Source organism: Populus nigra, chromosome 5 (genome assembly GCF_951802175.1).
Source record: "Populus nigra chromosome 5, ddPopNigr1.1, whole genome shotgun sequence".
NCBI lineage: Eukaryota > Viridiplantae > Streptophyta > Magnoliopsida > Malpighiales > Salicaceae > Populus > Populus nigra.
In genome coordinates, this window is record NC_084856.1 from 1417614 (window position 1) to 1488695 (window position 71082).

Consider the following 71082-nt stretch of genomic DNA (forward strand, 5'->3'; position numbering starts at 1 on the left):
CAATCTGATGTCTCTTTCACTGAAATGGACACCACAACATCTGACCACAACTTCTTGCATTGAAGCCTATAGCCACCTATGGTGGTTGCTTCGAGAAGACGGATCATCCACAGATCAGCTTCGAAGAATAAACAGATCGACGGTCTTTTTCAAAAACCAGTTGTCGGTGACCCATTTGAACGGCCCATATCAAACCGTCCCCATGGTTCAACGGCAGATATGAGTCCGTACTCCATTGACCAAGTCAGCATCCATCTCTTGCGCAAATCCGGCCCTTACGATCAGTATCCATATTCGTGATTGGCAATGCAGAAACTTTCAAAAAATTTCTTTTTAAAAAAGAAAAACATATTCTTTGGTCCTTGTACATTCAGTGAAGTCTCCTTTCAGTCTGTACAATTTATGATTTCTCAATATTAATTTTATAGTATTAAAAAGCTAATAAAATAAAAATTATGATAGAAAATTTTCATCAATAATTAATTAAATAACATTCACAAATCAACTCCATCCAAGTTATGATATAAAATTTATGTCGTGTCTTATCACATGCATAAGAGTATATTAATGAAAAAGAAGGAAGAGTTTAACAAATCAAATTTTTTATTAAGTTTGTAAATTTTCAGTTTATGAATAGCTAAATTAGGACCGGCATTGAAAAATATTAAACTACAGGGTCGAAATGAAACACGGTTGAATCATAGTTTTAATGAAAAAACAACAATAATGTTGTCACATGTATAAAAGCAAGGAAGACAATAAGAGAGAATCGGATGAAAAAGAAGGCCGTGTTTCATAGTGATAATGTTTTGGTTAATCTCGTAAACTACTCAATAGTAAATAGCTAGATTTGGATTGGTATTGAGAAATACTAAACTATGGGGACCGAAATGTACATGGTTGAATCACAATCGGAAACAATAATCTTGTTGTCGGTGTCTCGTTTTGAGCCAAAGATTACAAACAAAACGCTTGATTGGGCCAAATGGCTAATATACCCTAATCGGACCTAGATCTACCTTAACCGTACCTTAATGAGGATTGCTGGCGCCTAAAGCAAGCATTCCTAGCACTAAAGTTTCGCTTACATGTAATAACAAACACCCTTGAACACCCAAAAGCCAGCAAAAGGAAAAAAAAAAAAAGGAAACAAGCTGCAGAGTCATTTCTGCTTTCTCTTTCTCTCAAAACCCCAGATTTATTCGTGGCATTGCTCAATGCAAGCACATTGGGAGTGCCCTTTATCTTCGAATTTCTTTTTCTTCAGATCTGGACGTTAAAGATTTGATCTTGATTGATTGATTTGTGTTAAAATGGGAGTGAAGCCAAGTTCTAGAGGGTGCTTTGGGTGGTTTATCGTGGCAGTAATACTGGCATTGATTATTGGTGCCATTGTTTATACAGTTAAGAAGAAAAGTGAGAAGTCTGAAGGGCCTGCTCCTATTCCAGGGCCTCCTGGCGCTACTGATAAGAAATATGCTGATGCTCTCAAAATTGCTACGCAATTCTTTGACATTCAAAAATGTAAGTTCTCTCGCCGAACCCCCACCCCCCCTCCTTATCTCAGTCAAAATAGTATAAAAGTAATTTTTTTCTTGAACACGAGTTCAATTTTGATTCTTCAAAGTTAAGATGCAATGTAAGGAAGGAAGGAAATCGAATTGGGTTCAGTTTTGATTGTTGTTGTTTCGAATTGATAACACAAGTTCAGATCTTTTCTTGAGCTTATTCTTTGAATTTTTTAGTCTTGATAACTCCGGTCATGTCTATTTTTATTGCATTGCAAATTTCGTACCTTGTAATTATCTTTTTTGTTATGAATGTTGGCACTAAGATGATATTTGATTAATCCAGCTGGGAAGTTGGTAGACAACAAGATTAGTTGGAGAGGGGATTCAGCTCTTAGAGATGGAAGTCAAGCAAAATTAGATCTTTCAAAAGGCATGTATGATGCTGGGGATCATATGAAGTTTGGTTTGCCAATGGCTTTTACTGCTACAGTATTGTCATGGGCCATCCTTGAGTATGGAGATCAAATGGATGTGGTAAATCAGTTGGAACCGGCGAAGGATTCGCTCAAGTGGATCACTGACTACCTTATCAATGCGCATCCTGAAGCGAATGTGCTCTACATTCAAGTTTGTTCATATATCATGGCCTCTAAATGTTTCTATTTTAAGTTATGATGCATTTTGCAAGCCTTAATAAGCTATACCCAGAACCCTTAAAGTGGAATAAACTTTATGCTGATTGTCTGGAGTTATTTGAGTTCCAAAGTTTTGGCATTCTTTCATGCCATTGTCAAGGTCTTCCCTGAAATTGGATCCTTGCTGAAAAAAGATTAAACCAATCTAGTTATGTTATTTGATTAAGGTAGTAGTGAAGAATTATGACGTGACCTGCAAAATTTCCCAAAGCTATGTTAGTATACCTTATTTTTTATATGCAGATTCCGACCTGTGAACTATTTAATATATATGATTGGTTATCATTTTGTAACAGGTTGGTGACCCTGATACTGATCATGGTTGTTGGGACAGACCTGAAGACATGACCGAGAAGAGGCCACTTACTCAGGTTAATACATCTTTTCCAGGGACAGATGTTGCAGCCGAAACTGCAGCAGCTATGGCTTCAGCATCTTTGGTGTTTAAATCCGACTCCACATATTCGAGCACGCTGCTTAGGCATGCTAAAGAGTTGTTTACGTTTGCTGACAAATATAGAGGTTTTTATAGTGAAAGTATCCCTGAAGTTGCCACATATTACAACTCAACAGGATATGGAGATGAGCTCCTGTGGGCAGCTAGTTGGCTCTATCATTCAACGGGAGATAAATCATATCTTCAATACGCGACCGGGAAAAATGGTAAACTCTTTGCTCAATGGGGAAGTCCGACATGGTTCAGTTGGGATAACAAACTTGCAGGAGCGCAGGTACGTTTCATTTTTTCCAAGTAATTGAAAGTAAATTTTATACTTTTATTTTTAAATCTTAAGACTTGTCTACTTTTGGCATACTTATGTTTGTATCATACTAATTTCATTCCAAGACAGTTATTTTCTTTTCCTTATAAAGCATGCCAAAATTTACAAAATTATTGGTGTAATTTGTGTTCAATGAGTTTTCTTTCCTGAAGATACCATCTCTAAAATTTCTCAAGTCACGATTTTCTTTTGCTTGGAATGCTTTCAGATATATATCAGTCTAATTTATTGGGAAACTAAGTCATGTTACACTTGGCCTTGAACTGTGAAGTAGAATTCTTCAACAACATTTGAAATCCATGTCTTTCTTAAGAGAATGATTCATTTATTTTGGATGCAGGTTTTGTTGTCCAGACTAACTTTCCTTGGCAACAAAGACACCTCAAACTCAGGCCTCCAAATGTATAGGAAAACGGCTGAGGCGGTTATGTGTGGTCTCATCCCAGATTCTCCAACAGCCACAAAGAGCAGAACAGATGGTAATGTTCTTTTTTGGAGCCATCAACTTTTCTTCAGATACAAAATGGGTGGCACATGTTCAAATTTTTAATAAAATTTTATACCCAATTATTGTGGCCTCATTTCCAGTTATTGGTACAGGTGGTCTTATATGGGTCAGTCAATGGAATGCTTTGCAGCATCCCGTTGCTTCCGCATTTTTAGCTGCTCTTTACAGCGATTACATGCTTAGTTCAGGAACTGCAAAGCTATCCTGCAATGGAGATTCATATAAACCTTCAGATCTTCGGAAATTTGCTAAATCTCAGGTACGATGCCCATGTTACATCTGTTTTTACACATATTATTGACTTATAAGATGTGATGAACTACCATGTCCAAGAACCATGATACCTTGCAAACATAATAATGCAGCATTTTTCTCTTCCAGGCTGATTATGTCTTGGGAAATAATCCTATGAAAATGAGCTATCTTGTCGGTTATGGTGAGAAATATCCACAATATGTGCATCATAGGGGAGCTTCAATTCCAACTGATGCAACAACTGGTTGCAAGGATGGCTGGACATGGCTTGAAAGTAAGGAACCGAATCCCAACGAAGCAACTGGAGCACTTGTTGGTGGCCCCTTCTTAAATGAAACATTTGTCAGTAATGATCGCAACAACTCAATGCAGGCGGAACCAAGCACATATAACAGTGCTCTAATTGTTGGCCTGCTGTCAGGTCTTGTCACCACTTCTTCTGTGGTTCAATCTTTCACCTGAATCAATCCTAGTATATAATTAGGTACACACTGTTGGTGTCATATTAGCTGTGATTGTGAGCTGTTCAACACAAAATAAGTGTCCATTAATTTGTTTCATTATCATAGAATGAGGTTTGAGATCAGGTTCTAGGGCTTGGAGCTCGTTTTCCTTGTTGAGGGAGTGCCTTGAATATAAATGTTATTCTTGCAGTTGTTTTCTGCCAATTTTGTTGGAATCATATGGTGTTCTGCTTTTTTGCTGTATATTTTGTGTCAATTTGTTGCTCCTTTCTAGTTAAAACTTCTGCTGTCGAAATTGAAAACACAAGACAAGATTTTCAAGAGCAGGGCAGCACAGCATGTGCATTATTGTTATTTTATTTTTGAAAAAACGAGATGAATAAAAAAAACAAAAGGAAAGGAAACTTACTCACAAATTAGAAACTAAAATTAAGTTCTGAAAATATGTGGGGGAATCCCTTAGTCTTTAGATTAAGTTGACGCTTGGTTCATGTAAAAGGAACACGCCATGCATCAGCAGGAGAAACCCATTCTAGTTTCCCTTTTGAGAATTATGTAGGACAAATATTTGTTACAAGTTAAAGTCCCTCTCCCTCCACCCTCCTCGACGAAAGCAAGCTTGAAATCCAAGTTTGTTTTTCTGTTTATTTTTACATCTTAAAAGTGTTTTTTTTTTTAAATTGAATTTATTTTTGTTTTATTTTTTTTATATTTTCAGATTATTTTTATGTACTAATATTAAAAATAAATTTTAAAAAATAAAAAAAATATTATTTTAATATATTTTCAAAACTTTACTACACTATTTAAAAAAAAAACCATGCATTTTATTCAATAACAAGTTTTGAAGCAAAAATCTTAGCTAGGAGAAAAGTTGCATCTTCTTGAAAGATTCGGTGATATTTTTGGTACCATGCCCATGACTCATACACAGGTATTGATGTAGACTCCCTACGATTCAGCATTGTCATATACCATCAACAACTATGAATACAAAACTCCGACATGACTATCAAGTACATGCTTGTCCGAAACCAGAAAGCAAAATAGGAAAAAGAAGTTGAAATGGATACTCAAGTGAGCTGATTGAAAAGAAACGTCTACACAAATGCAGCTGGAGATCCATTGACAAGTATTTTGTTATTAATGGCTACCAGCTACCATCGCCACCAAGAATCATGACCCGCCATTAAAACTGTTGATAACTATGGAGTTCAAAAAGGTTCTCTCCACAGCAACTTCTAAGGAAATGTCATTTCCAAGTGCACTAACAAGTCTATTGTCCCTAGGCCTTAATCTTATCAACAAAAACAAACAGAACCATCACCGAGCTTGAAGGGCATAGTAACAATACTCGGCACCATTCCTTTCCTTCCTCCTCTACACGAGTCACTTGTCCATGGCCCTTCTTGGTACGGTCCAGGACAGATGTCCTTGTGCCTTCAATTACTCACTTAAACAACTTGTTCTTCTGAATCCTTTGACTACCAAACACCCCACCTAGCTCGATTCCTGTGTGAAGCCTCCATCTTGATGACAAAAAAGTCTCATCTGTGAACCACATCTGTTTTACTTTTATCACAACCTTACGTTTGTTGGGACTTAACATTCAAGATGTCCTCGAAAAGTGGTTCTGCGCAAAAAAGGAAAATCCAATTTAAACCCTTTGCTGCCTAAGAAAAATAACAATTGCAATTACATGGCGTTTAAAGGCTATCTTAGTCTCAGCATCTCATGGAGAAAAGCCTATCAGTGTATTAATTTGGATTTGCATACTCATATCCCTTTATAAATTGTGAAGATTGCGAAAATTTTGCTTAAAATCCGGTTGTTTTTCCAAACTAACACAGGTAAAAAAAGAAATTGAAAAATAGCACAACCACCGGAAAACCAGAATTGAGAAATACTCTATTCAAACAAGGATGTGCTATCTTTTTTTAAATACCACATTTCTCAATTGCGATTTTTCTAGCATTCTTATTTCCTAAATCTTTTTCATTATGTTAGTTTTTCTTTACTTTTGAAAAAACTACGAAGTTTTCAAAAAAAAAATCTTAAAATTCAACTGAAACAATATTAATTCCCACCTATCTATGAGTACAATATCTTTTGTTTTTGGATATCTTTTAAGAGCATTCTTGTCATAAACAAACATCGTATTAATATTTTTTAATATTTTTTTTATAATTTTGATATATTAATATTAAAAATAAATAAATAAAATAATTATTTAGATGTATTTTCAAATAAAAAATGTTTTTAAAAAACATTCTGCATTATTTTATATATAAATATACCCAAACTGATCCTTGTCTTGATTATGTCTTGAACATCCCTTTCAATCTCCATCCATGAAATGATGAAAGTGATTAATAACAACCAATCAATTCAAGATATAACAACAATTAATCTACTCTCTCCTCTTCTTTTTCTTTTTTATTGAGCTTAACAACAAATATATAGAATTGCACAAATTGGTAACACCGACATAGGAAACTAGCAATATTAAAATCACTGGCCTGGTTTATCCAGGCCAGACTCTACTTGACAAATGAAACAAACAATGACAAGAACAGGAAAGGTTTTTTAAAATAAATAAATAAATAAAAATAGCTAGCATCATGATCTGATCCACACAGCTAACTAAAAGAAACTGTGGTGGCACTTCGAGCTCACAATCGCATCTGCGTGGTTGTGTGTATCTTAGAAAGATTTGCTAAAATCTATGGTCAATAATTCTCCATCATGTCTAGGAGTATATATCTATCTGATCAAGTCAACGAGAGATATCAGACTTTACTGTGTAACCCAACTGCTGCCCCATCTCCCAACTTAGCTTTGATGCCACCCCAGAATGCTCAGCTTCATAATCCTGTTATCATAGGAATGGACGGTTTAGATCGTTTGACTGCTCTGATGAATACAAACAATGGTGTTGCACGAGTCACGCTAAGAAAATTTGTACCTCGAGCAGGCACATGAGTTCCTGGGCAGTGTGGGCAGAAACAATAATGTGACGGGCAGCTGGTGTGATGAATCCTTCGTCGACAGCCTTGTCTATGAATGATAGCAGTGAGTTGTAGTATCCATCAACGTTCAACAACCCCACCTGAATTCAAAAAAAGTAATGTCTCTTTTACTATTTTTAGCCCTCTTTCCATAGTGAATTTGAAAGGTTTTTTTGTTTTGTTTATTCCTGTCCATGCTTGATATTCTTGGTGCTTTTTACCACAACTCCAGAGTAATTGTTCGTGGGTAATGTTAATTTGTTAAATTCTTTTCGCTTGACAGGATAATTCGGCCAGATTGATCAAAATTGAGTTTCAATTTTAACCTTTTTTTAAAAAAAAATCTTGAAATAATATTGTTATAATTCATAAATATATCATGTAAGAGAAATTTTTCAATACCGGTTTGTCATGGATTCCCAACTGAGCCCAAGTGATGACCTCCAAGAGTTCCTCCAAGGTTCCATACCCACCTGTCAGAGAATTTTGAGTTAAATTTACTATGATGTCTGATATCCAACATGTCTTCACAGTTATATCTTGGGAATTGTAAAATCTATGAGCTCAATGATTGGCTTTCATCATGTAATAAGAAGATAACAGAAACAAGAAATTGTGGTGCACGTGAACCAGTACGAGATAATTTAACATCAACATAATTATAGCTTGAAATTAATATTGATTAATGTCTTTTAGTATGATTAAGTTACCTGGTAAGGCTATAAATGCATCAGCTTGACGAGCCATTTCAGCTTTGCGTTGGTGCATACCTGATACAGCTTTTACTTCTCCTACAGTCTCTCCTGTAATCTGAGATTATAACACTATTTAAGTAAGATTCTGTGCTTAAATGGTCTGAATATATAGACTTAGACTTAACCCTCCCTGTTCTTCAAGTGATTACAAGCTGAATAATTTTAAAGCAATTACCTCTCTTGGCATAAGAGTCTTGGGAATAACTCTGCAGCAAAAAAAGGGAAAGTGAGAACTCAAAATAAAGAGGAATGAAAGAGGGAGAGGGAGACCAGATGCTAAAGAATTACCCCAACACATGGCGGCCACCATCATAGACAGCTTGAGAGACCAAACCCATGAGACCGATGCTTCCTCCTCCATAAACCAAGTCAATGTTCCTTTCAACCTGAAAATGTTTATTAATTTTTTTTTAATTAGTCTAAAATCTACCTGTCCATTACAAGACAATATAATTACAACCATACTCCATTATTATTTAGATAAAATTGTCAAGTTTCCTTCCACTCTAGCAAAGCAGAACAAGCAGAGGACTCCTCTTCCTCCTGAAAGGAGGAGCCCTGATCATCTTATTCTGCTTCACTGTGCTTCTCAGCTTCTTTTATCAAACTTCAAGCAGCTTGCTCAATAGGAAAATAACAAAATATCAAATTAATTTCAAGTTCTTGACACAGGACTAGGCTCTTGAGAAGGGCAGGCCCAGGTTGAAGCCCTGAGAGAAACATGAGCCGAGGCTTTATTTCTGCAGAGGGTAAGTACTAAGTAGCAAGTGCTAGGTAGTAGTATACTGTAGCATACCAGTTGTTTGCCAAGCTGAATAGCAGCATGCTGGTAATTAGGATTCTTGCCGGGGCTGCTGCCACAGAAGACACAGACACGTCTGAATCTTGATTTCATCGAAGGCTGACGTTGTTGTTGATTTTCCATAGGTGAAAGACACTAATCGGCGATAATATGTATCGTTGGGACAAAGAGATTGAAAGAAAGACGAGGGACTAAAGAGAACGCGTTTTGTAGTGCTGGACAAAGGGTAGTCTGCTGCTATGTATTGAAAACTAAAGGCCAAAAGCAAGGGAAAGAAAAATGGTGCCACTGCTCTCCTTTTATATCAAAAAATCGACGGCCCCACACTTACACGCTTCAAACGTCACTCACTCAATTTCTCATCATATCGTGATATATTATATAGCAATCCATTTCATCACGAAATTCAATTTGAATTTTTAAGATGGAGGTTTCATACTAATAATAATAATAATAATAATAATAATGAAACCATCTAAATAGTGATCTAGTAATAAAAGTTTGGGATTAAGAGATTTACTCTTTTTGTGGTCTCAGATTCGAACTCTATAGTTGCTCATATGATGACCACTAAAGTCTTACATGGTCATTAACTTCAGGACCCGTGAGATTAGTCGAGGTACACGCAAGTTAGCCCGGATACCCACATTAAACTAAAAAGAAAACTAAATAATAATAATAATAATAATAATAATGGTTTACCTTGATGTTATTATTTACATACACGTGAATCTCGAGTGAATATTAAAGGAAAAAACACTAGGGTCTCGTGATCTCATGTGTCATAATTTGCCAATCAAGCCAAGTAGTGGTGCTTAATTATAACATGTGGTTTTTATTACTAATTTAGAAGAATTCTTGGACTTAATTATTGAATTGTAGGACTTGAAATACAATATTGAGGAAAATCAAAGGTATTACACTTGATTGATAAGACATTAACGTCCATAAACTTCAATTATTATTATTTTTATTATTATTATTACATAATCATACAATTTCAAAAAATCCTTCCAAGAAAATAACCTCCCCACCATAAACCACTAAAGACCTATAAACTCAAAACCCTAGTTAATTACACTGATATTCCTAGAGAGAAAAATATAAATAAAATCTCTCAATTTTCTCTCCACGAAAAAACTCACAGCCACAAGCTGTTATCGTTCCTTCTGATTGGCAAAACTAGCACTGCCATGTTCTTAATATAATCGCTGCAAGACCTCACGAACTAGCTAGAAAAATAAATTGGGGCCGAAAAGGGACCAGAAAAATATAGGAAAAAGCTGTGCTTCTTTTGGCAAACGGATCTCCACCAGGACATGGATAATGGTAGGTCAAGGTGTGGCCAGGAATATATATATCTTAAAATCATGCAATCAACCCCTAATTAAAGCTATCCAACCTATAAATTATGGGTGTGATTTTGTGTGGTGGAAATTGGAATCTACCATAACTTCATACGTTCTTCCCATCAAGACATGCCACTTGTATTCTAATTTAAGCCAATTATTTCTACTCCTTGGAACTTGAATCGTCATTAACTAATCCATTAACAAATTAATGGGCAGAAACACATCACAAAGAGGACAATTTTCATGTCTATTTTTTTAAAAAAAAAAACAAATATAAATATTTATACATGCTGAAATCTATATTTAAGTAGTCATCACTAGTCTTGTCACCCGCATTACGTTATTGATAGAATTCCAAGTGAATTTTTGAACATAATAAAAGAATATGTTAATATTGGGGATATGTTTTAAAATATTATTAATTTTTAAATCAGAAATATAAACATATTGTTTATGCTGCAAGTAGGATTTCAAGTCAGTTTCTAATGTGAAGAAAAATGAGTACATTATAAATATATTTTCATGTATCATATTTTAAAAAACATGAAAAACAAAAAGATGTTGTTTGTTCTTTATAAAATAAACTAAAAATATATATAAACTGATAAATACAAAATAGTTGTTAACAATAATTATATATTAAAGCGAAAAGTTAATCTTCATAGTAGAAATAAAAGATAAATGTACCCATAAATATTTTATACTGGTAGTTTCTTTTATTTTAACCATTTTAATTCATTTTATCTTAGCATCTAAAAGTTGTTGTTAATAACAAATACTTTCTATTTTTATAAAAAAAATTAAGAGGGAAAAAATTAATATAAATCAAACTAATTTCTTTGAAATATCATGCAACTAAAACTATATAAAACAAATCAATCATTATTTAAAAAAATAATTCATTTTATTTAAGAAATATGAGAGAGGACATAAATCAATATCTAAATAGAAATAATTAATGAGAATGGGTAAAAAAAAAAAAGCTAGGTGTTGATGTACTAGGCTTACATGTGTGGCCTTAATGAAAATGCTTGAGTGTGCTCTTTTTTCCCCCCTTCAAGTACCCTCTTGTATTTTTTTTTAAGACAGACTAGATATCACCTCAAATGATTGGAAAATCAGGATTCGTGTTTTTGAACCCTAAAATCTTAATTCCAGCTAATTTTTACTTGAAAACACCTCTAAAACACCATATAAACCTAAAAAACACTTTAAAAAATAAAAATCAACTAAATCAGAATAAACAAACATAACCCGATCTACCTTTTCTACCATGTTTAGAGAAAAAAACCACCTCCATTGAACTCCCATCAAGAAAAGAAAACCATTGATACAAAGATCATCTTTTTTGGTGACTGGAATGTGGTTAACCGATAATTTTCTCTCTTTTTTCATCATTCTTTTGCGAGTAAAGTTTTTGTTAGCCAAGAGTAAAAAATGCTAATGAAATGATTAGGAGGATCAAAGTTTTTGTTGTTATGAATTTGTTTACATGAAAAGATAGATTTGCTGAAAACAACATGTTGTGAGACAAAGAATTTCTTGCTTGTTGGATGATAACAATTATATCCTTTATGTTAATCACTATAGCCTACAAAAATGCATGGAACAGTCTTTGGATCAAATTTATGTCGTCTTGTGTCCTAAGTATAAGGAAAACATCTTGAGTAAAAAATGCAAAGAAATGAATAAACATGATATTTACCATGCAATATGAAATATGGGTGTCATAATTAAGAGCAAATGAGGACATTTTATTAATAAGATAAACAACAGTTGTGAATGCCTCTAACTATAGAAATAAAGGAGTACCATTATGAAAAAACATTGTCATATCTCGTTCTCTTATAATTTTATGTTAACTTTTAACCATACCTATTTTTTCAGGAGATAAGATACTTTATGAACAATTCATGTGAAGAGAAAATGACTTGATAGTTTTGAGTTAATGAACTCTCCTTCTCCATCTAAGTGAAAGATCTTGATTTGTTTATTGAATTGTCTACTGACATAATTTCAAATGATATAAAAGCATTCATAAAATCTGATTTGTTTGGGATAGGTATTATCCATGTGTATTTAAAAAAATCATCTACTAGGCATGTACAGTATTTGAATTTTTCAATTGATAAAACAAGGGCAGAAATTCAATTGATAAAACAAAAGTAGGACCCCATAAATCACAATGTATTTTCTCAAAAACCCTAGTACTTGAATGTTCAAAATGAGAAAATTGATAAGTTTTTCTAATTGATAATTATCATAAAGATGCTTAGTCATCATAGCTTTTATGACGTCAATCAATCCTTTATTTTTTAATAACTGCATGACTGGAAATTGAGGATGTTCTAAATGTTGATACCAAACTTTTATTGAGCTAGTTTTAAAAAAATAAAAGAAATTTAATTCTAGCAAACTGTGCAAGACATAAAAAAATCACCCTTACATTATCCTATGATAAATGGTTGCCTTGTTTCTCGTTCATTAACACAAAAATTAATATAAGAAAACTCATAGTTCATATGAAATTGTTTTGTAAGCTAGCTTACTAAAAGTAGATTTTTGGTCAAATCAGGGACAAGTAAAACATCATTGATAGATAATTTTGTATTTTCTTGTTTAATAACTGAATCTCCAATGCCAACAATTGGTATAAAAGATCAATTACCAATAATGATAAAATCAGTACCAAAATATTCTCGAATGTCAATTAATATACTTGGCTTACATGTCACCATTGTCTGATGTCCATTATGTGTCTGCAAAGATGTTTTCTAGTGTAAGAGTTGCCAGTGTTTGTGGGATTTCACTACCCTAGGTATTTTTTTGTTTGGGTATATACTCACCAACAAATTTTAGCAATATGACGCATTGTGCCACAATATTGGCATTTATATTCACGATAAAGATCTTTTTCTATTTGGATTATACGATGTTCTCCTAGTGGTCGGGGTGTCGTTGTTGAGTATTAAATGTGAAATATCTCATGTTTTGATCTCTAGGTTGTTAGGCTGAAAACCCTCTCCCATTGAATGAAAATTGATGTGCGCTAAAGAGGGTTGTTGTGTGCGATGCTTATTGCGTTGTTGTTGTTGTCTATAAAATGCAAGCTGGTAAGTGAATTGTGTGTTTGTCATGTTTATATGAGATGAGAACCAGCTACGATACTGGTCAAAATTTTAGAGCTGAGATATCAACTCTAAATATGACAGTCTTTGAGGCTTCATCATGGTATTGTTTTGTGTGTGCTCACTTGAGCTCTGATGCTAAGAGGAAAAAAAATAGAATGGAAAATAGATGAAGAAAGACTTATTGTATTTTTTTTATTTATGTCACACAGACACTTTTTGTTCCAAACGTGAGCACACAATATGTATTACATTGCATATGATATTCTATATTTTAAAAGAAGCAACTATTGACTTTCCATAGCTATAGGATTTCTCGTTTAATTATATTTCCATAGTTGCAGGATTCTTTATTTATGGAGGCTGATTTGTCTCTAATGTATCAATACTATAAGGAGACTTTATTCCTATTTTCAAGGCTGCAGAGGTTGTAATCGTTGTGGTGTTATTGTTGTTGTCTGCCGAAGCTGTTCTTCATAGGCTTCTGGTGTTGTTGTTGTTGTGTGGCTGCTAATATCAATTTGCTATAGAAAAAAAAAATAAAAACAAAATTCAGTTGCCAAATCTCTATTTATTCTTTATTATATGTGTAGACAACTGCAAAGCAGACAAGTAGTCACCATTTCTGTGGGAAAGCTCATGGAGTGCACGTGAAAATGTGAAGCTGAGTCTGTCCCACTTCAAGTAATGACCAGGTATATGCACATCACATGAACTCTTGTTGAACTCGAAGCTTAGCTAGCCAATAGCCATCTCAATTCTCAAGCTTGAAAGGAAGAGGAATCGGATTGTAATGGTCCGTACGACCTGGACCTACCGATTTAAACTCTATTACCCATCACAGCTGTAACGGTGGTTGCATAGCTGCCATTGTCCAAGGGTTGAATAGACACAGAATGGGCCTTCCCTTCCCTTAATTTCATTTTTCAACTGCCTTTTCAAAGTCTCTCAAGTCACAACTCCTTGTTCTTTAATTTCGCTCCCAAGAAAAAAAAAACGGGGTTTTCTTTAAAATTTCTTGCCATATTAACAGTTCGGGAATTCTCAAAACTCGATGTTTTTATTCTTGAATTCCAATGAATGTTAAAATACACGGGCATGAGTTGCAACCATGGCCAAGAATGTGGATGCAGTTTGAAGATATTAATAAATAGAGTAAACCAAGTTGAGGCTATATAATAATAGTAAATTCCACCATTATAGCTCAAATGCACTGAAGTTTGACACTTCCATCCAATCACTGGCCATGTCAACTACTTGACAGTAGTCTTCGAGGATCCTGCCTGGAGATTCCTGACAAAGATGCTTGTGGATAGATTAATACGATCACAGTGGATTGTTTGCTACTAATTCTGCCCGTTTGAAGGGAATAACAAAAAAGGCTATGATTGAGTCAATCTTGACATTGATTTTCGCCGGTGCATGAGGAGGGGCCCTAAATCAGGCAATTCCGAATCCTACCACACCACCAAGGTTTCAAGCCTTTTGTTTGCAATAAAGTAGAAACCCTGTTTTTTTTTTAAAAAAAAAAATTACTTTTACATGATAACATCAAAATCATGGAATCACTCAAAAAAAATCTAATGTTTTTTTTTTAAAAAAGAAAACTTATGACAAACACGACATGTCTCGATGTTGATGCTGTTGGAGACTGCTTCTTAAGGTGTCAGCACTCAGCAGTGTTCTCTTATTGTACCAAACAAAAAAGAATGATAAATTGGTTATTTGATTAATTCTCTCTCTCTCTCTCTCTCTACTCGTGTAAAATTTCTCTTAACTAGTCTGAGACGGGTCTAGTAATTAAATCAAAATAGTTGAAGTCAAAGTCGGTTGGAACAACATGAAAACGATCAAGAGAGGAAAAGCCGACAATCTAACCTTAGCCCTTGGTGGGTAAAAAGTTCAGGCCAAATGTATCTTGAATCATGGAACATGTCTTGCGTATGGTTGCGGGCCATTAATAGAGATCACTTCCAGATAACATTGTCAAAGACAATTCCTAGAGTTAAAGATTACTCTTTTACTACGTAGCCATTGTTTTTCTTCAACGCGACACTTTAACCCAACTCGCAAGAAACAGGTGGTGATTGGAACTGTATTTTTGGACTTGAAACTTACGGACCATTTGACCAGAGAAATGAGAAAGGGATGGACAAAGAAAGTAAATGAGATCTGTTTCTGATCACGAGCTGCACTGTACTTGTGTCCGTGTTTTCAAAGAGATTGTTTTTTTTTTTTCTAATCACGGCAAAAAAAAAATTGTTTGGTTAAATAGTTTTTGCTTTTGTATTTTTTATTGAGCCTAGTGTATAATTATATTTTAAATATTAGTTTTGTAAAAGTTAGAATAACATATTTTTTATTTACGGGATGTATTTTTCATTACATGCAGAACACATATTTTCTAAAACTTGCATTTTAAAACTATAATTAAAAATATTTTTCTCATATTTTTTTTTAAAACCACAGTCATAATAGCTAATGCAAGGACAAATGCATACTAGGGTAATGTTTTGAAGTACGATAAAAAAAAATTTAAAGTATTTTTTATTTAAAAATAAATTAAAATAATATATTTTTTAAAAAAATATATTTTTGATATTAACACATCATTCTAAAAATATAAATAAAATATAATTTTAAACAAAAAAAACTAATCAAATTTTTGTGAAACACTACTTGTGCCGTGTTCCGAACAGCTTCTAATTAAAAACCATACCTATGTTATAACCGAGCAAAGCAAAAGCTTGGTCGGTATGGACAGGCAAATCAGATTTTTAATTAAATAACTAGATTAATTCAAAGTTTGGAGCATTTAATTAATCAGTCAATTTGCTCTCACTCACATGATGTGCCTTTATGGCCATTCTATATATAGATTTGAACCGAATCCTTGTCATGTAACCAGCCGAAATGAGATCAACAGTGTATGATAAAGTAAAGTATGAATTGAAAATGTAGTCTTTTCAAGAACATGACATTGCTACGTGATGATCAACTATTAAAGAAAGATGGCATAAAGCTACGTGTCCCATGATTAGTGGAGTTAATATCTAATTTAATCCAAATTGATAGGAAAGAGTGGTGTCGTGGTGCTTAATTATTGGGTACGTAGCTTCCTCTCTACCATCCATGTACAAAATTTACAGAAACCACGATCCTTTTTCTTTTCTCTCTCTCTCTCTCTATTTTTCACTTTCTAGAAGTTTTGACTGACTATTATAATTAATTCATCTAAAATAAAATACAATCAGACAAAAAAGAAAAAGAAATAGTATGTATGCATCATGCATCACACTATTTTCTTTTAAATAGTAATTGAATAAATAATATACAAATCTTTCCTTCTTCTTCTTCGTCTCCAGCTCTTCAATTCCACTCTGCTTATCCAATGAAGAGCTTTCCCCACAAAATTTATCGAAGATGGTTGGTTGTTGCCTCGTGTTTCGCAGCATGTTTGCTAGCTGGTAGTATTATATTCTCCTATCATTCCAGGAGGAGATGGTTTTTTTTTTTTGGGTGGTTTGCTGGGGATAATGTTTTTAATTAGAAATATATTAAAATAATATTTTTATATATTTTAATTTAAAATTTGTTATATCCCCATGTCAAAACTATGAAAAAAACAATTTAAAAAAACATTAATATAATGTTCTTTGAAAAAAATCAACTTAAAAAATACTTAAAACCTACTACAATAGCGAACAGATGCGAAGTGTTGAATAAATTGTTTTTTTTTCTTCATACAATCACTCCCTTTTAATTTTAAATATTTCTTTCCTTGCATCTGTTTCTGGAGCCGACCTGCCTTCTGTGGCCTCAAGTCGTGCACACAACCCTGATCAAATTGATATGATCACTCTTTTTTTTTCTTTTTTCTTTTTTGATACGATCACTCTTGCTTGGCTGTGTCTACACATTACAGATCACTCCATCATATTTTAAGCCTATTTCCCTTAAAAAAGAGAGAGAGAGAGAGAGAGAGAGAGAGAGCAAGTGCCAAAAAGAATCCCAGTCCTTAAATTAAGAGGCTTTTGATCGATCATGAGTTTTAATTTTTTACCAACCATATTGTAACCTTGACGTCCTTGCTGTGGCTTGGAAATCAGCATATATCCTCCGAAGGGGCTTGATCTTATGGAAGGTAGAAGAAGAAGAAAAAACCTAACACCCCCGTAAAGAAGGTATTATTATCCATTAAAATGGATGAAAGGCGTTGCTGTCGAGATTAAGGGATATCGGTGACAAAGCTTTTTTGGAGTTTGTATGACCTTTCGAGCCTAAATATTATGTCTCACATATGGATTTGTTGGTTGGCAAGTCAGATTTCCCAAAATAATATAAATACAAATGTTGACGATGAATTATATATGACTCAAAAATTAAGTTATTAAACCTGTTTTGATATAGGACTTGATTCAAGTCTAAGTTTAATAGCGTAATTAGGTTCATTTAAAATAATATTATTTTAATATATATATATATAAACCAATTTGTGATGGGTGACAGACACCCAGGTAATTGCAAACTGACATGCAAAGTCTACCAGCTTTACATAACACCGCTGAAAAATTAATACGGGTGACCACGTGGCAATGAAGTCACGGTTTCCGGGAGAGAAATGTAAAATGGGATTTTTATATGCGTGGTCTTATATCGAAGGATTGGAGTTTTATTGGTTTGGAATATTTTTCGTTACAAAATAAAAGTTGATTTTATTTAAGCTATGTGGAATCTCTACCTCTGTAATTTAATTAGTTTTTAGAAGTGATTGTTTTTTAATATATTTTTTATATATTTTAAAATTTATTTTTGATATTTACGAGTTTAAACAATTTAAAAATATCAATTAAACAATCATATAACTTATATGAAATTACGAGTTTAAACAATCATATAAGTTTCTAGTAACTCTAAAATTTATAAGATTTGAACTAGTGATCTCTAGAAAGTAAATTTAAAATCTGAACAGTTAAGTTATATTATTTAAAATTAAATTGTGTTATTTTATCATAACTTTATATGATTATATTATTTTATTAATTTTATTTTATAATAATTATGAATATGCAGAAAACGTAATACTACTACTATTTACATGCTTGGATTGGATGTATTTAGAGGCGTTTTGAGTTGTGTTTAGAATGATGTTTATGAAAATTTTAAAAAATATATTTAAAATTAATTTTTTTAATATTTTAAAATTATTTTAATAGGTTGGTGTTAAAAATAATTTTTAAAAATGAATAAAAATTATTTTAATATAAAAAAATAATAACTACTACAATACTAAATATCCCATCAATCCTTTCCATCAATGTCTTCATGTCACACATGAAAAGTGAGAGATGATGTTGGTTGGCTCTAAATTGGTCATGATTACGTACAAGGGCCTCAAACAAGAAGACACATCTAAGAATATAAAAATTCAAACACAAATGTGATGGGTGCAACTTTTGTCCCAATATGTCCATCACATTCACCATGCTTTCTCACCAGGAAAAGAAGAACCTCCTCTAATTATAGACAAACAATCACTGTCTCGATACAGCATGAGTTTGTTATAGGCATTGTCTAAGTGAAATTTACACTAACCACTTCCCATTAACTAAAACTTATGCATGTGTCATTGATTAATGTAGTAAACAAGAAAAACAAGAAAACAAAGTGGAAGAGACAGATAATTCTTATTGAATGAATTGATATAATGTTCGTAGAAACAACACCTATATATAGGTGAAAAATAGAAACAGAAACAGAGGACTCTCAAACTAACACTCCTATTTGCATGGCATTACCATACTCAACAAACTAACTAAAAATCAGCAAGAAAATCTGCACGACAAGTTACAGACTTATTCAAACCCAAAGACTTATTCAAAATTAGAAAAGTAAAGTAAATACTTGAACTGCAGGACAAAAGAAAAAACTAGTCGTTTGAGTTTAAAACTCCAACAGCCTCCCTTAAACTCAAACTATCAGAGGTGCACATCCCCATCTTCTCCTTCAACCTGTGAAAGATGTCTGCTTTTAATGGCTTCGTGAGAATATCAGCAATTTGTTCTTCGGATTTACAGAACTCCACCTCTATCTCCTTGCTGCTGACAAGTTCACGAATATAATGGAATTTTATGTCGATGTGCTTGCTTCTCCCATGAAAGACTGGATTCTTCGTAAGTGAAATAGCTGACTTGTTGTCACAAAAAATCTTTGTTGGACTTCCTTGCTTCTGGTTTAATTCATCACACAACCGACGCAACCAAACAGCTTGACATGCAGAGGAGGCAGCAGCCATGTACTCTGCTTCAGTAGTTAACAATGCCACAACTTGTTGCTTCTTCGATGACCATGAAATGACACCCGAACCAAAGTGAAATATATAACCAGAAGTGCTCTTTCTCCCTTCAACATCTCCTGCCCAATCGCTGTCTGAATACCCAACAAGATTACAATCAGCAGCAGATGCATAAAAAATACCATGATTTTGGGTACCTTTTATATATCGCAAAGTTCGTTTCGCCACTTGTAAATGAACTTGGCTAGGTGTCTCCATAAACCTGCTAATCATGCCCACGCCAAAAGAGATGTCGGGTCTAGTAGAAGTCAAATAACGTAGACTTCCCACTAAACTTCGAAAATAAGTTGTGTTGACTGGATTTCCATCACATGATTTTGTTAACTGCAGCCGTGTTCAACTGGAGTACTAATAGAGTTGAATGACTCCATCTTAAATCTCTTTAAGATATCTGCTGCATATTTCTTCTGTGAAACAAAAATCCCAGCACCTGTCTGCATAACTTCAAGCCCAAGATAATAAGACATAAGTCCCATATCAGTCATTTCAAAATTGCTACTCATAGCCTTCTTGAATGCAGCAACCATGTTTGAGTCATTTCCTGTAAATAACAAATCATCCACATATAAACATACAATGAGCATATGATCATATGAATCAGATTTGATATATAGCGTAGGTTTGTATGGACACTTAAGAAACCCATTTTCTTGAAAATATGAGTCAATACGAGTATACCACGCCCTAGGTGCCTGCTTCAACCCATATAATGCCTTCTTTAACCTTAGAACCTTATTTTCATGGCCTTCCTTCACGTAACCAACTGGTTGATCAACAAAGACTTCTTCTTCGAGTGAACCATTTAGAAACGCAGATTTCACATCCATTTGATGTATCTGCCATTTCTTTTGGGCAGCTAAAGCAATCACCAAACGAATGGTGTCAAGTCTTGCCACTGGTGCAAAAACTTCGTAGTAATCAATACCCAGCTTTTGCTTGTATCCTTTCACCACTAACCTTGCCTTCAATCTGTCCACCTGACCATCTGGCTGCAACTTGGTTTTGTATACCCATTTAACTCCAATTGTTTTCTTGCCTTGTGGAAGAGAAGTAAGCTCCCAAATATGATTCTTCTCAATTGAATGAATTTCTTCATTCATGGCACTAACCCACCGATCATCTTGCACTGCTTCTGCATAGGTTAGAGGATCATAATCTGCAAATAAAGCAAAGTTTACCAAATCCTCATCAGACACATCATTATCATTGGTTACAATATAGTCCTCTAACCGTGCTGGAATCACACGATTTCGTGTTGAGCAACGAGTTGCATCATCAGGACTCAAGGGGGAATCAGAGGTTACTGCCGTGCTGGTATCCATAGAAGGTCCTTCAGGTTGTGTGCCTTCAACGGAGTCTTCATTCCATACAACCCCCATTTGTTTCTTCTCATCAACTGTCCAATCCCAAGCTTCTGTCTCATTGAATTCAACGTCCCTGCTCACAATAACTTCATTTGTTGCTGGATTAAACAACTTGTAGCCTTTAGTTATATTGCTATAGCCAATGAAAATGCATTTTACATATTTATCATCAAATTTCTTCCTTTTCTCTGTTGGAACGTGAGCATAAGCAATACAACCGAACACCCTGAAAGTTCCAACATCTGGTTTGTAATTACTCCAAGCCTCCTCAGGTGTCATATTGAGAACACTCTTAGTAGGGCACCTGTTTAGAATGAAAACAGCATAGGATACAGCTTCTGCCCAAAACACTTTGGGTAATCCCTTTCCTTTTAACATGTTGCGCACCATTTCACAAATCGTTCGTTCTTTCTTTCAGCAACCCCGTTCTGTTGGGGTGAGTAGCTTGCTGTGAATTGATGTTTAATGCCATGACTCTTACAGAAAACAGAAAACTTATTAGAAGAGTACTCTCCTCCCCTATCCGATCAAAACATCTTCAAACTTCGACCACACTGTTTTTCAACGTAGATTTTGAACTCTCTAAATATGTTAAAACACTCAGATTTTTGCTTCAAAAAATAGACCCAAGTTCTTCTACTGTAGTCATCAATGAAAGTGAGAAAATATTTGTTACCTCCATGTGAGACATTCTCCATTGGACCGCAAATATCTGAGTGCACAAGCTCTAGTGGCTGTTATGCTCTTCGTGACTTTCCCACTGGAAAAGAGTCCCTGTGCAACTTGCCAAATATGCACCCTTCACACATTTGATTAAAATCACCCAACAAAGGCAGCCCTGTAACCATTTCCTTCTTTGCCAGCAATCTTAGTCCATTGAAATTCAAATGACCAAAACGGAAATGCCACAGCCAATTTGTATCCATAACCATAGCACTAAAGGACATGATTAAATCAGTTTGTAGAGGCAAAGGAAACATGCGATTTTTAGTCATTTTAACTTTAGCAACTAGCTCATTTTTCTGATTCACAATGGTGCAAATTCCATTATCAATGATGATTTTCAATCCCTTTTCCGAGAGTTGCCCAATACTTAATAGATTCCAGTGTAAACTAGGGACAAAAAACACATCAGAGATAGTTGCATGAGAGCCATCTTTTAATCGAATGAGAATGTTACCTTTCCCCATAATTGAAACTTTGGCTTTGTTTCCAAAATTCACTTCTCCACGTGCTGATTCATCTAGGCATGAAAATAGCTCCTTCTTGCCACACATATGATTATTGCACCCAGTATCCAAATACCACTGGTCACTGTGCTCATCTTCAGAAATGCTGCAAGCTAACAGCAAAGTTTCTTTTTCTTGTATGTCAGCATCAACATAGTTGGCACGTTCATAATTGGCTTTAGCCAGCTTGACTCTGCACTGTGAACGATAATGTCCAAATTGTTTGCAACGAAAACATTGAATTTTGGACTTATCATACCTTTCATTACCAGAGTTACTTTTCTGAGAGGAGGTAGTTTGTTTGTGGTTCACAGCCTTGCTATCTTTGTCTGATGTTGATCCTCTACCATCTCTGAAATTTGCTTTGTTGGATAGAGTCACCCTGCTTTGAAAAGCTTGTTCAATAGGCTCTGCTAATCTTTGATTCATTTGATACTCATGAGCACATAACGACCCCATCAGACCTTCAATTGTCATGATCGAAAGATCCCTTCCTTCTTCAATTGCAGCAATGACATAGTCAAACCGACTTGTCAAGGATCTCATGATTTTTTCAATAACAAGCAAATCTTCCTTTTTCTCGCCATTCACTCGCAATTGATTGACGACAGTTTGAACCCGAGAAAAGAAATCAGATATAGAGTCAGAATCTTTCATTTTAAGAGATTCAAATTCACCATGTAAGGTTTGCAACCTTACATTCTTTACTTTCTCATCACCTTTGTAGGATCTTTGAAGCATCTCCCACGCCTCTTTAGCCGTAGTTGCATTTGAAATCTTTTCAAAAACAACTTCATCTACGGCTTGGTAGAGAAAAAATAAAGCCTTCTTGTCCTTCTTCCTATTGTTACTCAAGTTATCCTTCTGGACTTGAGTGAGTGTTGCTTCTGCATCTTGATCTACTGGTTCTGCATATCGAAGCTCAACAATCTCGGATAACTCCTGAAAGCCAAACAATGCCTTCATCTGGATACACCATTGATCAAAGTGTTTTCCACCAAACCTGGGAAGCTGAGGTTGTATGTCGTTCATGATTGGATGCTTACAAATACAAGTAAGAACTTAGACCAAACAAGAATACTGGACATTAACAAGCTCTGATACCAAATGTAGTAAACAAGAAAAACAAGAAAACAAAGTGGAAGAGACAGATAATTCTTATTGAATGAATTGATATAATGTTCGTAGAAACAACACCTATATATTGGTGAAAAATAGAAACAGAAACAGAGGACTCTCAAACTAACACTCCTATTTGCATGGCATTACCATACTCAACAAACTAAATAAAAATCAGCAAGAAAATTTGCACGACAAGTTACAGACTTATTCAAACCCAAAGACTTATTCAAAATTAAAAAATAAAGTAAATACTTGAACTGCAGTACAAAAAAAAAACTAGTAGTTTGAGTTTAAAACTCCAACAATTACTTCACATAATGCATCGATTTCTAAATTCGCCTCTCAAGTTATTGCGTTCATTAGGTAGTTGAAGACTCCCCCCCGTGTATTTAAAAATATGATAAAGATTGATAAATATATATTTTATTTTTATTTTTATCCTTCCAACCATTCACGTTCTGTCCCTTGAAACTAGAGATTCAAGGCGGCGCTCTGTTATGAATTACATCCGAGCTCAAGTAATAGACTCGATATATAGTTTTTGCTGTCAACTCTTGATTGATATACAGTACTCCCATTTACGCAAATACAATTGTAAACTCTAGCCATCACTCTATATGCAGTAACCATGTTGTTTTTTATTCCAGGTTAATTTGTTCCTCTCTTCTGTTCATTTTGTAGCAGGGATGCGCTAGCTCCAGCATATGTCTGTTGATTTACAAGATTGATATATAAACTATATAGAAGATCAGGAGACAGTATGAGTATTAATTAGATTAATACTTTGAGAATATTAATACAAAAATACTAGTAAGGTTCTGAGGGGAAGTTGCAGTTTTCTTGTCAACGACATTTGTGAAGTCTCTCAGCAACCGGCATGACATGCGTGCTAGCTAGCTAGTTCGTGCGCTGTGTTTCTTGAAACCCAAAAGAGAAAAGGTAAACAAAATCAAGATACTGTAGCAGTGGAGGCGTGCCACTACTCCCCCTTGCTGCTACACGTTATGTCGTTATCTGGGCATCGGTTAGTAGGATTTTGCTAAATAAACAACTCTTCCGAGTTAAATGTTGTTTTTTAAATATATTTTTTTATTTCAAAATATATTGAAATTTTATTTTTTTATTTTTAAAAAAATTATTTTTAATAATACATCAAAACAATATAAAAATATTAAAAAATACTTTAAAATTCAAAATAACAGTACAACCGCAAAAACAAACCTTGGCATTGGACTAGCTACCTAATCTCCCACACGTGTAGCTCGTAAAATCAGACTCCTGACTGCAGACCGTGTGAAGAGAACCAAATTGAAACTAAACATTCCAAAAACTGAGGCACCTTAAGTCAGCAATCTGCCAATCTGTCCCTTCATTATTCAGTATCATCTCTTAATAAAATATTAAGATGACGTTTCACTAGTGTATCAAAAAAAAAAAAAGACATAATTTATATCCTTATTATTTTACTGTTTTAAAATAACATAAATTCATTTTAAAATTATAAAAAATTTATATCTCTGTATAAGTTATTTTAATCAAACACATTTTTATTATTTTTATATATATCCGAAACAATCATCAAACAGAACGCAAGGACATATAAAGCAATTTCAAATAATTGTACTAAGGATTAAACAAATTAACTCATGTCAAACAGCCCCGCCAAGCAAGCTGTGACTATGCTGCACACGTGCGGTTGATAAAGGACCAAATATAAGTGATTGTATGTTATATTGCTTTTAGCCCCTCGGCAACAATAGTTTCTGTGTAAATTTATTTTGCAGACTCCCGCATTATTCATCTATTAAAATAGGGTGAAAAGGATGAGTATCGTATGGCATGAATCGTCGAGCTCTTTTTTCAAGTCACTTATCTGCCATGTACAACAAGTTACTTGTTGATCTATTGATTGGAGGAGCTTGGATACATCAAGCCCTGAGTAACTAGTCATGAAGCATACCAGAACATCGTACTGTAATTAATATCATCTTATACCGACGTTGCTGCTTGCATTAATCAAGAATATTCTGTAAGCAGATCCCCAGTTGATCAAAACCCCTGACAACAATTGGACCTCATCTACTTTGTTCAAATCAAATGGCTCCTTGTATAATAACGTGCGGTGTTGAGGATGTGATGTACACTCTTCACTGATTTTTTTTTTTTTTTTTTTTTTGATTTACGTGGGGTGTCCGGGCCAGCTTGCGCGCACCACGACTATTCCCCACGGCCCACTGGACATCCTGCAAGCCCAGGGACAGGTTAGGCACCGCGGGGGTGACAGGCGTGCACATAGAGGGTCGAACCCGGGACAGGGGCGGAACAAGTCACACGGTTGACCACAGCAGCTAGGCCCTCAAGTGCGAGACTGATTATTACTAAAATGTTACGCGGCCATCCAAAATAAAATACAATACAACATTCTAGAAATGGTAATGCCCAACAAATTAACTGATTGTAATGGAATGGGAAAACTGTGAGAAGCGCTGGGGGGAAACAACTATTGTACAGCAATCAAAGGACCTTTCTGTTATAAGATACACAGCTTTACTGGTGACCATATCCAGCTGGTGGATGGGGCCTCCGACTGGCTCCGCCAGGAGGTGATTGCTGTGCCCCCCTGTATGTTCCACTAGGTGGTGGTTGTCTCCTATTTGCTCCGCCATGTTGTGGTGGCATTTTATTTCCTCTAGAATCCAACGATGAAAATCGGTTGCCACTTTGTTGATGGTGACCAAAACCTCTGGGATTGTTATGGTTGGCTGGTGGGGGAAACCTACCACCCCATTGCTGGTGACTACCAACTCCAGGTGGCTGGGGACTGGCATCATAACCACCTTGATAAGCATATGTAGTGGGCCCGGCTGATATGTGTGTCCCAGGCCCATTCGGGTACCTTGGTCCACCATTCTGATGAAATTCATGCCTTGGATGGTGCCCGCCTGATCGGTTCTCACTTTCATACTGGGGAAGCCTACCACTATACGAGGGGTTGGGTCCTGCCGAAGCATAGGGTTCAACGTATCCACGGTCATGGTGAGGTGGCATACGAGGACTTGTAGATCGGGGATAACCTGCATGAGAATAATCCACTCTAGGACGCAAAGTTCCATGGGGTCCCTGATTGTGCAACCCACTTGAATAGGAAGTGAGTGGTGGGCCACGGGGAGCTGCAATGTAAGGTTGTGGTGGGCCATGCATATGATTGTTATACCCATTGCGATCCCCTTTCAGGTGTAGACTGTTGGCAACAAGTCGATGCGATGCCTCCCCAAGATGACGCCCAGCGATGGTTCCATGGGAATTTCCATGGGGATTTCGCCTGAAAGGGAGGAGCCAAACAAACAATTACAGTTGAAAAAGGTGGTGATGTATATACGGTGATTGAAGCACAAATGCACATGCAATCAGCTAAGGAAAGAGGGGAACATCTTATCATGCAATCAGCTAAGGAAAGAAGGGAGCATCTTATCATGCAATCAGCCAAACAAATAATTATTTCACTCGCTGTGAAGATCAAGTGAAGCACACACTATTCATCAAAAAAAAAAAGTGAAGCACACCTGTCATTTTCCCAAGGCCTCCTCCCAGATTCCTCGTGCCATAAAACTGGGTCAGGTTTCAGATCGCCCTGATCCACAATCTACAAACACATGCTCCATGTTAAATGTGTTCGTAGTAAATAATAGAAATGCAAGTCTAAAAGCATTGATCTACATGATGTCATATGACTAAATGCAAGAACACCAAAAAGAGAAGATATTCTTAGCAGAGAGTCGAAAAACTGTGCATATGAGACGCCAGTACATAGAAATGAACAAGTAAAAAATATATCATGCTAGCAGAGATTTCAAGTACTCAAGTAACAACTTCGGTTGCGAGTCATTTCCTCCTAGATCAGGAACAAATATATAACTAGATGATGAAAAGCAGACTCTGACAAGGAAGAATAGGCCTCACAACCAAATAAGTACCTTTTTGGGGAATATAACACCAACAGGTGGATAAGTGATGTGTTTGTGTGGATCAGGAAGTCTGTATATAACACATCTGAACAGAAAAGAATAAACAATAAATGAGCAGGGATAAACCTTAAACAAAAGATGACTTGAAGTATCTAATAGTCAAAATGACACTCAACATTTAGAAGCTTACATGACTTCATTGGCCAAAATGTCTTCCATGCCTACAACTGGAGACCTGAATATAGGAGGATGAGTATCTCCAGCACAGGGAGATAAATAGCCATTCATCCCATCACTGCATGTAGGCCTAAATAAAATTAGAGAATAGTCCAAACAGATTTTAAATTTGTGATTACTGAGGGAAATACAGTTCATTCAAGTCCAAAATCTGAGAACATAAGAAAAAGGAGAGCATGTAGAGAGCAAAAGTTAACGTAGCAGAGATGAGATTTGATGCTTCAAAAGTGCCACATCCAATATATTCTGGCATGCCAAATCCACAAAAATCATATATAACAAATTGGCAAAACAACTCCCGCCTATGAATGCTAGAGAAGCAAGCACAATCATAACGTGATTTTGGTACATAAAATAGCTTTCAGTCTCAGGGAAAACTAGTGTTATCAGTTATAGCCTAGAGATTATAAGATAGCTTAACACTTTCAAAGCTAGAACATTTCAACTGAGTTCAACCTACATTCAACTCTGCACTACAAAATTAAATCCAATATCTAGGATGGCAGGAACTTGGTTGAACATTAGAAGAATCCAACACTTTAGATAACAATACTAGGGATAATGACTTGATTGAGATAAAAAACAATTCACAAGAAAAATGGAAACCAGTCAAATTCAGAATCTCATAAAAGTAATCCACTTTCAAAGCTCAAAGTAAATACTTTATTCTTTATAAATAATTAAATACAGACCTCAACTCAGGATTGATACGCTCCTTGACTTCAACTCGTTCCTTGTCTGTTAATTGTTTGCAATGATTATCGAGCAAATATATGCTCTCAGAGAGAGAGTGAGATGATGACACAAAAAGCATGTCAAACATCATACTGTTTCTCCTTGCTTCTTCCTCCTACAGAACATTGCAACCTTCAGGTCAGATAATGTGAAACCGTAGGATCTTCTTGTAAGAAAATTCAAGCAATGGAAGAAACAATAGTGCAGTAAAGCAACTTGATTCAAGAAGCATACCGTTAATGTGTGCTCAATCTTTTGGACCTCCGCAAGAAGACGAGCTTCATCAATGAAGGGAAGCTTTGCAATACCCTAATGAGAAAACACAACAAAATCAATAAGATCCAGTTCGACAGAAACTACTTCCACCACATAATCATGTCTGAAAGGCCAGATGAATTAAGATCGCAAAGATAAACTAACCTGCCATGCAAATCGTTTCCCATTCATGTCCACTTCAAAATCTGATAGATGTAACAGAGGTTAGAAGACATCTTATCATGCATGTAAACAAAGATAGTCACATGTTGAGCTTTCTTTTATAGTAAACATGCGTACCAGTAGGGTAAAAATCAAAAATAGGTGAATTTGGATCCGTCATTAATTTCCTATAATGCACAGGGAGAGCATGGGAACTGAAAAAAAAATATCATTAGCTCTTTATCGAGCGGTTTTGCTTATAGAAATGGCTTCCTTGAGGGAATAAGAAGTAAATAGATAGGATACCTTGCTGCAGGGAAAACTCCCAAAAGCTGGTTGAATGGTTTGAATGGTGAACCAAGTTCAAAACTGATGTTCAGTTGACCAAGATCTGTGAGATCTGAAGCAAAGGGCGCATAGTGATAGGGATAAAACCTGAAACAAAGGATTTATTCAGTTCAGAGTTGAAGATCTAAAGGCATTGACATATCAAGTACAAAGACAACATGTAAACTACAAGTTTATCCTGATAACCTGCAATATGATTCATAAAGTCATCTTGCAAGACTGAGCTGTGTAAAAATATTTCCTAAAATTATAATGGTCACCTAAACTGCAGTGTCAAACTTTCCATTTACTTTGGTGGATCATGAAGTTTAAGGGAAAGGGCAGAGGTTACAGTAGAAACAAGAACTCTAAACTGCTAGGAAATGAAAATTCAAAAACTCACCACTGCCAAGAACAAACGCCTTCATAATAATAATGCATGACCCAACACAGCCCTTCCGTATATCTCAAAACCTACCCAGTTGAATGTCAAATAGATAGATCAGCCTGCTTATCTCACAAAAATATGAAAGAGTACATTCAAAATCAGTAGCTACAGTAGTACATGTACTCACAACATCTCTTCGTACAGCTTCCATTTCGTCAAGAGATTTTGCCGAAAACTTCTCTTCATAATATCTTTCTTTCCACCCTGGTTCTCCCAATTTGACCTGGTAAAAGAACATTGAAGATACAAACATCATTAAAAACTAATGGGCCAAAAAAGTAAGGATAATAACCAATACTTCTATAGGAGACCCAAACCTTGTCTTCTTCATGATTCTTTGAGTTAAAAACATCAGATTTCTCGCGAAGCGACTCCTTAAGCTTAGTTTTCAATTCTTCTTTGTTTTCATGTGCCTAAAAAAATTAAGTGCTCCAGATAAAAATGTAACAAACCGCAGATTTCAATTCTACAAAATAATAAATTGAGTAAACAAATGTACTCTTAACCCCTCGCCAGCAAGGGCTCATACCAAATGAAAGGCTAGCCCATAGAATATGAGTCCTAAAGAATGGCTGAAGGTGTCAGAATTACATTAAAGTGCCTCTCCTGAAGCAGGGAAACATACTTCTATTTCCAGACAATTCTCTGCCTCAACAATGGCAGCACCAATATTGGCTGTTGAAGACAAACGTGCAACTTTACGGCTCCGAACAGAAGATCCTTTACCATCAGATGTCTGAGAATGTGCCCCATCATCCTGATATGGTGAAGGTGTAGGAGCTGAAGCAAGACGAGAACCACGAAATTGTGTGACTGCAACCAAAGATTCAGGTTGATGTTGAGGCTGCGCATCATCACCTCTTCTTGCCTGTGTCTTTTCACGCTTAATTCTTTCTGCCTGGCGCTGCAAGGTATGGACAGAAGAAATTAATTAACGAAGTTGAAAAGCGGTGCTTCTTTCTGTCAGTGCCTCTACTTGTCTATCCAGAACTTTATGGTTTAAGGTTTCACATACTGTCGCTTATAAAATGAAAATACTTTTGCTTCTATATCCAATAGATATCTTTTGGTCCCATATCTAGTCTTTTTCAATACCCTGCTGGAGATAATAATCACCTTACCATTCTCATTTACAAGCATTACACAGCAAAAATACACACACACAATTAGTAACCCAGAAAAAAACCATAAATTTCAGAATTTCTTGCAAAGGTGCATCATAAGATTATGACTGTCATTCACATCATTCCAGTAAAAAAGACGCACACATCCAAAAATTTTGGAGAATAAATTTAACCTGGTGCAATCGTGCTCTTTTCTGAAATATTTTATCTTCATATGCACCCACAGCTTGAATAAAATGCTCCACTCTACTTAAATTTGGCTGAGAAAACAGAAAGTTATAAGAAAAATTTCTGAGCAATCTTACTAGAAGTCGATAAATGTGGTGATAGAACCCACTGGGAAGCAGCCAAAAATTTAAGTTTAACATTTAGCTCAAAAGTTTGAGTACCTTGCTGCCATCAGTCAAATACCCACCAAGCACCCTAAATTCCTTCTTATAAACAGCCATCAGCAAGTTGATTGCACCCTGAAAAAAGGAACAAAAATAAAAAACAAAGGTTGTCTTTTTGCTTGGTTATGATGTAGTTAATTTATTTCAGTGTAGGGAAAAATCCTAAGCAGCAGCTCAAGGAAACCACAAGCTGTACTTTAGACAGCTATTTACAAACCTCGCGGATCTCCAATGTGGGCATGTGTGGCAGGAAATCATTGCCAACAAAGAAACATATGAATATAAAATCATCCACGGTACGTTCCAAATCAATCTCAAACGGAGGATTGGGAATTCTGAATTCATACTCCAAATACTCTCTAAGAGTCCAAATGTTGAGAAACTGCATCAAGAAAAGAGTTATGAAGCACTAAGGGCTAGATAGTGCATCATCATGGAAGATGTTTACACCCAAAACTTTCAAATATCTTTATAATAACCTACCTGGTATGGTTTTTTGGGCACAGCAACATCATTGCCTTTCTCATCAAATTCTCCTGCCTTCCTCTTCGCTTTTCCTTCACAAGCAGCTGCTAAATGACCTGCCTGACCACATATGAAGCATTTGTCTTGTTGTCCAGGAGTGAAAACAATCTGAGACATACCATTAAGAAGGGATGTTAAAGAAAAACACATTCAACATTTAGCATATGGGTCACAGGTAATTAAAAAGAGAGAGTGATACATCCACTTATTATGATGATTCATCAACCTTCATTGTAATAAGCGAAGGTTTAGCAGATGAGTTACAGATATTTGAAAAAGACTCATTATCCAATTATTCTCAGATTGATGACCAAGCCTTTCATCAAAATTGACATTCCTTTACCTCTCTCTGCTAACTAAAACTAATAACTAAGAAACAGCATGAAGAGTTCAAAATTGAATTTGTTTTTAGAAGGCAAATATGTCTAAACAACAAGACACAAACCTCTCGAAGAATTGAAAAATGAACCTCATGAGTAGCCAAAGCCAACATAATTAAATCAGCATCCTATCAGAAGCACCAATGAAAAGAGAAAAGAATGTTAGTCTGGAAGGAAAAATAACAATTACTTTAAAAAAGATCACGGGTCAGTTAAGGAAGAAATATACCAAACCATACAGACAATGGCGTGTATTTGGATCATAACCAGGAAGGTTTCTTTGAAGACGGATATAGGACATGACTTTGTGTTCCCCTTCACCAGGAACATTTGCATCAGAAAGAACAACCTTCACAAAATAGAAATGTAAACAGAAATTTAAATATTATGCATTTGCTACGGTTACGCACACCAGAAGGTAGGTATAGCATTATCTCTGTCGAAGATAACAAAACATTGCACGAGGAAAAATAAACAAGGGACCACAGCAAAGGTTATACCTTGATTTTCTTCCATCCAGGATCATAGTTTAGTCTAAGATGAATATAGTACTGCAATGCAATTGACAAAACAGCCATGAATTCAGTTCCAGGAGTGATAACATTGGAATCAAAAGTTTGAGATGTCTCCTTGGGGGGGAGCTTCCGGCCCTCCCTCTCAAACTCCTCTCTTAGCCTTTCTTCTTCAGCGGCCTACGATACAAATGTTGAATGACTGATAAAATTAAAATGGTGTATTTCCTGCCGTGTTCAGTTTTCCTCCTTTAGAAGAATTGAGGAAAAATAATAACAAAGTGATATGAAAAAGAAACCATAATGAATACTGAAAACCTAGAAAATCCCAAAAGGCATTAAGAAATCTAAGAAAAATACAGCCTCAGATATCCCTAGTGGTTAAATATATGTTCATTAACAGAATCTTTAAGGTTTAAAACCAGTGAACTTCCGTATATTCCATATATGGTTAGAGCATGATGTTTCCATAACCAGGAATTTATCTATTGAGCAATCAAAAAGTTCACCAAGGATAAATGCAGTTTACAAGATGCAACTAATTAACAGGGACTATAAAGCAGGTATCAGAATCATAGGCTCTAGTGCTCTCATTTCAAACAAACAAATTGATAAATTTGAAAACCATCAACTTTCCAGGGGAAGAAGAATGATGATTTTCATTCAATGAACTGTAAATATTCCTTAAGAGTTCTTTAGTTCTTTATCTAATGAGCGTCCCTTCAAGAGTTGTTTCTATATCTTTATGAATATTTTTCCTTCTTCTATAAGTAGTTGGTTAAGCTAGCCTATGTGTTTTATCCACAAAACTCGTGTTACTTCAATTGGCTTTCAGATTTCTAAGCACCCACTGTCAGCCATTGCATCCATATATAAACTCTACCAAATAATTTCACCTAATATAAAACATAACTAACACAGCAATTTTAACAGAAAAACTAAAGTAGGTTTTGCTGATCAAGAACCAATAATCAGTGTCACTCTCCAGCTGCATACAAATGGAGGAGCAACCCATTTTTAAGGTAAGCACATACCGCATCAGATGCATCTTTAGCTGCTCTAAATCGCCTAGACCGTTGCTGATTCATTTTCGCCCGTGGTGCAACTCCATCTATAAGTTGTTCCCACACAATCAGTATCACACACAAATTTACAGTAAAAGAAAATCACTCGGTTTAAATTACTTACCAATTGCCATGTATAGCAATTTTCGAGGCCTCACCATCACGAAAAGCCTGTCAATATAATCAAACATACACTGGAACACCTCACCGAAAGAAGTCGGTGAAGGCTGCAAGAGTAAAAGAAAGTTACAAAATAAATAAATCACATTGTTAAAAAGAAAATCAAATCCAGTTCAATTCAATTTCATTAAAACCAAGTGAACGTTCTACAACACAATTAAATTAAAAATACACAAATTAAATGCAAATAAGCAAAAAAGAGCGAAAAGAGCGCGAGCGAGAATCCAAATCGTACTCTGTCTTCGGGGTGAAAGCAGGGGTGAATAATCCCGTTCATATCGAGATATAAATTATCATATTCGATGTTGTTAGGGTTAGGTTTACTTGTATCCACAGGAATTCTAACGCCTTCGATAACTACCGGTTCTTCTTCGATCACATCAACCACCACTAGCGGATACTTCTCCGCTAACCACCGATAAAAAGCCGGCACTCCCATCGCAAATCACTCCGATCAGCAAATTACCGGTCTAACTCGCTTGAAAAAGCCTAACTGATTATGGCAGAAACAGCAAACAATGAAGTAAACCCTAGCACTAACTAGCTAGAGAGAATATGAGAAAGCACAATTTTTCCGTTGCGTGCGTGGTTATTGGTAATGTTTTAGGATTTGTTTCACGACAGCGAGTTAGGGTACGGGGATAAATTGTTGTGACGAGGAAACCCCTAAGGGGTTGGGCACGATATGAGAAATAGGAAAATAACTGCCATGAAGTTTAGGGGTGTTTGTGTCGTTTTACAAGATGAGAGGGCCAGCGGGTCGATCGGGTGCTGGGATTGGATTGTTCTCTCGTGCAACGAAGATTTTCGACACGAGATATTTATTTTTGGACCTTTATTTTTCATAGATTTTCAAGGTGCATTCTCCTGTTAATGAAATGAATACTAATTTCAACCAGGAAAAAATGAATACTAACAAAATATTCTAAATAAAATTTATATCTACAAATACCATAAAAAAATATATGTGTCAATGAAGTTCAAAAAAAAATTATATAATTTGAATATACTTTAATAAAATAAATTAAATATTTTTCAAATATGTACTTAGAAACGAGATAGTGTAATACAAAAGAAGCATGATGGTTGTTCGTGACAAAGAAAGGAAGAGGAAGCTGGAGTTAAAGAGCACAGGCATATTACAGATAGAATATAAAAATAACATGTGATGATATTAGCTAGCAAACTACCATGAAAGATCATTTTCAGTTCGATTTGATTTTTATTAAAAAAATAACTAAATTAAAATTTAAAAAAAAACCGAAACCAGTTTAAATCGACCAGTTTTAGTTCGGTTTGGTTTTTTAGAACAAAAACCGATTCAAACTGGTTTGGCTCGGTTTTTCGGTTTTTTTATTTGGGTTTGGTTTGATTTTTTTGATTTCAAGCTTATAAAATCAAAGCAGCCAGTATTTTTAAAATTTTAATATGTTTTTTTTATAATTTGGTTTTTTTATTATTTTTTTCTGATTTTCTCAGTTTAATTAATTTTTTAATTTTTTTACTTGCCTCTACAAACTCCGAGAGAAATAAAGACGTGGGGTGTTGAAATATAAAATACTCCAATAAAAAAAAGGAATGTAAAACATGATTTACAAAGAATCCTAACATCAGAGTGGTAAACATAGCTTGATTGTAATGATATGCTTGATAAATTTCATTCAAAACCTCTTGCATCACAGACAGTTGAATTGTGATTGGATGAATCTTTTTGATCTCCTCGCAATTTATGTTGACTTCCTCTAATCTTTTTCAATATTTATGGGTTGAAATGTGAAGAAAAATTTAAAGTTTAGAATTAAAATGCAAAATTTTAAAAAATAAAAATAAATAATTCCAAATTCTAAATTTCATTAAAAACATCTTGCATCACAAACCTATTGGCGTTGATAAAAGGTTTTTAATTAAATTTATTTTTTCTATTTAGTTTAAGATATTAAATAATATGCTTGATGATTTTATTTTTCCTTGTTTTTCAAAACTTTTTTTATTTTTTCTTTATTGTAAGGTTTTCTAGTCTATTTATAATGATTTTCGAGTTTATTTACGGAGTTATAAACCTTTTAAAGAGCTATTTGAAAATAAATGAGACCGAGTTGTTATAGTTAACAACAAGTGATTGATTTGATTTAAAAGTCAAAAGATTTATCAAAAGCTCAAGCTTAAGTGAGACTGGACAAGAATCTCTTTGTTGGCATGATAGCATCATCGTGCCTCTAAAATCCATGAACAAACAACCATCGCGAAAATTTACTCAACTAGCATATTATATAAGAATGTTGTCTACCATTGACCTTAATATGAAGGAATCTCAAAAGAATAAGATAGTAAAAAAAGACGATATGGATAAATTGGTTTTTCCATAACAAATTGGAGTTATGTTTTTTTTTTTTAATTATGTTTATTTTCCCAATTTAGTTTATGAAGTTATATGACATGTTTAATAATTTGTATTTTTTCTATTTTTTAGGATTTTTATTATATTTCCTTTATTTTCAGGTTTTTTATTTTGTTTAAGTTGATTTTTAGATTTATTTAAGGAGTTGTAAACTTCTTAGAAAGATAAAATGCTTAAAAAATCATTTAGTAGTAAAATTGTGAATAAAAGTTTCTGTGTGATCCCTTCATTTGAAAATTGTGTTTTCACACTTATGGGTTTTTTTTATATATATGGGTTCCATTTGCAACAGTTTATCTCGGAGAAAAAAGTTCAAAGAAAGTGATTTTTTTTAAACATGTTAGAAAAATTGGATCGATACTCAGTAAATTTTTTTTTTCAAGTTTGGTTTGATTTTAGTTTATAAAGTGATTAAAAGTTGTTTAGAGGTTAAAGATAATTTTATTGAGGTTTCTAATATATTTTTAAAATAATTTCATATGAAATATATTCAAACCAAAGTTTTTAAGATCCAATAACTTGAAATGTAATTTTTTGATCATAAAAATGATAAAGAATATATGAGTGAACAAAATATCTTGAAATGTAATTTTTTGATCATAAAAATGATAAAGAATATATGAGTGAATACTGCATTAAAAAAAAAGGCCTGGGTTGACAACCTTTTTCTTCTTCTTAAAAAATATAACAAATTTAGGCACATTTGAGTTTTTAATTTTTTTAATTTTAACTTTTTTTTATTTTTTTTACTTATATATCTTGTTTTATTTTAAAAATTGTTTAGTTTATTTTTTAAAATAATAATTAATCTTTTAAATTATCTTTATGGTCATAATAGCTAAACGAGATTATTATAATTTATATTTAATTTTTTAGGTAGATCATTTGTATTTGCACGGTGCATTCGTAAAAATAAAAATTATATGCACCTAATGATCACAATTAACCTCCAAGTTAAATAAAACAAACACTTAAAATGAAAAGGATAGTCAATGTAAAATATTTAAACGTGCAACTATATTGTACTTTTTACTATAAAGATTAACTTCACGTCTTTAATTACCAGTCACCCCTCTTTTTACTATTTACATCTAATTTATTTCAATTTATTATTACCAAGCATAATATCATCTTTTTTATTTTTTAATTAAAAAATCCATGATATTAAAAAATATATCTATAACATTATACTTTTCTCATGTTAAAATTAACTTGAAATTAATTTTATTAACATCACAATGTACGCTCATTTTAAATGATAACTATTATTTACGTGCGTTTCGTAAGTTGACATGGAAGGTGATTAAATTAGTTGAAAATCATGTTTATTGATTGAATTTGAATAAAAAATTTTACAGGATGCAACATTTAAAGATTAAATTAGGTTTAAAAGGTTTGTTGGGTTTACTATGTTTTTTTCCTTTATTCTAAATTGATGCTTTTTTATTTTTTTATCTTTTTTTTAAAAAAAATTGTTTTGTTACTTTTTTCAGTTTAATTCTCTTTTTTAAACTTTTGTTTTTTTTTTCAGTTTGATTCTATTAGGTTAATCTCCAATATTTTTTTTTCTAATTCACCTCATCATTTTTTAATCTATAAATAATCTATCATATTACAAATAATTTTTAATTTCATCCTTCGTGATTAAAGATTTTTTTTTTTTACCTTAAGAGATGGAGCTTGTTTTCTTTTGTTTCAAAAACGCTTTTGAAAAAAAAATTTATTTGCTTCAAATTAATATTTTTTGTTGTTTTCAGATCATTAGGATGTGCTAATATAAAAAAATAAAAAAATAAAAAAAAATTATTTTGATGCATTTTCAAATAAAACACTTTGAAAAATAATCATTAGTACACTTTCAAACACCCCTAAGACATTAGCGGTATAGACATGGATAGTTTTTTACTTGAGAAATTTGTATTTTATATATATATATATATATATATATATATATATATAAGTCAATAAATAAAAAATAGTTATTTATGTTAATTAAATATTAAAATGAAAAAGTTAATCTTCCTAGTTAGCATGCCGTGTTGCTCATGTTCAAGACCCATTCATGCTTCCTTCATGAATATGATGAAACCCTGTACGTTTAGATCAGGAACCACCAACCATCCTTGTATTTATAAACGGTGTGCTTCTAAATTGATCGAAGCTCACGGCTAAGCGGATACAGATACAGGTAGGAGCCAATACTTTTAGCACCGAAAGTTAAAAAAACATCATGGATTCAAGGTTTCATGTTCCTGCGTTGCTTTTGCTGATATGCGTCGGTGCAGCACAGGTCAAGAGCCAGAAATCGTTGCCGCAATGCCTCGCCGCTTGTGGGCAAGATATAATGACATGCGCAGAAACTTGCGCATCAAAAGGCCCGTCGGAGGACGCCATTGCGTGCATCGAGACCTGCAGTGTTGATAACTTCACTTGCATGTATGATTGTGCCACGACCGCCGTCATACCACCATCCCCGCCACCCGTGTAACACTAATTCTACTTTCCGACGAGTGTTAAACATACTGCTGAGGACTACTCCATCCAATAATGACTTGCATATTTCTGTTCAAATAAATGTTAGCACAAGCTACCAGTCTCCTCGAGGCTCTCTGTGGTACTATAAATGGTTTAGAATTAGTTTCAATGTCTGAATATTGTGTGAAGGATGCATATATTCTTAAGCAAATCGAAGAAGCGAGTGTTATACATAGAAACTCATACCACTATATCACAAGATTCACAACAGAAGAAAAATAAACTTTATTTTATTTTATTTTACCATGTTCCAACTCTTACTTTTCCTTTTGCCACAAAATATAACCTTGATTTACAATTAATTAAGTATTTAATATTTACTTTTCTATAAAATATCCTAATTCTCAATTTTTTTATATGGAGTCTATCAATTATAATCTTTCTTTTTTAACCTTCCTTGCAGATCTATATGTCACCATTTAAAATAATATATATCGTTAAACAGCTTCATTTAATAAATTCGCTATTACAATTAGCTAGCTTCTACACCAATTTGGACTAAATTACGGGTCAAGGAATCCTTTTTTTTTTAAAAAAAAAAACTAAGAATTTAAATAGGAAAAGAAAAGGAATTCCAGTTCTTATTTTACAGATTTAGGAAGATTATCGGTGTTGATTTTAAAAGGGTCAACGTCATGTCATCATTTGACAATCAAATCACCTTAATATTAGCAAATTTCGATTACTTTGTTTTCACTGTTGAAAATTTGATTGATAGAAAGTTAAAAGTAAAAAAAAAAAAAAAACTCATCAAAACATCAATCACAAAACTTGATTAAAAATAAATGATAAAATTCATCAACTAGAATAGATTTTCCCTGAAGCTCACAACTTAATAGTGAGTATTTGATATTATGATGTATAATATTTTTTAAAGTAGTTTTTTTATTTAACAATATATTAAAATGTTTTTTTATTTTAAATTTCAGCATATTTAAATTATTATTTTATTTTTGATTAATAAGGATTTTATTGGTAAAAAAAAATCAATTTGAAAAAAAACATAAAATTATATGTTTAAGGATTTAATTAAAAAAATTTAAGTTTTAATTGAATTTATTAAAAAATTAATTGAAAAAAAACTAATTCTTAAAATTATTTTTAAATCAAAAATATTTTTAAAAAGTATTAAAAACATGAGTAAAGTCATGCTAAACACTCTAATAATAGTGTTTGCTGTTTGGCATTGTGGTTTAATTATATTTTTAAAAAATTTAAATTATTTTGAATTATTTTTTAAAAAATTTATATTATTTTGATATTTTATATAAAAAATTAAAAAAATATTATTTTAATAGAATTTAAAAAAATATTTGAAAAAACAAATTTTAACGAACAGTAATTACACTCCCTTAACCAGTGGCTAGTAGACAGCCATTGCCTAGTTGCTTTCTTTTATTAATTTCCCTAACTTTTAGAGCCCATCACCCCTGCGGTCCTGCCACTCCTGCCTAAGCTTTGGTCCCCAACCAAAACGGAGACCAGCAACCAGGTACCATCCACAGAAAGTAAGAAGAGCGAACGTGTGGATCTCTTTAACAGTTGAATCGCATTTTTGTTCCTCTCCTCTCCAAAATGTGGGCTAAATTCAGAGCCCCCCTTAGATCTCTCCACCTTACTCCCATAACAAACATCCCTCAAAATCGAACAGCACAAGAAAACATTAAGGAACATCATCATGTCTCTAACAATTAAACTAACCATAACTCCTCACATAATTAACCTTAATCTCCACCCAAAACACCGCACAAAAATTCCAGCTTACAGCCTCGGATTCCGACCAAAACCAATCTACCATTCAAACGCACTAATCCCCATTCTATATAACAACAAACAACCCAGAATGTCTCAAGCTTCTGTTTCCGGTTCAGTTATCAAGAGTTCCTTGATCGAGCCAGATGGTGGAGTGGTGGTGGATGTTATAGTGCCAGAGAGCGAGAGGGGGTCAAAGACTTTGGAAGCAGAGTCATTGCCTAAAGTGAGGCTGGCAAGGATTGATGTAGAGTGGGTCCATGTGATAAGTGAAGGATGGGCGAGTCCATTGAAAGGGTTTATGAGAGAAAATGAGTATTTGCAGAGTTTGCATTTCAATTCTTTAAGAATGGGAAATGGGACAGTGGTTAATATGTCGCTTCCTATTGTTTTGGCAATTGATGATGAGACTAAAGAGAATATTGGGTCTGCAAAGGATGTTGGGCTGGTTGGTCCTGCTGGTGATTTGCTTGCTATCCTTCGAAGGTTAGTTAACCCGTTCTTATTTTATTTATTCGTGGTAGCTTTTAAAAAAATGAATCTTTAATAGAATATTGTGCAAATACACATTTCTATAATGTGGTCAACCATATAAATTTATAATTAGCAGAGTCAAACCTGGAATTTGTATTAGGGAATCCCATCTGTTGTTTAATAGTCACGTGAAAATGAAATGCAGTGTGTTGTTTTGATTGGAATTTTAAATAACTCGTGTGGCGGTTACGAGTAAAAAACTATGATAGTTGAACTTTCGGAAAGGATAAAGCTAGTTTCTTTATGAGTGAAATGAAGCCAAGCAATGCACTAAGAAGTTTTTTTCGTTTCGGTTAAACTCTTAATGTTCCAGTAGAAGACAATTCCATGTCTGGAACTCAGAATTTATTGATGGTGCGAACACCCGTTGTCATGTGTGACTAGAGAGCACATGTAAATGCACACTAGATGCTCTTGCTTACATGTTTGAAGAAAATGTTTGTGTAAAACAGCTTCAGGGAAGCAACCAGCTTTACAATGTGTGTCAAACCTAATTGTTGGTTCTGTCTTGGTTATGTTCATCATGTTAGAAACCCCATGCACTGAAATTTCACGGGCGGGTATGTTTTACGCTGCTGGAAAATGGACTCCTGGTTTTTTACTTTGATTTTCCTTTGTTGGGTAGCCATGCTGCATTGCCCCTTTTTTTTAATAATTGCATTCAACTTATGCAAGTTGCTCCAGACCTGTCAAGTTATTTGAATTTCTTCTCTTAGCCAAGACAGAAATATTCTAAATTTCATTTTTTATTGCAGTACTGAGATATACAAGCATAACAAAGAAGAAAGAATAGCTAGAACATGGGGGACAACTGCACCTGGACTGCCATATGTTGAGGAATTCATTACTCCAGCTGGTAACTGGCTCATAGGTGGAGATCTAGAAGTTCTAAAGCCCATCAAGTACAATGATGGGCTTGATCACTATAGGCTCTCTCCCCAACAACTCAGGAAGGAATTTGATAGACGTCAAGCTGATGCAGTTTTTGCATTTCAGTTAAGGAATCCTGTTCACAACGGGCATGCCTTATTGATGAATGATACACGTAGGCGGCTTTTGGAAATGGGTTATAAGAATCCTATTCTACTGCTTCATCCCTTAGGAGGTTTCACTAAGGCTGATGATGTTCCTTTGGCTGTTCGGATGGAACAACACAGCAAGGTTGCATTCATTAATTTCTTCCACATATCCTACGAGATAATACTGATCTGAGATAACATCCATTCTGTGATCATCCTTTCTTTTCTTTTCTGACCAACTATCTAAAATGAGTCTATTTGATGTGTAGTGGGCATTCATGGTTCTGTTTTTGAGCAGGTTCTAGAAGATGGGGTTCTTGATCCTGAAACTACCATAGTTGCTATATTCCCATCACCTATGCATTATGCTGGTCCTACTGAAGTGCAATGGCATGCCAAGGCTCGAATAAATGCAGGTGCTAACTTTTACATTGTAGGTCGCGATCCTGCTGGTATGGGTCACCCAACAGAGAAGAGAGATTTATATGATCCTGATCATGGAAAGAAGGTTCTAAGCATGGCTCCAGGCCTGGAAAAGTTGAATATTTTGCCATTTAGGGTGGGTTTATCAGCCTCTTACCTCTCTGCCAAAGCTCCTATTCTCCTCTCTGCTTGTCTCTTTTGGCTATCATCTTTAATAACATCTTCATTTTCTATTTTCATCTTAGTGCATTAATACTCTACAGTATATGACAATGAACTAAGTAAATGCTCCTTTTGAATTTCTTTCAACAATGAAATATCTCCCGATAGATGGCTGGTCATGCTCAATACAAGACTACCAGTGACCTCTCTTGAAATAAAAGAGTAGGAAATTGTTCAATTGATCATGTGCTTGTATGTTTTAGAATTGGAACAAGTTAAGCTCAAGATTGAATTAGAAAGTACTGCAGCCATTGCTAACTTGGGCAAGGCACAATAGGGCCAGAAACTAAACATTTTGAAGACAGCATAGAAGATGATTGGTTGACAAACAATTTTCAGACCGAGTGGATGCTCATATGAGACTGGACTAAGTCTAGTAAATAAGGTGCTATTGTTTACTGTTTTCTACTTTGATGCCTGTTCATATCTAACCTCAATCTGATTGTTCTTTACACCTGAGACTTTGTAATGCATTTGCTGGGTTTGAAAATTGAAGTTCAAGCATTCTTCCTTTTGACGCTATCTCCCCAGTGAAGCCAGTGAGTAATCTTTCTGTCATTAAATGGTGCAGGTGGCAGCATATGATACTGTGGCAAAGAAGATGGCATTTTTTGATCCATCTCGTTCCAAAGATTTCCTCTTCATCTCTGGAACCAAGGTAGGAACAATATCTGGTAGATAATTGTTTGTGTTTCTATGGATGTAAAAGAGTCAATGCTATTGCTCATAAAGTATGAATCCCTGATATTCCTCCATGCTGTCTATAATTAATCTCGGTATGTCAGTTATAATGAGTTGTTTGACTCAGAAAGATCAATTGACATTGACAAAGAACATGGCAACAGTAACAAAACTGGTCTTATGCATATCCTCTTACGAATAGAGAAAGGAAAGTGTTATTGCTGCTAATTGTGTGTTATTTGATCAAGAGTAATATGGCATCACTAGATGATTCTTTCTATTGAAAAATTATTGCATTGTTTCTTAGCTTTCATAAAGTTGGTTCAAGATGTGGAAGTTTGCTTTTAGGAACTTCTCTCAATCTCCCTGTGATTGTTTAGAAAAGAACGCCATGTTAATTTTCTGAGAAATGGACCCGTGACTGTTGAAGAATTTGCAGATTAAAGAAGTGACCGCAGGAGATTTTTTATCCTAGTTTTTTGGGTTGTTGGAGGTTTTGTATATAAACTGTATGGACACAATCATGCCAGATGTAATCTTCTACATGTAATTTGGTATGCTCGTTTTGTTGCAGATGAGGACTTACGCAAGAACTGGTGAGAACCCTCCTGATGGTTTTATGTGCCCTGGTGGTTGGGAAGTCCTTGTCAAATATTATGAGAGGTTGCAGGCAGAAGAGGCAACACCAGCTGCCGTATCTGCTTAAACCTATGATTTGTTACCTTCCGAATAGCTCGAAGAGAAGAAAGAGTTTTTATTATAGGTTTCAGCAGAATGCAATAATTTGGTGCGGCGGCTAATGGATTTGAAGATCTTCCCTTCGATACCTGGCGGTTAGCTTGGAATTTTTCACTAGGTTATGTTTGTTACAAATGTAAAAATGTTGGGTTGTTCTGTTCTGTTATTCATTTTTAAGACAATTATTTATGCACGGGGAAAATATTTACTGCTATCAATTATTATAAAATTAACCAAGGTGGTTTTCTTGCATTCACTGATGGCCTCATGATAGTATCATTGTCAGTGTGAGCTGTATCTCGGTTACTTGCACTCTTTTTCCAGTGTGTTAGCTTAAAAGACTTGAGTGGACAGATTCTTCTTCGGCCTGGGCAGGCTTGTGTGCCTTTAGAATTAGGGAGTCCAATCATTGTGCCATCCAGCAGCGGGATGCTTTCCCAGTTTTCTCGAAGACATGCACGGGACTAATTTCTCTCTTCTTTGTTTTTGTAGCCTCTGTGGCTTAGGGATTATTAGCCCTCCTTCCAATCCAGAAGAGAAAAAAAACGATTTGAGTGGAGCATGAAAGGATCAACACAAGACAGAGCCGAAGCTGCGAACTGCAGCTGTTTTTCGGTTGTGCAGCATTTAGGGCTTTGGTTACCATGAATCTGGAAAATGGCTGTCTTGTAACTGAAAATGATGAACTGTGTAATCTAGAAGATGATGATAGTTGACGGTGATCTTGTTATTTTTACAGCAATGAACTAGTCGTTGACCGCCCAGTTAGTGATGTAGCCGCCTGGTGTTCGACAGAGTTCTCCTGACTACAGGGTTTGCATTTTAGAGACACTGCCTGATGCAAATGTCCGTTCCCACAGTCAAAACATTGCATATGGTGGGGGCCCATTCAAGCCTTCTAACAGCTTATTCTCTTGTGATTCCTCCGTTCCTGCCATTTTATATTATAGTTTATACTATCCTAGAGCAAGATATTTCTGATGTCTCGTCGTTGGAGTTTCTGCAACTGCTAGGTCTCGAATTTGTTATGGATAGTTTCGTGCTCTCTTCAAAATAATGGTCTGGAGGGTCCAGTTTCACTGCATGTTGGGTTCTTCTGGTTCGGTAGGCACTGGACCTGGGCCTAGCACGCGTGGTTGGCCCTCTGATCCTGTCTGGTTAGGGTCCAGTTTCAAAATAATGTTCCGGTACTCTATCATCTCATGCGTACAAATTCTCATTGGAGACCTAATCAATATCTTAAAAGAACTTTAGGATGTAATAAAACATTATCATTATAATTTTGATCAGGTCTATTAATCTAGATTTTAGGACTCGTTGTTTTCTGTTATCAGTTTACGATAACTAATAATATAAGTGTTAAACTCGATTCGAAATCTAATTCATTAAAAATTTAGATTATTATATTATTGAATCAACTCGACGTAATTCTAAAACAATATTGATTTAGACAAAAAATAATAAATAAATAAATTCTTTGAAGTTGACTTAATCATATTTCATATTAGTTTGACCAAAAAGGCCAAGTTGTTGATCAATCAACTTGATGAACTAAATTTAATATAATTAATATTTAAAATAATTTGAAAAAATAGATTACTTCAAATTAATACATCGTTAAATTTATGTACTCGCTATATGTAGGTGAATTTAATAACCATGTACTTTAGTAATAGTAGTAGTAGTAGGGGGGCCGTTGTTATTCTTAAATATTAGATTTCTGCTATCAAAAAGGTTGCTTGCAACTAATTCTTTACTGTAATTAAATTCAATTATAATATTTGATTTGAATTCAATTAATAAATAAGTTGAATTCACATGTTTGAAAGAAATAAAATTTCATTCATTTTCTTTTCTATATATCACCTTCATCTTATTTCTTTAAGTATTTTTAAAAAAGAGTTAGATCGGTATTTTCAAAAAAGTTAGTTTTAACAATAAATTTTTTCATTTTAAAATTATAAATTAAAGGGTTGGTCTCTAATTTACTTTTATAGTATTTTTAGATACTAAATTCCATTTAAAATTCATTTCTTAACTTACAAAAACATTTAAAACTTTATATTTCACTAAAACTTCTAAATTAAATTTAATTTAGAGGATTCTAAACCTGCAGTAAAGTATACAAGACGGGCAAAACAAAGAAAAAATGAAAGTAAAAACATAAACGAGTCAAACATTTTACAGTAATTAACTGCAGCCCGCAGACACTTGTACTTTAATTTTCTGCCAAAATTAAGTGGGTTCTGAACCCCATTTAAAGAGGAGTTGAAACATTTATCAATCCACACAGTTGGTTGTTTTGTAGTTTGATAGCACTTGAATCAAGGCACCTTACACTTCAGAGAAAATAGTCGAGCCTTGGCTTCATGGGCTCCTTGGATACACGTTTCATCTTTGCAATCCATGCATCCACCCTGGCGTGGACCCTTGTAACAAGACACCGGCTCCTCCTGTGACATGCACCACAAAACCATCACACTTGTGTTTCGACGCAACGTATAATAAGGGTAAAAGCTAGGGTTGTTACTTGTTAGGTTTTAAAGCTATGGTGCTACACACTGCATGTAGAGAAATAGAAAAAAAAATCTTTGATATTTTATAAAAGAAAATCTGAATAAATAGTCAATGCTAAAACAACACCATAACTGTGTTTAAATAGATTATTAAGACCCAGATTTAATTAAAAAACTAATTAAAATAGAAAAAACAATATATTCTGAACTTTATTTTAGAAGATCTGACGATCTAATAACTGATAAATGAGATTTTGATAAGAACTCTGTCTATAGAATTATATGACTAAATTTGAGTCCAATACAGTCGTCAAATCTTTTGTTTTTTTTTTTAAAATGTTTTTGTCATGTTTCATACATGATATATCTAGATTTCTTTTAAAAAGCTTAATCTTATGTATCTTGTTCAATATTAACGTCTTTGCAGTGCATTCCACGTAAGTTTTATACACCAAATGAGTTTGACGTTAATTCTCCTCCTCCATGCTGTTACGGTACATGTGCATGTTAATAAGGTTGAGGTACAAATCCGTGAAGTCCTTAGGGTTCTTGCTTCTGGGACTCATAGCTGTCATGGGGGCCAATACAATTTTCCTTTCCTTAATGATTCTACACATATATATTTAATTTTCAAGTTAGGTCTGAAAGGTGCTGCTATCAGTTTCGTTAGTGGTTTCAAAATTGTTACAACATTGAACTTAATTTATGATCATATGTAGTGATCTAGGGCTATACCACGGCAATATATATCTACCTACATGTATATGGTTTTTATTGTTAAGGTTCTGATCACATATACCATAATAGTTTGTGTAGTCCATGCCAAACCTTTTCTTAGCCCTAAGAATGTTATTGTTGTCGATTTAGTTTCTTGGATCAACTCACGTCCTTCTCCTCATGGTTTTTCTATTTTTTTATAAAAAAAATCATAGTAAGAATGTGGGATCAACGTGTAGATGTGGCTTACATTGGCAGCAAATGTTTCACCACCCATTATTTCGTATGCTTTCCTCAATTATATCCCATGAATACTCTGTACAGGAAAGTATGTAGTAAGAAAAAACCCATTTATAAAGGATCCAAACTGGACAGTTCGGAACCTCGGAGAGATGTTTTGCTGAGTAATGTAGCTAAAGCAGTTAGCAGTGACATCTAAAAGTCCTTACAATGTTGTCTTCACAGGAGGTATCGAAGGAAAAAAGTAACATGGCCTTCATGTGCTTAGCTTATAATAGATGGTCATTTTCTACCCTAGAATTTGCGTTGGTGGATTAATAACCATCAATAGTCACTGCTTTTCGGTGAATAATGGTGGACCCACTTTTCTGTTTTTATCTCTTTCGCCAGCTAATCTCCTTCACAGAACGTGGGGGATGGCTTTCCTTGAAGACTCTGTGAGTACTCTCATGGCCCAGTTCTTGTTTCAACTCATCTTCAAATCCTCCTCAATAATCAAGCATTATCGGCAGCATTTAGTAGATTAAATAGAAAAGATTTAGACGAATTAGTCAAGTCATTGATGAATTATAAGACCCTCGTATCAAATCGGCCGTTTTATACAAGTTATTGACTAATCAAGGACTAAATCAGCAAGATTTATGGATCTTCGAATTGCTTATAGCTATAGCCTGTATCAGGGGCGTTTTCTTTCTCAAGAAGCCCTGTGAAGGACCACGGCAAAGTTTTGATAACGTTTTACACATCCGTGTATATTATGCTCCTAATTTAGTAGACACTTAACCATACAGCCGTAAGGAGAAGAGGTACTATCGTTGTACTAGCTACCATTACCATGATAATAAAAACCAAAGCAGAGAAAGAGAGACAGGACAGGGCCGGACAGTAGCCGTCCTTAAGCATGGGCTAAGAGTTTGTTTAAAATTTTAAAGCTGGTTATTTATTTTTTGAATTATTTTTTATTTAAAAATATATTAAAAAAATATTTTTTATATTTTTAAATTTGTTTTTTTATTAACACTTTAAAACGATAAGAAAAATACTAAAAAAATTTAATTTTAAATAAAAAAATTCAAAATTTGCATTTTATTGCAATGCCAGACGCGCTCAGGGACACTGTAATTTGGTTGAATGGCAAGTTTTCTGGATCTTAGAACATGGGGACTAAGCTATTCTACATCATAGCCCAGCTAGAGAGACGGATTCCACTTGCCTCTCGTTTTTATTTCTGAGTATGATTATTTATGTTCCTGTTTTGCTGTGCTGTGTAGTACTAACTGGAGGACCACCACATGCCAAGTCCTTTTAAATTTCCTGAAGGCAATAAATGTAGTATGCGGTATAGCATTTCAAAGAGATCTCCTAGCTACAGAAGCCTCCTTTTCCATCGTAGCTCTTTGAACACACTTGTTACCAGCACATTTATTTGGGCCCTAATCGGCCCTCCTTAACTGTTCCAACTGAAATAGCTAGGGTTCTAAGTTTTAACCTTATTTTCTCTACTGCTTTTGCTTTACAGCATTGATTACATCTTGTTTCATGGATTCATCTTATTGAAAGGAGCCCGTCTGCTATTGACAGGAGTTGATCCAAAAACACTATATACAAAACTGTTAGGAGATTTCGGGCTCTGCATGCCTCATCTCCAACCTTCCCATTTTATTTCACCAAGAAGGAAAATTTTCCCCGCCCTTAAATTCCCACCTGCATTAGATTTTTCTCTTCTTCATGTGAATTCAACATGTGCATGTGAAGTGATAGCTGGGTTGGGTTTGGATAGTATCCAGAGATAAAACATACAATACATAAGATCAGATGAGATCATATTTGACTAAAGAGATCGATTTACGAGTTGACATGTAAATATATCTCTGGATAATAGTAAAATAAATTTATATATTTTCAAAACAGTAAATAGATATACATTTTTTCTATCCTTGTTTTTTTTTTTATCTCCAAACAATAAATATATGTTATATAAACTATTTAATATTATTTAAAACAGGTAAATTTAAGCAAAAAGATCGGTTATGTTAGGTGATGTGATTGATCAACCATGCTAAAATATGCTATAAGGTAGAGCAAAGAAAAAAAAGTCAGCCTTCCATAGTGCAATAGATCATGATGTTGCATTGAGTATAAAGGATGGACTTAAAATTACAACATTGATGGGAATTGTTGACAAATTAATGGGACCTTGCTGCCTCCATTCAAGAAGTGTACGAAGATTCTTCAATTTTTATTTTTTTACAGCACAACGCGTAGCTGGGGAAGGAGAGGATCATCGCTTTGTGGTCTATTGCCTTAGCTTGGGGCCATTTATTACAGATAGCAACAAAAGGAACTACTCAGAGCTGCCTCGTTCGCTTTCTTTGAATTTAAGTATATTGGTGTGTATTCATCACCTTAATTAGTTATCTGCTGAAACCAGTGTTGTTAGAAAAAAATTATGGTTGCTGCTAACTCTGTTCTCTAGTTAAAGCATCCAATCCGTGTTTGCTTAATGATAAAATAAAAGTAGATGAAGGTTACCAAAGTCAAAACTCTAATTATTATATTTTTCAAATCTGAATTAATGGATTTTAGTCGTATTGTGAAGTATTTCTAGAGTAGATCGATTAACTTGAATTTTTAAGTAGGTTAATTATTTTTATTTTTATTTATTGAAATACAATCCGATCCAAACCTATGTTACGGATTAAACAGAGAGGTTAGATCAAGTTTTAAAACAATTCGATCAAATATGTTTTTTACTTGAAAATACATTAAAATAATTTTTTTTTAATTTTTTAAAAATTATTTTTGATATCAGCGCTTCAAAATAATCTGAAAATAAAAAAAGTTAATTTGAAGTAAAAATAAAAATAAAAAAAAATTAAATTTTTTTAAAAATATTTTTGAAATACAAAAACAAATAAAGTTTCACGAAACTTAGTTAAAAAAACATGTAAAAACTGCTTCACAAAAACTATATTTCAAATTTAATTTTTTAATGAGCTCCACATTATAAAATCTAGTTTGATGTAATGCTAAATACCTAACTGTGTTTTTTACCTCATAAACACAAAAACTAAGACTAAACAAACACATCCTTAATACAGCATTAGAGTGTATGGTAGGCCATAAGTGTATTGGTATGATGGAGTGAATTCACTCTAAAGGAATCGTCGAAAGCAACCAAAACATCTCTCGAATATATTTCTAAATTCCTTAAACTAGCTAAGGGGAGTAGATGCATGGTATGCTTAATTTGCTATTGGTGAAGGGAGGGGCTACACCCTGCAGGGCAAGCCATAGCAGGTATACACATGTGAATTACTGTCCTTAATCTGCCACTCAATCCACAGAATCACAAGCCTAGCAATTATGAACGAAACCCACAGCAGCAAGTTGTGGTACAATCCAGTACAGCTCTTATTGATCACTGAACCATGAACAATGCGGAAATGAGAAGGTACGATTCGATCTCACAACTTGCTGCATATATTTTAAACCAAGTTTGTTGGATTTCCCAACGTGGTTCAACCAGACGGGTAAACATGATAGCATGGAACATGTTTCGAATTTAGATTTCAAATTAAATTTGGTAATTAATAACCTGATCAGTCTAATCTAAAAAAACTTAAAATAATACCATTTTAATTATTTTAAAAAAGTGAAAGAGAAGTGAAGTATTTAAAATAATACTAAACTTAAAAAGTGATCACACATTGCTCCTGAACTTTATCCTCGTGAAAGAGAAGTGAAGTCAAAGTTACCAGCGGGGAGGTAATTTCAATGTCGAAACATGAAAATAGAAGAACGTGTCAAGCCGCTCATAAGAGGGAACAGTGCAAAATCTGTATCCTTGAAAAGCGAGGAAAAATAATATCTGATATTCCCACGTCCAAACAGAAGAGTTAGGGTTTGTTTTGCAGTGTGGTTGTAGTTGCTTTTTAAATAGCTTTTCGTGTCAAAATATATGTTAATGATGTTTTTTTATTTTTTAAAAATTATTTTTGACATCAGCACATCAAAATTATTTGAAAACACTAAAAACATATTAATTTAAAGTTAATAAAAAAATAAAAAATTTTCAAATTTTATTAAAAATATTTTTGAAATGTAAAAACAAATAGGCACTTAAACAGGTAGCCTGTAAGCTATGAATGAAAGTTATCTCGAGCAATAAAATTTCTTTCGACAAGAAAACTGAGAATTCTATTACAGGAATGTTTCCATCGTGTCCACTTTTTACCTGACGCTCAATGTCTGCCCAGAACAGTAAAGTAGTTTGTATAATAGCGTGGTAACGATTTCGTCCAAAAATATTTTTTTTGTTTAGATATATATTAAAACTAATTAAAAATAATAATTTTTATGGTTACACCGCGGAAACGAACAACCGGAGAGCAGGGAGCATAGGAAATTGGAGGGGTGCTTCCCGCAACTTGCAATGGAAAGTACAGTCGAAACCAAAATTACTAGAAAGCCAAGACATAGAGAGAGGGACTGTGACTGCCTTAGGGAGGACAAGAAGGGGCAGTAAACCCAATGGGTTAGACAACCACCCAGCATGTCCTTATGGTCACACAGACTCCAAAAACACTCATGGTTTATCCTTTGCCTCCGCAACCCCACATGACATTGCTTCTCTCTCTGCCTCTAAAGTCCCACCATAAATACCTAACAATCCCTTCAACCTTTTCACTCACCCGATCACCTCTCCCTCGCCCCAGCTCTAAGGCCAAAGCCTCTCTTCTCTCTTTCAAACTTCACTTTCCGGAGAAATGGCCATCAGGAAATCAAACAGGCTGCCTCAAACAGCAGTTATCAGGCAGATCCTCAAGAGGTGCTCAAGCTTGGGAAAGAAACAAGGGTATCATGACCAAGAAGGCCTTCCTTTGGACGTCCCAAAGGGTCACTTTGTTGTATATGTCGGTGAAAACAGAAGCAGATACATTGTGCCCATCTCTATCTTGAGTAGTCCCGAGTTTCAGACTTTGCTTCAACAAGCAGAAGAAGAGTTCGGGTTTGATCATGATATGGGCCTTACCATTCCTTGTGAAGAAGTTGTTTTCCAGTCCATTCTGATCAGATACTGAGCTAGGAGAAAGCTGCATCAGGGTTAGGCTATATATGGTTTGTTCAGAGAAAATTAAGGCATGACATACCTAGAGATGAAGCTGCTTTCCTGCTTCTCTTGCTTAATTTTCTCTTATATATTTGTAATTTTTTTTTACCTCTTTTGACAGTGACTCTGACTGATCAAAAATAACCCATGAAATATTATTAGTATCTGGGTTTAGGTTTGTAAAAATCTTGGAGTTTGAGATTTTCCTCCTAACAGTGGTTTGGGGTTTCTTACCAACCACTAATATTGGACCCTGTGGGAGAAGAACTGATGTAAGGGAATACAACGGGGTTGCTCCCCTTTTTACTCTCTCTCTGTCTCTCTTTTCCATGCAGGAGCTTGCACAGACATAGCATCACACTTTTCACTTGATTTTAGGGTTCTGTTTCTAGTAGTTCGAGCTGCATTATCCTTGAGTTTGCTCTTGCCAGTTTGGCCGTTAAAACTGTTAAAAATGGTGCCCAACGGACAGCTACGACGAATCTTTCGTCAGAAATATATTGGCAAGACAAAAAACCAACCCATCTCACAACACAACTCCCATTTCCTTAATCCCATGAGAGATTTTCTTCCAAGAAATTAACAAAAATATGCAGCTGGTTCTTGGCCCAGATAACCAGATCACTCTTTCTGTGATCTATGTTTTGCTGCTGGGCACTTATTAACTCCTCTCCAGCTTCAAATTTTAACAACATTTTAGCAATTGCTTCGTTTTTCACTAGATCATGAGTGTTGATAGTGTTTACAGAGGTTCGAACCATGCATCATCCCGTAGTTCTAGGAGAATTTACATCTAGGAGTTAGTTCGGCTGCCCGGTATGCTCTTCGATGCGAACTGCGTTTCATATATATATATATATATAAAAATTAATGTTTTTTTCATGTGAAACGTCGGTTTGGTACCATTTCAAGTACTCTTGATGTTATCCGCCATACCTGCCACTTCAAAAATTAATTTGTTTTAGTTCATATCTATTGATATACACTTTGATAAAGAAGAGAAATTCATTAAAAATATCCAAAGTTCTTGCCCCTTTTAGAATATTTTCAAATCGATTCTTTCAATTTCTTGGGTTTAGGAAAAACTTCACACTATCCCTTCATGGATTGTTTTTCATTTCCAGCCCAAAGACCAACCGTTTTTCAAGCTATCACCGCAATCAAAGGGCTAAGTGTCTCTGTTTTAAACTGGAATTCTCAAAAAAAAAATATGATTTTTTTTCTTCAAATTACTATTTTTTATTTTAAAATACAGAAAGTATTATTTTAATATTTTTGTAAATAAAAAATATTTTAAAAAATAATTACCTACCAAACAACTTTTTATGATACAAAGGGAAAAATTTTCTTTTTAGAGGAAAAGTTGTAAAAGAAAACGAAAAAAAGGGAGACTTTGAACAATCGACATACGTTCCTAGCCCATGTGGTAGGGGCCCACTGCAGGTATCTCGTATAATCTTCTACAAGATTGCGTCTCTGATCAACTTATGATAATCACAGATGCTTAAGTGGTGGCCCACTCAGTGGATGGCTCATATTGCACACCCCAGACACGGTGATTCAGGCAGGATTAGTAGTGACTCGGATTCCTTAGATGTTCTTTCTTTCTTTCTTTCCTTCCTTTTTATCTATTTATTTCTTCATGTTTGAATTCTAAAAAAAGTCTCCTTGAAAAAACTATATTTCTACGGAATGCCATGATTATTTATATATGTAGATTGTTATGAAATCCAGTGTCGCTATAAAAGTTAATTCAATGATTTATCAACTTCACAATCAAATTTTTTAAATAAAAATAGATTAAAATTAGCTTGATTGACCACAACAAATTAATTCATCAAAACTCAATATAATTTAAAAATTAAAATAATATTATTTTAATTTTAAATAAAAAACTTAAACAATGTCAATTTAGATTAATTTAAGTTAACTTACAATCCTTGCACGGGTTTAATAATTTTTGTTGAAAATGAATTTAAACGTGGAGTAAATATGCATTTGAAAGAAACATTTTACAAGAATATAAATGTATGATTTTTTTACGAAAAAAACTCGAATATTAAATGAATTTTATTATGATTTGAGTCAACCACTTAAATGCAGATGCCATTTGAAAAATTCAACGAACACCATGGCATGAAGGGAGTTGCCGTGGTGATAAAATTCCGATTTGCTAGGGCAGTCCCGTTTCACTGTTTTTTTGTCCATAACCCTATGTCTAGCCCCTAAAAACCGTACTCGCCGGACAGTACTCAGCTAAATTTTTTGATCAACTTCATGAATTCTTGAGCCAGTTGGATTTAATCCAGTGAAAACTAGCTTAACTTTTATGTTTAAGAGATAATAGTGTGCTAATAGCTAAGCTTAGGCCCGTTAATTAAGGTTCATTTACATGACGCGGTGCCCTCTTTTAAGAGCTCAATGTCTTCTACTGAGGATGGCCGACACAGTGAAGACTGTGCAGGCGTGTGCGTTCGCCTTTACTCTTACTCTTTTTTTTTTTCTTTTTTTTTTTAACTTATAGCTAGATAAGTAACCACTCAATCTCGATGAGGCCATAATCCTTTCAATCTTTGACTTTGGATGTCCTTCTGCATTTATTTTACTGTTAAGCCACTAAAAGTTAAGTTGAAAGTAACCATCGGGTATAGCTAGACGATCACTTGTTTGTTTTTATGATTTAAAATTAATTTTATTTTATTTATTTACTTTTACTTTAAATTATTTTTTGTTTTTATTTATTTTAATATATATAAATAAAAATTATTTTAAAAAATAATTACTATCAAAGCTCAGATAAGGAGCAAGTAAACTTGCCCAACTAATTAAAAATCACATTAACAAATAACTTCTTTTGATCTTATTCACTGAATCGGGTGAGCTGATTTTACTTTTAAAATTCAATCCAAATTCTGCGTTTAAGGTTACATGACATATATCCATGGGATCATAACATTATTTATCACCACTGATTTAGCTTAGAGGCCATTTTATAGTATTGTTCTTTGATGGGTTGGATGTTTCACATTTGTTCCAAGTGTTCTTGTGGCTTGATTGAATTTTTGAGAAGCAATGTTTCAGTTAAGGCTACGTTAATCTAGCTAGGTGCATGGTTTGAATTATATTTGGCTTAAAAAAATATAAAAAATAATATTTTTTTCAAATCAAAGCAGTATTACCGCATAGATAAACGGGCGCCATGATCAGAAACACAATTTAAAAAGCAAAATGAACACTAAAGATTAGTCCAATATTAACCCATGTGTAGTAGTAGAACCTAGGACTTTGTAAGAAGAGAATGCCTTGAATGAAAATATTAGTCCCATGTAAACAGGAAGGCAAAATATTAGTCCCATATATGTTAACAAGAAGGCAAAATATTGGCCCGAGACAGAAGCCATGTAGTAGCGGGGGACCACAAGCAGTTGAAATGGAGACCACGTTCACATGTTCAATAAGTTCACATGGATAATAGTGTGGCTGAAGAAGATTTCATGATCTTCGAGTTCTGTTTTAGATAGAGAAACGTTTGATTCAATGCTGAATGAGCAGTAATTAACTCACACTTGGTGATTTCCCTTCTTTAGGGTTTCTTTACTCTTCCATGTCTTTTCAACGTCTTTTCTAGTTAATTCATGCTTGCAAAATTTCATTTTACTTCTTTCAAGGTGAATCTTAGAGAACAACTATTTTGGATAGCGTTTAATTATTGATGTAGCAAAATAATGAAAATATTAGTCATACACTGCATGTTTTCATGTTTTAAAATAATAAAATTTTATTTTAAATTATTTTTTTGTTGTTATTTTAAATTTTTTAATCAAACATATTTTTATTCTATTTATATCTATTTTTTAATCATAAAATTAATACTAGCCAAATGGATGTAAGTGTGATTTTAACAATACAATATGGTAGAGAGTATAAACTAAAATACATAGAAATTACAAGGATTGGATTATGGTAATGAAATATATAGCTCATGTGATCGTATCAAATCGAGTAGTTACAATGTCACATTGTGCTTTTCTTCTCTAGCTTAGCATTAATTAAAAAGGTGAGTAATTTTGACAAAAGTTCTTCAACTTGTCGCCCACCCCTCCTCTGATGACAAATCAATACCTCATATAATTCAATTCTTCCAAAAAAATACCTCATAATTCAATCTGTAGATTGCCCATAGCCCTTATTATTTAAGTTATCCATGTCAATTCCAATAGCATAGCATGCATAAACCATGCTATATCTCTAGTTTTTAAAATGTTGTTAATTATATTATAGTTAATGAATAGTAATTTATAGATTATATGTTGATTAGTGTTTCAAGTTAATTAAAATGATATATATGAAAAATTAAAATATATGTAGTTAAAAAAAATAAAATTCACCGGGATAATCCTCTTAAAATGAATTTATATACTTTTAAAACTGAAAATATATCTTAAAATACTAGGAAATATATCTTCCATGTTTTTAATGTCTCCGTGGATAATAACCAAAAGCTAATATTTTTTCCAGTAATTAAGAAACTCTTTTTATTTGAATTCTGGTACCGTACGTGACAACTGACATGTAATTAAATTCAGTTGGCTTTTATATAGGAAGTAAAATGTATCCCCAGATCTGTTTGTTCATGTGACTTTTAAGAACCTCAAAATCTATTTTTTAAATAACATTCATGAAATATATATATATGTAGTAGAAACATGCACCCAACAAGAAAGATATTCCATATATTAAACTACAAGTTGAGATATTAAATTATATTCATGAATTTGAGGAATTAATATCATCTCTGCATGGATGATATTATTCATGCATGTCTTTTTGTTTGACAAAGTACGTGATGTGTGTTATTATTTGCTCTCCCTTTATTCTCTTTCAGTTTTCTCTTCCGTCTATTGCAGGTTGGTGGTGGACAAGGAGAGCCATTTGTGCTGGGAGGTGAGCTGTGTTGTAGGGCAGCCATGCCGGGCTTCGATCTTCCATATACCATGAGAAAATGTCTTTGCTTCTGCACTAACTGCGTGCCCCATAAAGCTCTGTTTCCACATTTGATTTCGACTTCTCTAAGTTGAATATCCAATTACAGCAACCACACGATTTATTTATATAGCTCAACTACCAGTCTTCGATCCTTGTCAAAGGAGAAACAAATTGCTGTTAAACTCGATTCCTGATCAAAATATTTTAAGGACATGATCCATGTATACATGTTCAAATCCAAATTGTATTAAAGTATTATGTAAAATCAGTTGACCATACTAATGATCAGTTGTATTAAAGAAAATATGGATAATACCGAAATTATAGTTACTCATCCCATGTTTCTTGTATTTAGTATACGTTTGGAAATGCAGAGCAAATATTTTTATAAAATTTAATTAAAAATATATTAAAATGGTGTTCTTTTCTCACACATTAACTAAAAATTACTTTAAAAAACAAATTAGTTGAATAGTTAAAAAAAATTGACCAGTATTATTATTAGCTCTCTTCCCCAAGACCACCACACATATAATTCATCATTTTATTCCCTTTATCTCTCCCGAACTACAGTGAGAAATAGTATGAGGCCGGTGCTCTTTCTCAACCTCTATTGTTTTGAACATGTTTGCTTGAAAGACGCAACAAAGACACATGAGAAGTTAACAGTTGTTTGTGGTAATTAACTTGGACCACCATCTCCTTCGGTGTCGAAGAAAACGCATGCATGCATGCACCAAAACAGGGGTCAATATTTCAAGCGGATGGATGTATGCATAGATCTAGCTGAGATGCCAAGTTGCCAACCAGAAGCCGTCTTCCAAAATTAGCCCAGCTAGATACACTTATCATGCCGGAATGGTTATAGGTGGACATGGATCCTTGTTTTCAGCACAACTTAAAAGGGTCTAAAAGAGTGTGCTGCTGCTATAACTGCAATTTGTCTTCGAACTTTGAGGTGCTCAGACAAGGCAAACGAGCTTCACCAAATTTAAGCAGACAGGCTGAAAAATCCCTCCATTGATAAAAATATTCATTGAAGTATACATTCCCTAGGATGGAAGTGATGGAGTCATATTTTTTTAAGAGAAACGGTCTGCTTATCTTGTATTGGGAAGCAGCGCGATCGAGCATGCATGGATCTTTCTCATGACAGGAATTGAAGGGCCTCGTTAGTGGAGAAGGCCTAATTTATTCAATGGGCTAAGATCATCTTAGGCCTGTATAACAGTAAACCCTCTCCTCACCATGGGCTCAAAGATAAATCGAAAGGGCCATCTACAAGTCCACAAGCACCCCATTTTGGCATCTTCCATCGAAAGAACAAGGCCTAATTGAACGACGTGGGGATAGCTCTTTGTTGGTTGCATTTTTACGCTCTCTGATTTTATCAGCAGAGGCATCTTTAATTTTCGTATAGACGGTGTGGGTGCAATATGCTTCGTCAGAAGCTTAGGATAGCCTATCTACTTTCCTGTATGTTACCACGCACAGTTAAATTCATGGAAGAAACTCAAGGATGCCTGAACAGATTCAGTGGGATCTACTGTAATGACTGTAAAATCAATGTCAGTTTTTCGTTGTGTCTCTTCAGGACGCTTTCAGCCTAGCAGTTTGGTGATTTTAAGCTACTGTACGAAAATAAATACAATGGGCCATGTAAAAGTCCACAACCACACAATATTCCCCATCAAGAAAACACAAAAAAGAAATTGCCCAGCTGAACGCAAAAACGAAGTGTTGTGTAAAATTTTAAAATTCATCTTGCCGAAGACGAATGATACTAAGTAATAGTTATTAGATCTGCACGAACTGATAACTATTAGATCTGCACGAATTGCCCAGCAGAATCTTAGACTGGTTGACTTTATGCTAGTTCTTATAACTATAACTCTAGGACGAGTAGGGACTGTGTACAGGTTGAATGTGTAGGATTTTTTTAGAATATGTTTGGGAACGTGGTGCAAATCATGTTTTTAAAATTTTTAATATGTTTTGTATGTTTTAAATTATTTTGATGTGCTGATGTCAAAAATAATTTTTTAAAAATAAAAAAATATCATTAACATGTATTTTAACACGAAAAGTTATTTGAAAAACAACCATAATCACACAACCAAATACTCTCATAAGGGCTCAGGAGAACACCATCAAGCCTAGCACAGAACTTCAGAATCCCAACATAAAAGAGATTTTAGGAATGAAAAGATTTGAAAATCCCTCGGCTAGATCAATCAATGTAATTGAAAAGGTTTAATATATAACACATTTGTAATAGAAACTCTCAGGTGCCTTTAGATTCTTTTCCCCATGCAGAAAGTAGAGGCTTGCTCACAATTTTCCAAGTTGTTATCCGAACTTGTAGCCTCCAAACTCTCAAGTCATGCAGTTCTCCAACCGTCTCCAAATCCCGGTTCCAAGTTCCAAAGAAAACACACCGGCTAGAAAAGGAATAAAAAACAGGCAAGAAATGAATATATAAGCTCGTTTGGAAAAATTGAAGGTCGAACAAACCAAACAGGTTGCTCAAAAACTCAGCTATTTATTATCATTTCACAATATTATTTGAGAACTGACAACTACTGTTCGTACGTCGAAAAAGAACAATCATACCAATCTGCCACAAACAATTACATTCGATGTGATCGGTCCCCGTCCAGAAACTATGTCATGTTCCATTCACAGAGTTGCAGAAGGCAAGGAAACTAGTAATAGATGTGGATACCATATACAGTCATTAGTTACAAAAAATTACCCAGTGTTTAAAGCATCGTTTCACAATATGAAACTTGAACAAACTCAGGGTCACGAACTTGAATATTACGAGTGATTGTAGCACCAGTTATGGTCGACGACTCCACGTTTGGTGATTCAGATTATTGCTAAATGGATCTTTATCGACCACAACACTATGAGACCTGCAACCTGCCGGGCTAATAACCATTCTTCCCTTTCGAGGAAAAGAACCTGCTAAATCCTCGAGAATGTTTCTCCAGCATTGGGGCAGAAGATGAAGATTTTGCAGGCCTGTGTTTTGGAGGCTTTGAACCAACTGGGGATCTCAAGAGGCTTGATTCTGTATCAGATGGACTGCATGGATGGCTGTATGAATTGATGGGAGATTCCGCCCCTGCTTTGTGTATATTGGCTAAACCACCTGTGTCCATCTCAGCTTGATCGAAGTCCTGCAAATTCATGCCACTTGTAGTAGGTTCATCTTCAGCAAAAACATCGCCAATTTGACTCCTCTCACTGTAAGGAGATCCCATGATCTCTGTTTGGGGACACAGAGAATTTAACTGCTTGCCAAGAAGAAATATCGTCTCTTGGCACTCTGCAAGCTTTTCTGCAGCAGCCGCTATTTCTTTCTCCTGAAACAGTACTTCCAATTTAGCTCTTTGAACTGATCATGTCCAAGCTCCAAAGTATCACATTAAATATAGCAAGGATCTCATGAGTTAATTAGATATCATATTCCTCGCCCTCAGTGTGCTTTGTTGTTTTTAAAAAAAGATACTGTTCCCTCCCACTCCCCCATTTGACATGAAATACTTGGCATGGAAGGCAATGATCTATGATGGGTCACATAATACGAAAATGCATGGTTGCATTGAGAGATCAATATCAACTTTCATGCAAGTGCTCATTTATTGGTCTGTTCTAGGGAGGTCCATAGATGCTGAATTGCTGGGTTTGCAATATGTAAGGATATACAATGCTGTCCATAACTGTATTATAAATATGTTTGCTGCACTAGATTAATGTTTAGGTCATACACCATTGTTTTAGAAAGCATCATTTGGCGACGTCTTCATCACAACATTTATATCTCACATTTTTTCTCTTGTTTTATTGATAACATGAGAAACAAAGCCGTTCTGAACGAAGACAATTTAAGGAAATATGAAGAGGAAAAATGCCCCACCTGTTTGCACTCAATGTCAGTCACTGTAGAGCTCTCGTTCCTAGAAAGAACAAAATGTTCATATTAGAGACAAATCCAGATGAATCATCAAAAAACTCCACGAGATAATTAGAAAAACATGAACTGGTCAGGATCACAAATAGGCCATGGTAGACATAAGTTTGCAAAAGATGGATGGTTAATCTGAACATAGTAAAAGAAAAGGATGGAAGCTTACGTTTGCAGTTGCTCTTCTAGTTCCATGCATCTACTCAAAGCACCCTGATGACTCTTCTTTTCTTCTTGAAGCACATTTTCCAAAGTTTCTGTTTTCAACCGCAGAAGGTTTACCTCAGTTTCTAACTCCTGTGCACGTGTTTCAAGTGACCTATATGACTCTGTCATGCATTTAAGCTGTGTCTCCGCCAAGCTGTTAGACTTTTGTGCAGAAGCCAATTGGGATTTAACTTCAGCTAGAAGCTGCTCGGTTTCATGTAACTGAGACTTTGTCATTTCAAAATTTTCAGTACATCTAGCTAGATCCATGGCCATGCTGTCCTTCTCTGATTTCATTTCTTCAAACTCTTCCAATGAGATCTTGCATGATGTGGTGTTCGATCCATAGCCCAGTACCAAATTTCCATCATCAGGCACCTCAGGATTAGAGGTAGGGCTAGAAATGTTGGCACAGCCATTCTGATATGTTTCGACTGATGAATTCTTTTGAACAACCTTGTTCTCGGGTAAAGCAATCTTATCTATGCAATCAGGACTGTTGATTTCTGCCTCATTGCCTTTATATCCCAGGACATTGAATCTGAGCCCACTGGCTAGAGCTAATATATGAGCAAGGTCAGATACGAAATCAACCAAACTTCTGTCACTGTATAAAACTTTATTAAAAGTGATTGAAAACTCCTTGATTTTCTGGCTCAGACCAATGCTATCGCAAGAAGTGTCATGAACTGCCATTGCTTCTCTACCCAGCAATAATACAAAGTCATGAATCTGAGAAATGGCAGGCAATAACTCCTGGCTTACTGTGTGCATAATTTGTGCGGTTGTCTTACTCTCTTGGAACAATTCGATTTCCTTCTCTCCCATTATGTCAGCATCTTCAGGACAAGTCTGCCTGTCATGTGTTGTTGCATCAGAACAGTGTGCTTCTTTGAAAACGCAGCTTGCACCGGTTTCTGCATCCTGCACTACCTGCTTAATATCTTCTAAAATTTTCCCCATATCAGCCTTCTTAGACCCAGAATCAAGTAACATAGAGATTCTCAACTGGAGCTTCATGAATGATGACAGGTCTGCATCAGATCCTGATTCTATGGCTGAAGAATCCTTATTGCAAGACAGATGATTAACCGGTGGATCCAAATTGTGCTTCTCTTCAGACAATGTATTTTCTTTTTGCAAAGAAATCTCACCTGAAGCATCCCTATTGGCAACTTCAGAAGTCTTGTTGTTTGGAGAATTTGAAGTGGTAGCGGCACTGTCTGCATTTAAACAAGCCAACTTCTCCATCTCCAAGAAGTCATCCATAAGCTCAAGGTGCTTTGCGTTTTCAGCCTTGTTCAACTTCTCACTGTGATTGTCCTTCTTGAAATTGGAAAACTCGGAGATCGATATCGTTGCCCAAGAGTCAGCACAGCTTTGTGTATCATCATTTCCATCTTCAGACACAGTGGTTAAGCTAGGTGGATTGCTAATATTTTGACTAGAGTAACCTTCAACAGGAACCTGAATGATGGATTTTGGGGAACTTTTCAGTTGATTGCTAATATGAAAATGAGCTTCTAAACTCTGAAGCTTGCTTGCTGTTTTAGCACACAGATTCCTAGAAGCCTGCAGTTCACTGTTACGCTTTGCCAAAGCTTCTTTCAGCATCTTTGTTTCCTCCTCCATTGCAAATAAACGCTCTGTGAGAAACTCATTCTCTTTATGGAATTTCTGTACATTGTCCAGAGAAAATTCAGTCACCGAGGACGAATGAGGACTTGGAGGCTTAACAGGAGACCTCCTCAATCTGGAGTCTCCATAATCTCTGCCCAAACTCTCAACCTCTAGCTTCATCTGGGCAAGTGCAGCAGGACCTGGCAACTTCTTCCGAACAAGACCGCGTAATCTTTGGCACTCTGATTCCAGCTTAGCTACTTTTTTGACACCCTCCATATGCTGTTTGTTGGCAGCTTCAGCAGATCTTATGCTCATATTCTTTTCTTCATTACGAATTTCCAGCTCTTTAGAAATTACATGAAGTTCATATTTGTGTGAATTTATTTCCCTTTCACATGACTCAATATTGCTCTTCAAGTGCTCGATTTCAGCCTCAGCTTGTGACTTTTCTTCACTTATCTTGATCAGCATGTTAGAATGCTCTTGCAATGACCTTGAAAGTGCAGCATTTTCAGCAGCAGATCTAAGGAGCTCTTGGTCTAAAGTAGCAATTTTTGCTTCAAAATCCATCTTAATTTTGTCCAATTGCTTGTTCTTGTTGAGAACAATTTCCTGCACTCTCTGTTCATGTTCTTCTTTTAGATTTCGTATCTGCCGCATGCACTCTTTAAGAGCACCATCCAAATGTGATGCCCGATCTTCAGCAGTGAGCTTTGAGAGGGTGACCGATTCTAGATGATTTTTCAATGCCAAAGCTTCTGCCTCAGCCTTTTCCCAACCTGAGGCAACAGGTGATCCAAATTCAATACAATTCATGCCAAGTTAAATTTAAGAAGTTGCATTAATAAATAAGCACCATCATAGCTATCTTCATATAGTATCTCAAGAATAGTGCCATACCTGAAACAGCTTCTTCGGCAACTTTAGCATGTTGTTTCACCAGGTTTTCTTTGGTAGTCATCTCTGAATGGGTTGCAGACAGCTTTTCATTCAAGTCCTTAATCTCTACCTCTAGTGTCTGAACTTGTTCCTCGTATGTCTTTACTTGATCCTCTAAACCAGTCAGGTGGGTGTATGATTCCACAGAAATTTGAACATGGCTGGGTTTTTTATAGCTATCCTGTTTTCATGAGAAAGAATATCAGAACAAGAATTAATTGGAGAAACTCATCGCTTTCAAAAGGAACTGAAACAGCATGACACCCAGCCAGTTGCATGGTGCTACTGTTAAATCTTGTCCTTAAGTCTTTTCATCCAACAAATCTGAAGCGGTCAAGAAACTAAAATGGTATGTAGCAGATTAGAGAACGAAGTTCGTTTTCAGAAAAAAAACAAAACCTATATAGAAGCCTGCGGTCAATTTTTCTGATATTTTTAATTATGTTAAAATTTGCAGTTCACAAATTCACTCGTTTGTGGAGACAAAGTTACAAAGAAATTCATGGGAATGCTGCAATTGTTAAACGTACAAAGTCATAAACCATCCAAATAAACAAGGATGCTAGAATTGTCTGGCATGAATGGTAAGTAAACAAAGCGAAAACAAAACTTATATCAGTGAATATACCTTCTCTTCCTGTGATACACCAGAATCTGCAGCGGCAGCCGATTTCTCAGTCTTGTCGGATGACTTTTTCTTCCAAGGCCAACTCCGTCGATCCATATCGGACTGGAAATTTTAAAAGTAAATATGAGCAAAAATGATTGAAATCAACTAGGAAATATACAAGGCAACAAAGGCACCCAAAGAGTCAAACCTCAAACATGGAAATTAATAAAATGCACGAATTATAAATCCACTTTAAGAATGTCAAAAATGCAGATAGATAAGAAAACGGGTCTGCTACATGCTGTCCTCCATAATCATATATCAAACAACCACCTCCAATTTATGCCGTATAGTATATATTTTCTGTTGGTACACCTTATAGACAGAATATAACACATAATCTTCATCAACTTTAAACATAAAAAAGAATAAAAAAAAATTGGGAATTCCATTTCATTATTTCAACTGGCAAGTTTGGAGAAAATGACTTCAGAAAAATCATACTATATTTTAAAAATAATAAGACCAGGTTTTCGAAGCCGCCCTTTCTAATGGTAATGCAAATCCTAGGAATAATGTCATTTTCTCTCATTAAATTTCCCTTCTAGAATCCTGCATTTGCTAAGCAATCAAACATAGTATAACAAAAACATCAGGCAATCAAACACGACGATTTTATTATTAATTGACACGATTTAAAATATATAATATAAAATAGGACCATCAATATTTTAAAAATCCCAAAAAATCTGACCGAATGAATTATCATCCAATTATAACCAGCATTTTCATAATTTAATCTCCTGTGTGCAACTAAATCTCAAAAAAAAAAAAAACACCATCCATGACATGCATGCTATGTCATTAAAGCCAGTAATACCTTATTAATTACAGCCAAGAACCAATCACCAAGTTAGTAATTCGTACCATACCATATAAAGATCTCTAAAATAAATAACAATTCAATGAATAACGCAAAAAATACAACTAAAATTCAAAAAAAAAATTAACCACATTCAGAAGAACCAAAATGTTTTTATACCAAATGGAATTTAAAAAAAAAAAAAGAGAAAATCATGAAGTGAAACAGGAGCAGAAAGAGAGACTGTACCGAGCTGAAAAAATCTAACCCAAAAAGTAATCAGCCCCAAATGCCACCAATGTCAAATCACTGCCAGACTGCTACCAAAACAGTTATCAAGAAAAATCCCACAGGTATAAAAAGTAAAAGCCATTTTAGCTATTAAGCAAAAAAAGGCTAAAGCCAAAGATCATATAATCAAAACAGGAAAACAAACACAAGCTCTAAGAAAGATTCAGTGTGGAAGAAATCCCACAATAGGAAACCTTCACCGACAGATAGAGAAATCATGTTCATCACTTTGAAAAAAAGACCCAAACAAAACCAAATATATTTTTTTTCAAAAAGCGGAAACAAACATAACACACACGCCAAACAAAACCCATTTCTATTTTCGTTTTTATTTTCTCGCCACCGATGAAGAAATAGCTCGCCAATACACAAGTTTAAGGATGAAAAAGAAAGAGAAGATAGCTCACCAGTCACCAGTACAAATGTAGCTTCGATAAGTAGAGAAAGAATGAGAATATTGAAGTCAAGGAAAGAAATGGAGATCTAAGGTTGATGGCTATTAAATGAGAAATGACAGAGGAGACGGTGGTGTTGGTGTGGGTGGTGGTGGTGGTGGAGAAGGTGGGTGAGAGTGAAAATATTATACTTCGAGGTGTCACTTAAAAGAGAGGACGTTGCAAATGCTCCATAAACATCAGCTTTTTAGATTAATTTTATTTAAAAAAACAATTAATGAAATTGTTTTTTTTATTGCAATCTTGAAAGTGGCATGCGTGCTTCCTCTTGACGGATTTGCCCCTCGAAAATTAAAAATCGGCGGTGGCATCCTCCTACTCTCTTTTTTCGCTGGCGAAGTTGACTTGTACAAGTTTTTTTAATTTTATCTTAAATAGATTTTTCTTTTATTTGTCATATTTAACATTTTTACATAAATAAAAATAACATTAATTCATATATCTATGACCCTCTATTAATCGTACTTCTTTGTAATACTTATTTTCCGATTGTATATCTCTTACTAAATTAGCTTTAATTAAAGTGTGTGTTGTAAAATATTTTAACCGAAGGTTTAATTAGATAATTATTTTGAGACAAGTAATAATATCAATTTTCTTTATTTATTCGATGATAGAGATTATTGTTGATTAAATTTAAACTTTAAGATATTAGTTTGTCTATCAATTAAAATTATACTTTTTTAATATATTATTAAAACACGCTGCAATTTCATGTATTAATTTAATGTGTTTTTGCATTGGGGTAACTTTTATAATTATAATTTTATTTATGATTTAAAAAAATAGATTTGATTAAAATTATTATAAGCTAAATTTTTGCGTACAAAATAAATAAATAAATAAAAATTTTCATAAATAAAAAGCAAGTTATTTTAATTTTTATAAAATAAAGATTTTAAAAGCAATTACACAAGGGTCCAATATTAAGAACAAAAATTATTTAAAAATCAAATGATTTTTTTTTCATAGCTGGGTAAAAATCAAAAGTTATCACACTATTAAATAGTCATTTAATATATTATTATATTCAAAAGAATTTTAAGTTTTTTTACATATTAATTATACAAGATTAATACATAAAAAAAAGAGATAACTTTAACAGTCACGACGGACACAGAGTAATGTATATTTAACTTGATGTATTTATAGGATAGTTTTTTCAATTTAATTCCTTAAGGCTTGTGCAAGAAGCAAAAATGATGAGCTGGATCCGATATTAGGAAAGCGAGCGTGTAGTGTGTAATGTATTCTTCTGTTATCTGTGTTACGACTTTGGACCACCGTCACAGCTCATAATCTTTTAAAGTGTAGTGGCCACACCATGTGCTGTGCTTCCATTGTTATCACCGCCAGTCAAGAAATCTCGGCCGTTCATCAGTGATTACCACCTTTAATCTTTTTTTTATCACACTGCTTGACAGGAAGAGATTGTTGTGTTGCGGGTGGGAATGTAATCTGGCCTCGTGCGGAAATTTATGTTGAAGATGTTGAATTATGGAGATTCCAGGGGATAATTGCCTGGCAATAAATACAGTTTAAGAGGTTTAAAATGTAATATATATTATTTTTTAATATAATTTTTAAAATAAAAAAATTTAAACTTAAATTTCATGTAAAATCATATTATTTTATGCTATCAAATAAATAAAGATAATGACTACTTGATCATTAAAATTTTAATATTATATTAAAAATAACTTTAATTTAAAAACTTAAATAAATTTTTAAAATATAATTTATATTATTCCATGTTATAATACATGTTTAGGAAGGGACAAGTATAATCTCTACAGTAGCTGCCTAATCCGTAGGATAATCAATAAATCTGCCTAATCTCTTGACCAGGCAAACCCATTACTGTGCCTTAACTCCAATGTCATCGCTCTGGCCAAGCTTAAATTAATGAAATGAATTAATGTTAGTGGAGTAAATATCGTTTGTTTTATTTTTAAAAGGGTGGCTGAAGAAGGAAACAAAAGTGAAAACAATTAATAACATTGTTATTAAATCGAGGGTTGATTCAAGACCCGGTTGGTTTAAATAAAGTTTTTTTTAAAAATCAATTAAGAATTGACTCGGCTCGATATTGTTAATCTGGCCAATTAATTTGTGATTCGGTTAGAATTTTTAATTTAATGTCTCAAATAAAAAATTAAAATAATATTATTTTAATTTTGATATAATTTAACTTATTTAATTTATAACTTGAATTTTAATTCGAGTGAGGTCAGTTTTAATAATCTTAATTAACAAAAGGAAATTAACGCGAGATAAGTTAGCCCTGCCGGCTGTCATTTTGCTCGATGCTCGGCACAAGTTGTATAAAAAAACCATGTCAATGTAATTGTAGTTTTTCAATCAATATCAGATATTTTAATAAAAATCAATTATTTTATTTCCCAATTGAGCAAATTGAATCACATACTCCATTGAATTTAAAATTGTAGTAGTTTCAAGTGAAATAAGCAAAAACACAAGGCCGTTGTGCGTTCATGGATTGGTCACACGCACGAGAATGCATGGAAATTATGTTATTCTATTTCAGCACGTATTTCTACGCGGACATTTTAAGCAGACAGCGTTCTTCTCATCATGAATTCAAAGCTCTACCATTCTTTAGTAAACGAATTTAAACAAGGTTGGCGTGGAATAGGCTCTTCGCCTGCCACTGGTATTTTCTCCATTGTTTTTTCCATCGAGCCTGTGTTTAGGTGAGGTGATGAACCCTGTGTTTAGGTTTCATGACAGTTTTTATTTATAATTACGTTTTAAAAAATACATACTTCAAAAAAGACTATAAATTATTGTTTTTTCTTAACTAACGCTGAAGAATTCTTCTTTTGTATTTATTGAAATTCATATAAATTTATGGGAGATGAGGTTTAACCAAACGTGATCAAAACTACGATGGAGACAAAGCACAATTCAACCACAGTGATAATCGAAGCCGAAGCAGGAAGGAACCAAGAGTGACAACAGTCACCTTATTTATTTACCACTGGAGTCTAGCTAGCAGCCGATATTCAGTGCTAATATTGTCAACAACACCCATGCGGTATGCAGGGGAGCCCAGAAAACAATGGACACTGACTCCTGATAACAATCTCCCTTTGTCGATTTTAGTTTTTTTTTCTTGTAACGTTACTTTCACAATTCAATTATGTGTGATAGTTAAGTGATGATAATTCGAGTTTGTTGCAATTATTTATGGATTTTGGAGTTTTCTTCGTCCTGGGGAATATTTCAAGTTTGAAAATTATGAATGCGTGGAAATAGATGGGGGTATCCAAGTCGTTTTCTAAGAGTTAAAGGTCTCTTTCCACCTATTATAATATCTAAGAAGATGGTTGGGTGTGCGGGGCAACTTTTATTTCACCAAATTTTAAAGAGAAAATTGTTTAAAATTAATTTTTTTATGATTTTTTATCGTTTTGACATACACCTGTTAAAAATATATTTTAAAATATAAAATAATAATATTTAAATATATTTCAAAATAAAAACACTTCAACAAAAAAAAAAACTTACTACAGTTCTAAATGCGTTATTAAGCAGCCTTGGAGCTCTCCTTCGGTAACCCAGCAATCTTTTCTGGATACCGAAAGCAACAAATGCAGTGGGCAGAATTATTTATCTTAGTGACTCTGTCAAAGCCTCTTGCGGCCTTTTATTTTTCCTGATAAAGAAGGGATCACATCAATATAAATATAAATTATGCATGCAGCTTGACTAATTTATTTTCTATACCAGTAAGGCTCAATGACCATAATTTATAGTGAATCTCTAGAACGCAATGTCTAATACAACCAGGCAGTGTCTGATTACTATTTTGAGAGATGGAAAAATAAAGATAGAAAAAACATATTTCTATGTATGTTTTATTTTAAAATGACATAAATTTATTTTTAAATTATTATGTTTATTTTTTTTGTTTTTCTAACCAAATATATCTTATTCTTTTATTTTACACGTCCTTTCCATCTTAGAATATTAATCAAGTACAGTTTTAATTATATTCTTAATTGTACAGTTTAAAATAATTACTCATTATTAATTTTAACTATTTATGTTTTTTTTCAATTTTAAACTATGAATTAATATCAATTGCAAATTTAATTATATATTTAATATGTTTGCTAGAATTCTATTATTATTTTTTATGTTAAAAACATGCTTGTCATTGGTTATATTTTTATATATTTATAATTCTAAACATGTATAAAATTTAAGTTTTGTGTTGGAGATCTTTGATTTAACATGATTTTATAATAATAAATTAAATATATTTGTTCCTGGTTTAATATATTTCTATACACTTTTGTTTTACAATGTCTGGATTAAAAATTATTGAAATTATTTTTTAATAAATTTCAATGATTTTGATGGAATTTTAATATTTTTTTCAAATACAAATTATTTTAAAAAATTAATCTTCAAACATGTTATTAAATACATACTTAAATAAAATTAACAGTGCATGGTGCTGTGGCGCAGCATCCATCAAGAGCATCAAAGTTCAAAGCATACAGATACAACTGCTGTACAGTACAACAACTGTTTGATGAGATGTCTACACAGTGTCTTGAAAACTCCTAGGTTCCCAAAGTCA

General features: G+C 34.2%; 6 protein-coding genes across 8 annotated transcripts; 3 read left to right on the forward strand and 3 right to left on the reverse strand.

The window, feature by feature from the left end:
- Positions 1-990: 990 nt before the first annotated feature.
- LOC133694577 (endoglucanase 2-like) lies at positions 991-4458 on the forward strand. Its single transcript, XM_062116137.1, has 6 exons — positions 991-1524; positions 1855-2138; positions 2503-2937; positions 3329-3467; positions 3589-3755; positions 3878-4458. The coding sequence occupies exons 1-6, from the start codon at positions 1314-1316 to the stop codon at positions 4211-4213; spliced, it is 1572 nt and encodes a 523-aa protein (XP_061972121.1). The 5' UTR covers positions 991-1313; the 3' UTR covers positions 4214-4458.
- A 2153-nt stretch (positions 4459-6611) lies between these two features.
- On the reverse strand, positions 6612-9058 carry LOC133693953 (cytokinin riboside 5'-monophosphate phosphoribohydrolase LOG1-like). Its single transcript, XM_062115339.1, has 7 exons — positions 8775-9058; positions 8267-8364; positions 8154-8184; positions 7934-8033; positions 7626-7696; positions 7181-7324; positions 6612-7087 (listed from the first exon to the last, which is right to left on the reverse strand). The coding sequence occupies exons 1-7, from the start codon at positions 8901-8903 to the stop codon at positions 6992-6994; spliced, it is 669 nt and encodes a 222-aa protein (XP_061971323.1). The 5' UTR covers positions 8904-9058; the 3' UTR covers positions 6612-6991.
- Positions 9059-25702: 16644 nt separating this feature from the next.
- LOC133694150 (5'-3' exoribonuclease 3-like) lies at positions 25703-34287 on the reverse strand. Of its 2 annotated transcripts, none has more exons than XM_062115606.1 (23): positions 33872-34287; positions 33581-33683; positions 33427-33503; positions 32381-32572; positions 32110-32229; positions 31946-32008; positions 31459-31608; positions 31193-31357; positions 30973-31050; positions 30757-30843; positions 30085-30363; positions 29777-29872; positions 29587-29682; positions 29415-29485; positions 28991-29119; positions 28823-28899; positions 28688-28728; positions 28502-28576; positions 28225-28382; positions 27486-27590; positions 27305-27380; positions 26894-26973; positions 25703-26652 (listed from the first exon to the last, which is right to left on the reverse strand). In XM_062115606.1, exons 1-23 carry the CDS (start codon positions 34073-34075, stop codon positions 25878-25880), a joined length of 3297 nt encoding a protein of 1098 aa, XP_061971590.1. In that variant the 5' UTR covers positions 34076-34287; the 3' UTR covers positions 25703-25877. The 2 variants fall into 2 exon arrangements, with proteins under 2 accessions (XP_061971590.1, XP_061971589.1); XM_062115605.1 differs by having other exon boundaries at positions 27486-27602.
- Positions 34288-40052: 5765 nt separating this feature from the next.
- On the forward strand, positions 40053-44194 carry LOC133695139 (ATP sulfurylase 2-like). The gene is made up of 5 exons (XM_062116979.1): positions 40053-40807; positions 41611-42016; positions 42173-42433; positions 43091-43177; positions 43775-44194. Exons 1-5 carry the CDS (start codon positions 40248-40250, stop codon positions 43904-43906), a joined length of 1446 nt encoding a protein of 481 aa, XP_061972963.1. The 5' UTR covers positions 40053-40247; the 3' UTR covers positions 43907-44194.
- Positions 44195-51961: 7767 nt separating this feature from the next.
- LOC133695470 (protein SMALL AUXIN UP-REGULATED RNA 51-like) lies at positions 51962-52835 on the forward strand. The gene has a single exon (XM_062117484.1). It carries the CDS (start codon positions 52181-52183, stop codon positions 52493-52495), a length of 315 nt encoding a protein of 104 aa, XP_061973468.1. The 5' UTR covers positions 51962-52180; the 3' UTR covers positions 52496-52835.
- Positions 52836-60032: 7197 nt separating this feature from the next.
- Positions 60033-66662, reverse strand: LOC133695159 (filament-like plant protein 4). 2 transcript variants are annotated; one of them, XM_062117007.1, is made up of 7 exons: positions 66423-66662; positions 65974-66041; positions 64881-64982; positions 64214-64433; positions 61653-64092; positions 61436-61475; positions 60033-60881 (listed from the first exon to the last, which is right to left on the reverse strand). In XM_062117007.1, the coding sequence occupies exons 3-7, from the start codon at positions 64974-64976 to the stop codon at positions 60444-60446; spliced, it is 3234 nt and encodes a 1077-aa protein (XP_061972991.1). In that variant the 5' UTR covers positions 64977-64982; positions 65974-66041; positions 66423-66662; the 3' UTR covers positions 60033-60443. The 2 variants fall into 2 exon arrangements, with proteins under 2 accessions (XP_061972991.1, XP_061972990.1); XM_062117006.1 differs by lacking the exon at positions 65974-66041.
- Between the last annotated feature and the right edge of the window lie 4420 nt (positions 66663-71082).

What these genes read in the sequence shown, in the direction of transcription:
- LOC133694577 (XM_062116137.1), top strand. Translation starts at nt 1,314, where the DNA reads ATGGGAGTGAAGCCAAGTTCTAGAGGGTGCTTTGGGTGGTTTATCGTG. An exon ending in ATTCTTTGACATTCAAAAAT is followed by an intron (nt 1,525 to 1,854) that starts GTAAGTTCTCTC and finishes TGATTAATCCAG; the next exon opens with CTGGGAAGTTGGTAGACAAC. An exon ending in ACAAACTTGCAGGAGCGCAG is followed by an intron (nt 2,938 to 3,328) that starts GTACGTTTCATT and finishes TTTTGGATGCAG; the next exon opens with GTTTTGTTGTCCAGACTAAC.
- LOC133693953 (XM_062115339.1), bottom strand. Translation starts at nt 8,903, where the DNA reads ATGGAAAATCAACAACAACGTCAGCCTTCGATGAAATCAAGATTCAGA. An exon ending in GGTGGCCGCCATGTGTTGGG is followed by an intron (nt 8,185 to 8,266) that starts GTAATTCTTTAG and finishes TTTTTGCTGCAG; the next exon opens with AGTTATTCCCAAGACTCTTA. An exon ending in AGACTCTTATGCCAAGAGAG is followed by an intron (nt 8,034 to 8,153) that starts GTAATTGCTTTA and finishes TTATAATCTCAG; the next exon opens with ATTACAGGAGAGACTGTAGG.
- LOC133694150 (XM_062115605.1), bottom strand. Translation starts at nt 34,075, where the DNA reads ATGGGAGTGCCGGCTTTTTATCGGTGGTTAGCGGAGAAGTATCCGCTA. An exon ending in CCACATTGGAGATCCGCGAG is followed by an intron (nt 31,051 to 31,192) that starts GTTTGTAAATAG and finishes TCCTTTTTTCAG; the next exon opens with GGTGCAATCAACTTGCTGAT. An exon ending in ATTTGACTGATGGCAGCAAG is followed by an intron (nt 30,844 to 30,972) that starts GTACTCAAACTT and finishes CTGTTTTCTCAG; the next exon opens with CCAAATTTAAGTAGAGTGGA.
- LOC133695139 (XM_062116979.1), top strand. Translation starts at nt 40,248, where the DNA reads ATGTCTCTAACAATTAAACTAACCATAACTCCTCACATAATTAACCTT. An exon ending in TTGCTTGCTATCCTTCGAAG is followed by an intron (nt 40,808 to 41,610) that starts GTTAGTTAACCC and finishes TTTTTATTGCAG; the next exon opens with TACTGAGATATACAAGCATA. An exon ending in GGATGGAACAACACAGCAAG is followed by an intron (nt 42,017 to 42,172) that starts GTTGCATTCATT and finishes GTTTTTGAGCAG; the next exon opens with GTTCTAGAAGATGGGGTTCT.
- LOC133695470 (XM_062117484.1), top strand. Translation starts at nt 52,181, where the DNA reads ATGGCCATCAGGAAATCAAACAGGCTGCCTCAAACAGCAGTTATCAGG.
- LOC133695159 (XM_062117006.1), bottom strand. Translation starts at nt 64,976, where the DNA reads ATGGATCGACGGAGTTGGCCTTGGAAGAAAAAGTCATCCGACAAGACT. An exon ending in TGCCGAAGAAGCTGTTTCAG is followed by an intron (nt 64,093 to 64,213) that starts GTATGGCACTAT and finishes CTGTTGCCTCAG; the next exon opens with GTTGGGAAAAGGCTGAGGCA. An exon ending in CTAGAAGAGCAACTGCAAAC is followed by an intron (nt 61,476 to 61,652) that starts GTAAGCTTCCAT and finishes TGTTCTTTCTAG; the next exon opens with GAACGAGAGCTCTACAGTGA.